Below are 72,089 nucleotides of genomic sequence, written 5' to 3' on the forward strand. Positions count from 1 at the left end.
GAATCATATGCCATTTGTTCATCTTATTTTGCAAGCTCACCTATATCAATTGGTCAAAGAGAGAATTTCTAGAAGGAAAAGAAGGCAGACCATAGCAAGTTAACATGTTAATTTGGGGGCAAAAAAGGGTTCTGCTGAGCCTCTTAGGTCATCTCATGGGAGCAGATAGTTACTAACCCCCGCCACAAGGTCAGACACTGCCTGAATCATATACACCCGCATATCTGTCCTCAAATGCCACCTTTGCTGCAACTAATTAAGAAAAATTTCTCTGCAGCATTTGCAGAGTAGTTTTGTTTCAATGTTAAGAATCCAATGATCATAACTAAAAGCAACAATTTTTTCTTTCAACGTACCTTTTGTGAGATATGTAAATGTATTCCAGAAGTTTACTGGATTGAATTTGAAGATAAAAAATCATTTGGAAGAGTATTAAATCATACTTCCATTTTATTGTTTCTTTTCTTTTTCCTTTTTTAACTTTTTTCTGTTTTTACTGTTTTTTCTGTTCACCTTTTTAAGGCATCACTTCCATTTTCTAGGATATTTCTTGTATAGTGATAACAATTGAAAATACATATAGAAAAGCATAGCTAAACTATATGGTGATATTTTAAATCATGGCTAGACATACACTACTACAAATACCCTAGAAGTGCAGAGTTCAAGAAAGATGGAAAATTATAGCTGCGTGAAGTATTCACCTCCAACTTTTTAAAGAGGTTGATTTAATCTGTTAAACATCACGGTCTTACATAGTCAATCCTAAAATGATATGGTGTTTGACAATTATTCATCCTACCCACACATATGCCAAGACCTTTTATAAATCTTGATGCAGTAATATAAGGCTGCACTGATCTATGTTTGCCAAGAAATAGCACTTGTTCTGAGAAGAAGCTCTAGAACATTCTTGAAATCCATCTATTGTATTTTTCTTCAGAGGCTAAATGGATTGGAGAGGCAGTGGGAGTCTCAAATGCATCACATGTTTATATCGTATTCCAGAAATAAGAAATTGCCAATATGTAATCTATTAAGAAGCCAAAGATATACTTTTATTTATTAACAAAGTCTTATCCTGAGAAATACCAGGGTCCTCAAAGCACTCACCTAGATTCCCCAAATAAAATAAAAGTGTTCTTCCTACTTGACCTGAAAAACAGACATAGAAGCTTTCTCTACACAATTTTAAAACCAGTCACAGAGGAAAAGGCTTCAAGAAAATATAACAGAATTCTAAAATTAAAAGGATTTCTATTTTTCCTCTTTCAACTTTCCTGTATTTTCCCGAATCATTTTCAATGGGCATTTATAATTTTTAGAATCAGAAAATAAAACTCTAAAAAACAAAGCAATAACATTTTTAAAAAATCTTGAAGTAGTCCACATTAAAACAAATACAGAGAGATATTTTATCCCTAAAGGTCACGGCCACCACTTTAATCTACCACATGATCTATTTTGATACCAGTTCTGCAGGCTGGCAGTGGCCAACTGTAAGTCTCCGTTAACAGCACATGAACATTTTATCAACTGTCTAGAGAGCATGGAGATGTTTCTTAGCACCTACCACAAAGTCTGTAACATATGCTATCTCACTAAGCCTCACAGCCACTTGTTAGAGTCACATTAGCATTCCCATTTTACAAATGAGGTAACCAAGGCCCAGAATAACTAGGCAGCCTGCTCAAGGTGATGTAGCTAGTGTGTGGGAGCCACATTGAAGTGATGTCTCTCGAAACCCAAAGTCAAGGTCTTTCTTTTGACTAAAGATACTTTTCCCTGGTCAAAAGTATCTTTAGTCAAAAGCAATAGAGCAAGCATTTGCTTTGGGAATTCTCAGTGCTGATGAGCTTGCCCAGTGTCAAGAATATGAAGGCACTTGTAAAACCCTCCTCTTCCTTACCTGCAAGGCTGGAGCCGGAAAATCCATTTGGGGAAATAAAAAAGTCTTGAATTCTACCACACACCCATCAGACAGAGAAGAATGGAATTACTGCTGCTGGACATACAACAGGGGCGTGTCTCCAACCGCACTATTTTGATAATACACAGTCATGACTCAGAGAAGTTTTATATACAGTCAGCTATACATTTGTCAATGTGAAGAGGTGGTTTTCAAAAAGGAAATTCTAATAAGTTATCTGATTAGATAAATCCACTTACTCTTTTAGGTTACCTATGATTCTAGGTAAAGGTATTAGTCTCCCATAATTAATCAAGTTGTGTTCAAGACTAAAGATCCCTCCAGAGATGGTTTTAAATGATCTATAGGTGGCTTTCATTAATTCAACTTTCAAAAGGCATTATTTGGCAATTACAGCATCCAGGCTCTGAAGACAGTGTCCAATTAATAAACATTACAGTATTGATATTTTCTTCCTCTCAAAGAGTCCTCAAGTTGCCTTAGAAATAGGGCTGACTCTGAGGACAAAACGAAGAGAAGGGACAAAGAGTTAGGGCAGTGCTTTAGGTCTTTAGTGTTTATTTCTTCACCAAGAGAAGTACAGGACAAATGTAACAAAAATGTTATCGTTGTAAAATCTAAACAGTGAACACTTCAATGTTTGCCATAGTACTTACAGCATTTTTAGTACGTTTATATTTTGTAATTTAAATGTTTTTAATTTCACAACTTACATTCTAGCTTCAAAAATATATTTTACATTATTACAAACCACTCACCAAGATTTTATGGCCAGATACCCAAATTCATCTCAGTCTCCAAGTGCAAATTGTAAAACTGATTTCTTCTATCATTCAATTCAAGCAGAATGGTAGAGTAGTATTTTAGAACAGACAGAACTATTAAACCCCAGCTCTGTGAACATACTTTCTCTGTTACCTTGACCAAGTTATTTGCTAAAGGCATTTGCTTCCCATCCTGTGTCTGTAAAATGGGTATTTCCTATTGCAAAAGGTAGATAAGTAGCATGGGCTTGATGGGTTAGCGTTTTTCCCTCCCCAGCTAGGAAAAAAAAAAAAAAAACCTAGTGTGGGCAAAGAAGGGGAACAGTTTGTGCAACAGAACCCTAAGAGGAAATCAGCTGCTCATCAAGATAAGGGCTGATGCATAAAACTGCCAGAGGGTCTCAAGGCAGGCAAAGAAGAATCATGATGCTCATCCTGCCCATGGGTTTGATTGCTACCACTCTTGCAATTGCTCCTGTCCGCTTTGACAGGTAAATCTTACTTCCTGTGTTCCAGTCTCTGTGTGGGAAGAGAACTAAAGGTTGTTTCCTTACAGTTCACTGTCTTTTGCTGTTTTTTTTTTTTTCATTTGCCTTTGTAAAGGGAGAAGGTGTTCCGCGTGAAGCCCCAGGATGAAAAACAAGCAGACATCATAAAGGACTTGGCCAAAACCAATGAGGTAAGCATTTAGAGGGATATTTTATCTTTTCTTACTGTTCTCTAAAATATGCTTCTTCTTATTTTACTGTTAATGCCCACGGGACTACAAAAGACTATTGAACATAAGGGGAAAGCAGGAGCTATCTGGATAATTCAGCCAGTGGCCAATACTTCATCCGTTCTGGTTTTGGTCTTGGTTTCCACGACTACCACTTCTGTTTTTCCTCCCAAAAACTTTCCAAACACCAAGTTTTTTCAAGTAAAACTGTGAAATCAGGAGCTCTTCTTAGCCTCCTTATCAGGGCATCTTTCTCTTGCCTACTGGTGCCATTCCCTCTCCATTCTCCCCACTCCCACCCTCATCTCCTCTGGTGCCATAATTTCTCTTTGAGTACTAACTAAAAACGTTGAGGCATTGGCAAATATCAAGATGTGACCCTTTCCAAGAGCAGGTACATTTTCAAAAAAGACTTTTAAAGTTAGATCAATCCTTTAAAATCTAACAGTCTAAAATAATTTTATCATGTATTCAGCTGCTCCTAAATACGTTGTGCAAGCCACCTTACATATGTCATTTCAAATTCTCCAACAGATTCTCGATGTCAGGGTTATAATGTAACTCATTTGAAACAGAAGAGCTAAAGTGCAAAGACAAAAAATTAAATGACCAAGATTACACATCAGATTTAAACCCAGAACTGGATCTGGGATTTATTCCAGTAGAACACACTCTTATCTCTACAACAAATCAATCAAAGGCTCTGCCTATTCTAACTCCCAAATATTTCTCAAATCCACACATTGCCCTCCATTCCACTGCCACTGCCAACTTCATATTCACTCTGCCTCTTGCAAGGACAATTTACATAGTCCCTTAGCTAGCAATCAGGGTTCTAGTCTTGCCACCCACAAAGCCAACTCTGCATTGCAACCTGATTGCTCACTCTAAAACTTGACAATTGCATTCCTCCATTTGAGGGTCATTGCTGAGAAGCAGCCTAGTATGGAAAAAGCATTTTCTTCAAAGTCAAATGCTTACATTCAAATCCAAGCTCTACACTACCTCTGTAGCCTTAGGCAAGTTACTCAACATCTCTGGGTCTCCATTTCTTCTTCTATAAAATGAGGAGGATAATAATCATACCTACTTCCTAGGGTTGCTTCAAAGACTAAATAAGGTTTTGGTAGCACTCAGAAGCAGGCCTGCTATATTAAGCATCACAGAAGTGTTTTTTGTTTGTTTTTGTTTTTGTTTTGAGACAGAGTTCCACTCTGTCACCCAGGCTGGAGTGCAGTGGTGCAATCTCTGCAGCCTCCGACTCCCAGGTTCAAGTGATTCACCTGCCTCAGCCTCCCTATTAGCTGGGATTACAAGTGCCCACCACCATTCCCAGCTAATTTTTGTGTTTTTAGTGAAGATGGGGTTTTGCCACATCGCCCAGCTGGTCTCAAACTCCTGACCTCAAGTGATCCACCCTCCTCGGCCTCCCAAAATGCTGGCATTACAGGCGTTAGCCACCATGCCCGGTCAGAAGCAGTTTCTGTTGGTATTCGTATAGCATTCAGAACCTTTTATGATCGGCCAAACTACCAACCTCTTCAATATCCTGCTCATCCACCTTCTTCCGCACCCTTCAAGCCCCATAAACACCAAAATCTCACCCACCTTGGCCCTGTACACCTTTTCTCATGAGGAATATGTTTCTCTCCATTTTGACCTGGGTAAGTCCTACTTATTTCTCAAGATCCAACTCAGGCAGTGTCTCCTGCAGGAAGTCTCTTCTGTTCATCAACTCTCATGACTCAGTTTTGGCTGCTCCTTGTGCTCCTGGAACACCAGATCCTTCCTCTGGCATTGGTTAACATGTGAGAAACATGCATGTCTGATTGTGTTCCACACCAAACCTTTCACACGTCAAAAGTCCCTTATTAGTCTCTACAACTGTGGCACCCAGCTCTGTGCCTTGTGCTTAATAAATGAAAGTTCACTAAGCTCTAAGCTCCTGCGGCACATTACCCTGCTAGAACAGAGAAATGTCTATTTTGATAAGTTGGCTCTGCCTAACTTGCTTTTGCGTCACACTACATCTCTCATATGTCCAACTCATGCTGTAACTTTTTGATCAAAATAAACAAACATTGGTTGGTTCATAGCAGCCTCATATTGTCACTTGATTGACCTAGAGGTAGAGGGGGTCTCAACTAAGAAACAGCCAGGCAGACCTGGACACATGCACAAGCAGGGGTGGAAATTGAGCTTTGCCTTCACATTTCCCAAGCTGGGGACTTGTACTTCATTTAGTTTCACAATTGAGTATGATTTTGAAGAACCACAAGAACTGGAATCTTTTTAATGTTTGTTTTTGTTTTTGTTTTTGCTTTTGTTTTGTTTTTTGTTGTTTTTTGAGATGGAGTTTTGCTCTTGTTGCCCAGGCTGGAGTGCAATGGCGAGATCTCAGCTCACTGCAACCTCTGCCTCCCAGATTCAAGCAATTCTCCTGTGTCAGCCTCCCAAGTAGCTGGAATTACAGGCATGTGCCACCACGCCTGGCTAATTTTGCATTTTTAGTAGAAACGGGGTTTCTCCATGTTGATCAGGCTGGTCTCGAACTCCTGACCTCAGGTGATCCGCACCTCAGCCTCCCAAAGTGCTGGGATTACAGTCGTGAGCCACGATGCCCAGCCTCGTAATTATTTTGATCTGAATGCTATACTTCTGAGGTCATATACAAATTTTTGAGATTGTCAGCTAGAGGAAGAGAAAGGAAAAAAAAAATCTGCACCTGTTAAATGTCTTCATGCCCCAGATCTCAGACCTATTTCACAATCTTCACAGCACTTCCCAGTGAACTCTCATTTACCCCATTATTTTAGGAGAGAGGACTAAAATTTAAAGAATCCTAGTAACTTGCCCAAGGACATATTGCTAGAAAAATGACATTCCTGGGGGACTATCCCAACTGTCGGATACAAGACTTTCAGGATTTCCAGAGTTTATAGGGACATCAGGTTCTGAGGACTAACTAACCAGATATTTAATTTAAATTTCCAATTAGAGCCAGATTCTGTGGCTAGATGAATTGTGATCCCATTCAACCCCAAATTTGTGGAAGAAAAAAATTAATCAAAAGAGCTGCCCATCCTTTTTAACCTGATAGACCTGAAGTCCTTAAAAAAAAAAAAAAAAGTGATCAGGCACTAGGAAGGTTTCTTTCCTCCTCCCTAATATTCAACAGTTCTTAAGTATATTTGCAAAAATCCCATAAGCTTATTAAAAGAAAGGTCTATATCTTAGCTATGCTGAGCCCCAAATTCCTTTCACAGAGTATGAGACATGATCATTTCTTAATCAATATGTGTTGGGTAAGCAAATAAACTCTGACTAACATTGAGCTTATCTCTGCAGCTTGACTTCTGGTATCCAGGTGCCACCCACCACGTAGCTGCTAATATGACGGTGGATTTCCGAGTTAGTGAGAAGGAATCCCAAGCCATCCAGTCTGCCTTGGATCAAAATAAAATGCACTATGAGTAAGTCCTTAGCAAATATTGAAATGTGTTGGATATTCAAAGCTTTGGGAGACTTGAAGTAGAAGAAAGTATTACAATGGAACTATGTTTAATTGGGCCCCCCAAAACAAAAGCTCTTTCTATAAGATACAGATCACAGCTACTTCCAAACACATTATCGAAGCCTATTTACAGAGGTGATAGAATCAAACTTGGCAGTTCAACATCTACCTTACATTTGCTGTTAGCTATAATAATAACAATTACCTGTATCTACCATCTCCAAAACCAGCCCCTCATAAGCACAGAGCCCACATGAGCAGGCATGAATGGGTTAGCCACACGCCATCACTACTGACAGGTAATCGGCCCAGATCATGAGCTACTGGTACTGGCCTCCTTTTATGTATTTGAATTTCCCTGATACACAAAAGGAGACCAAAAAAAAAAGCCATTGGTATGTCAGAAATACAGCAATAAATAATTCTTTACGAAAAAATTTCTTCCTCAGAGAAAGCACAAGCAGAGCAGTTGAATAAGGTTTAAATCAAAGAGAAAGGAATCTCAAATAGCCAGAGATGCAGAAATGAGTTATTCTGGCCCCAAGGAGAAATAAGAGAAAATTTGAATATATTGAGCAGCAACCATGGGCCATGCACAGTCTGGGCCCTGGCCAGTGAACAAGAAGGGAGCCCAGCAATGAATATCATAAATCAATGCATAATTTAGAAATTAAAATGTGTCAGCCAGGCATGCTGGCTCACGCCTGTAATCCCAGCACTTTGTGAGGCCAAGGCAGGCAAATCATGAGGTCAGGAGTTAGAGACCAGCCTGGCCAATATGGTGACACCCCATCTCTACTAAAAATACAAAAATTACCTGGGCATGTTGGCATGTGCCTGTAGTTTCAGCTACTCGGGAGGCTGAGGCAGAAGAATCGCTTGAACCCAGAAGGCAGAGGTTGCAGTGAGCCGAGATAGCGCCACTGCACTCCAGCCTGGGCGACACAGCTAGACTCCATCTCAAAAAAAAAGAAAAAGAAAAGAAAGAAAATGTGCTTTTATACTTTCAAACATTTCATAGTTTCATGTACAGAGAGGTCCAATTTTAACTTCCCCAGGCCACGTCATGCCAGGATTCCCGTTTATTGAGACCCTCGTTATCAAAACACTGCTAAACACTAGTTCATTTTTTTTTTTTTGAACTTGTCATTTTACACCTCTATTACCTGACTTGGTGCTTTAACTCAAAAGATCTGCTTCTGGCTGAGATAAAGAAAGATCCTATTAATGTCAGTGATGTTATACTGCAGAGCAGGATTTACTACTGCTCACCATAACTTGATTGTATTTATGATATTGCTACAATATTTCAAATAAATATAAACTCTAATGAAATTTAAAAATCACATACATAGGACAAGTAAGCAAAAAACATTCTTATTCATGGCTTTAAAGGTAACATTCTATTATTTGTGATGGTTATTGATGACTTTTTCGGTTTTGTTACTGTTTCAAGAAGGTTGTGGTACAAATGTAAAAGTTAACAAATTGAAAATACATAATTCAAAATTGATACCAGCTTTTAACTCTTTTAAATTAATATACTGATATAGGTTTTTCTGTGTTTTTATAAATTGCATCATTAAACTTAGACACTTTGAAAATATAACTACAAGACTGCAGAAATTTGTATTACATTATCTGTTTACATTAAGGTTCAGATAATGCATTGACTTTTTCATTTAAAAGAAATCAACCCTCTATCTTAAATAACCCCTGGTTATTGTGTGTTTTTTGGTTGTTTTTTTTTTTTTTGAGACGGAGTCTCACTCTGTCACCCAGACTAGAGTGCAGTGGCGCAATCTCGGTTCACTGCAAGCTCCGCCTCCCAGGTTTACACCATTCTGCTGCCTCAGCCTCCCGACTAACTGGGACTACAGGCACCTGCCACCATGCCAGGCTAATTTTTTGTATTTTTAGTAAAGATGGGGTTTTACCGTGTTAGCCAGGATGGTCTCGATCTCCTGTCTTGTCTCCAAGTACTAATTATATAGATAATTTTATTTGCATATTAATTATATGTATTGCTTGGTGTCAGTCAGTAACAGAAAAGAGTTCTAAGAACAGAAAAGAGTTCTAAGAACAGAAACATCTGGTCGGATCCAGGCACCAGGCTGAATTAAACCGGATATACTAACAAACCCAAACAGACTGGAGAACAAATATCAAAGGGAAAGCATGTCCATTGGACTGAGCCTCTGGGGAAGACACTATACTTGGATTCAGCAGTTAAAAATCCTAGTGTTTTTAACATTGTTTACATATTAGATAGTCAATTTTTAACACTGTCTTTTCTTTGATAAAAGGTTAAAATTAGAAAATAAAGAGTTGTTAATGAAAGGTAACTCAGAAAACAGCTATTAATATAATAAGAAAACTCAAATGGTACAATTAAGTAAAATCTTACTAGGATCCATATAAGATTATGGGAGAAATGCAAAAGAGATCTATGCCAAACTAACACAGCGATAATCAACACCTCATATTAATGTCTACCTGCCTAATAATAATGTTCAGTCAGATTTCATATTCCATGGATATACACAGTCCTATCAAGTGTTTCAATCAAATCATTCTAATGAGTCATTCATTTTTTTCTTCTGCTTCACATTTTTACATATTACTTACCTAAGAGTATAACAAGCATGTTATACTACAACATGCTACATGCTACAAACGTTGAAGTTACAATTGGTCATGTGACAAAAAGGAGTGTGGAAGGTAGGAAAGCAGGTTCTGAAGCAAGGCTATCTGGGTCCAGTCCCATTGAAGCCATGCATTAGGTATTTAACATTGGCAATTTATTAAACTTTGCTTTACCTCATACCTCATCTATAAAATGGGAATAATAATGGAACCTATTTCATAAGCGTTTCATGAAGATTGACTGGGATCATAAAGTTTCTGTCTGCCTAGTCCTTTACTTCTATGAATACACACACATATACTGAAACAGGGAATAACTAGAGGCTATCACCAGATGCTCCATTTTCCTCCCAGTGAATAAATGAGTAGTATTCCTCAAACCTTGGGAAATCCATGTCAGTAAGTGTAGAGTTTGATGTGTGGTAATCAAATTAGGTCCTTCTTTGCTGCTTTCTAAAAGCAGCAAAGGATGGGAGTCTTGAAACTGTCAAAGTAAAATTTATCTCATCTCTTCTCTGAACCTCTTACTTGCTCCCTGATCTTGGGACACAGACTTCCATGAGTGTTGGTTGATTGGGCCAACCGTGCACCAACCTCCGAAGACTAAGGAGACTAGAGTCTGACGGCAATACCCAAGGATTTCATCCAGTGATGAAGGCACTATTGCCAATGGCTCACAGCTAGGGTGCTGATGTCAGACCCTCCAGGTTCAAATTCCAACTTCTGTATTTCAACAGTTGTGTCCATTTTGGAAACTGGCCAAACCTTCATAAAAACAAGGGCTGATAATGGTACCCAGTTAATCATGCTGAGTGATAAAATCTAAATACAGTGCCAAGAAAAGTGCCTGGCGCATAAGGAAGGTTCAGTAAACATTAACCATTTGTATTACTCAATCCCCAGTGATAATTATTTATCCTTTCACCTATATTTAGGAATTTTGTTAAACAAATTAAGCAAATTTTGGAGCACAAAATAATATTTGAGAAAAAGTAATTTGTTTTCATTTGTTTATGCCTGGCTGCTGGTTAGTGAAAGGGCTCGTGAAAATAACATCTGGCTCCAATTCTTAATTTCCAGCCTTAATTTCTAGTCCCTATCAGCAACAACCTGGCACCTTTCTGATGTTCTCATGCAGCTGCATCATTTGTGGAAAGATTGAACTTCAACTCACCCTGTTTTTTGTGTGCATATATGTGTGTGTGTGTGTGTGTGTGTGCTGCTATTGTTATCACAAGAGCTAAACTGACACGTGTAAGTCTAAAAATATTCTTAGATACAAGCTTCCTGTGACTAATTAATACTGCCTTATGTTACAAATCAACCTCTGGGACCATAAAATTTCTCTTCTGCCTGGTTCCTCCACTTCTATTAATGCAGGTGGAGCAAAAGCCATGTGCCCTCTTTAGAGCTTAAAGCAATTAATTATGTCTGTAATGATCACCCAAAATATAATTTCAAACCTTCCCAGGCTTCATGTGAGTTTCAGTGCAACATGCTCCACCTGATTCCAAAATTGCTGCCACAAGTTTATTTTCTCAGAAATCCTAGATTCATCATAAGTCAAAAGCAAAGCATACAGTGAGTTAGATATAATATACATAATGTACATAATGATGTGCTTGTCAGTGCTGCTAATAGGAATCAATATTCATGACCAGTACTTGGTCCCATGTGCTAAATAAACTCTAATTAGGGGAATACGGCATTTGCGTTCCACATCAGAACTCAGATCAGTCAGTCAATCAGCAAGGAGAAACCAACAAGTAGAGGGGAGCTCAGCAGTGTCAGTATTATAGCTCATTATTGTAAGAAATTGAAGAAATCAAAGAGTCAAACATCAAAACCTGCTTTAAAAACGTGTTACGACTATAAAATGGTGGTCGATTTTGTGACCCAACTTCACTATTATTCGGAAGTTCAATGGGAGCCTGAGGCCACCAAGCACTTCGGTTTTACTTCATTTCATTCTCACCACAAGCCTGGTCACTGCAATTGTAAAAGTTGGAAAGCTGAGGTTCAGAGGGTAACCAAGCCACCCAAGATCACATTTAGTATTATGTAGGCGAACTGGGGTTGGAACCCAAGAAGGCTGAACACAGGTCACTCACTGCTTGCTTATTTGATAAGATTTATGGTGATGGAAAGAGTACATGATATTGTCTCAAAGACTAGAATGAATATTTTAAAATAGACATTTTCCTGCATCCAGGACTCACCACTAACAGCAGAAAAAAAAAATACATGTGCATTTCATTGCCAAGAGGTGAGTAATTCCTTTATTTATATAGTCAATGAGAAATGAGATAAACCAAATAAGAAAATTGTTCAGGCAAGTACAACTTCAAGAAATCCTTTCTTTAACATTTTTATTGAAACATTCCCATTATAAATGATAATTTTCTGCCCTGCAAAATAGAGTATATTGAATATGGTTTATCTTTGGGTAAATAATTATCATTATCAATATGAATTTTCATTCTGTGCTATGAGACCACTAACCCATGTTTTCTAAGTCCTTCTGTCTAGGGAGTTTTTTTACGTTTCTGTTTTGTTTTGTTTTTTTCTTTTTGCTGTCAGCTATCACCTACTGTTAACAGTGCACTCGCTGCTTGCTTTCAGCACGTCATTCTCCCTAGATCCAATGCATTCCTTCTAGGTTAAACAAGATTTTTAGAACACTATCTAAAATAAGACAAACAAGGCTTTTTGTGAGGGTATTTGTAAATCTCCTACAGCTGTTAAATAATATTTAACATATTAAGGAATCTAATAATAGGTTTTAATGCAGCCATACATCAATGGACAATAATTTGATCATATAAATTGATACTGCCATATTAATCTCAAAGTGGCATTCAACATCTTTCTTAACGGTGAAAGATAAGTTTTCCTGTAAAAAAAAAAAAAAAGAATGCCCTCTATGGCTACTATTATTTATCATAGTTCAGAGAGTTTTCCAATGCAAAACAGCAAGGAAAAAAAGAAAGTTACTAATTAGAAAGTATAGAAACTGGCAGAAGAAATAACACAGAAAATACCCTAAAGACATAATTAAAATTCTTAAAAGTAAAAAGATAGTTTTTTAATCTAATAAAATAGCTAAGTATAATCAAAGTAAATGGTTTTTTAATATATGAATACTGTAATAACCAATTCAAAAATGTAGTGAGAAAAAAAGTCACTCGCAAAACTGGTAAAAAAAAATATATATATAGAGAGAGAGAGAGAGAGGCAATCAAAATACATAACATTTTACTGAAGAATCAAAAAGATACAACTATATTATGTCTGTTATTAATTATAAAATTCTTATATTTATAATTTAATGTCTATCCAAAATCCTATTTTTTCTGATAATTCGAATTCCTAAAATGATTCTGATAAGATTTTTTTTTTTTTTTTTTTTTTGAGACAGAGTCTCCTCTGTCACCCAGGCTGGAGGGCAGTGGCACAATCTCAGCTCACTGCAACCTCCACTTCCTGGGTTCAAGCAATTCTTATGCCTCAGCCACCCTAGTAGCTGAGACTACAGGTGTCCGCTACCACGCCTGGCTAACTTTTGTATTTTTAGTAGAGACGGGATTTCACCATGTTGCCCAGGCTGGTCTCAAACTTCTAGCCTCATGTGATCCCACTGCCTCGGCTTCCCAAAGTGCTGGGATTACAGGTGTGAACTATCATGCCCAGCCAAGATATTTCTTTAAAATAGGTGAAATTACTCTAAATTTTTGGAGAAAAAGATACATTATCCAGTATTAAATTTTACTGTAATTAAATATGATTTGGTTTATATTAAGGCATAAGAAAACAGATTAATGAAGCAAATAGAAAATCCCCAGACAAAATAAATAAAATACTTTCATATATGATGAAGACGACATTTTTAAAAAATAAATCTTGAAATGAGGCAGTTTGTATTCAAATTCCCAACTCCACCTCATACAAACTGTGAATATTTAAAACCTTCTGAGTACTAACTTCCCCATCTGTAAAGTGATAATACTGACAAGGTTAATTAAATAATGTGTATAAAGCTGTACCTGGCCTGTATTACACATATGGATATCTGAATCCTAGTGAAAACGTCAGGTAGGCAGTTGGATGTGTAAGCCTAGGGTTCAGAGGAGAGTCTATACCTGGAGATTCAAGTATGAGTGACCATCAGGTGACCATTACAGCCATTGGACTCCATAAAATGATGACATGAGATGGCTCAGAAAGAGATGAAAATAGGAAGATGAGGCCGGGCGCAGTGGCTCATGCCTGTAATCCCAGCACTTCAGGAGGTTGAGGTGGACAGATCACCTGAGGTCAGGAGTTCAAGACCAGCCTGACCAACATGGATAAACCCCATCTCTACTAAAAACACAAAATTAACCGTCGTGGTGGTACGTGCCTGTAATCCCAGCTATTTGGGAGGCTAAAGCAGGAGAATCGCTTGAACTTGGGAGGTGGAGATTGTGGTGAGCCGAGATCACCCCATTGCACTCCAGCCTGGGCAACAAGAGCAAAACTCCATCTCAAAAAAAAAAAGAAAAGAAAAGTAAAAGAAAATAGGAAGATAAGGTGTAAGCCTCTTGACCCTCAACATCAGTCTCCCAGTGATTTTTCCCATCTCTTATTTCGACCCCTCCAAATCTTGTTAGCCATTTTCTAGATACATCTCTATAGGCACATTATTTCAACACTTTGTACCTCATTTTTCTCATCTGAAGATAAGCATAATAATCTCATATGAAGATTAAATGTATTAGTAATGTACATATGGAGGTCAGAGCAATGCCTGGCACAAGGTAAGTGCTAAGTACCTGCTTACTATTTTAATTATCATTATTATTCAAGTTTCTCCCAGCTCTCAAGGTGTGAAATTATAAGGTATGGTCTGTAGATGTGTGCATGAAAGTATCCCTTGTTGCCTGTGTTTATGTGGACGTAGATGTGTGTGTGTTTTGGAGAAGGATGGGGAGTACTATAGCAGTACAATATGAGCCACATGCATAATTTTAAAATTCTAGTAGCCACATTAAAAAATTAAAAAGCAACAGGTAAAATTAACTTTAGCAATACATTTTTTAAGCCCAATATATCTGAAATATTTATTCTATACAATATAAAACTTATTAGTGAGATAATTTATATAATTTTTATACTATCTTCAAAATCTGGTATATATTTTACACATACAGCAATCTACTCTTGGACAAGCCCCACATCACATGTCCTGTAGGCACATGGGGCTAAAGACTATCATACTGGACAGCACAGCTCCAGATAAATGGGGAGATCAGAAGCCAGACATATGACATGTCTAAAGGAGATAGCTAGAGGAGAATAATGAAGAAACAGAGCAAACTTGATTAAAGATACAGGAGAAGGAAGAGAAGCTTTCTGCAAATGAAAGATAACTGTGTTTTCCTTTCTCATGATAAAACATGTATTTTATCATTCCCCTGTCAAACAGAATCTTGATTCATGATTTACAAGAAGAGATTGAGAAACAGTTTGATGTTAAAGAAGATATCCCAGGCAGGCACAGCTATGCAAAATACAACAACTGGGAAAAGGTACAGTATAAAATGCCTGTACTTTTTAAGCTACCCTTAATATTTATTGTCATTTTATTTTCTTTTATTCTAATTTTGCAAGATTGATTTTGCTCTTAAGATAGTGGCTTGGACTGAAAAGATGATGGATAAGCATCCTGAAATGGTCTCCCGTATTAAAATTGGATCTACTGTTGAAGATAATCCACTCTATGTCCTGAAGGTAAAAATAATTCAAGAACCACTAGTTCTTATTATTGTTGAAAAACATTAATTTAAAAGTTACTTTGTAATATAACTGAGTCATTTTTGAGACAATACATATTATCTCTGAAAGACTATTTAAGCTCCAGACATCCATTAAAGAATAGAAGTGACAGGTGGTTTTGGTGGAACCAAGAAAGTGTCTGGATAAACATTTGTCAGAGATTGTACAGTGGACAAACCCAAACAAATATTTCATCACACTGCTTTATTACGAGAGTCTGTGATGTCTCTGGTATAAAAAACTCAGCCCTTAAAATGCAGCGAAACTGATGAATGAATGTCATGAAAGGAATTTAAATATCATAGCCTCATAGGACTGTAGAACAGTATATTAGGCATTTCAACCCTGTATTGCTGGAGGGTTCCCTAAAACAGAGCCAACAATTTCCATTCTGTTGCTGCTGGATTTTTGCACATCCAAAGATACTGCTCCCTGAAGCAGCCACTTAACAAGTGAGAAGCCCATCCACATCCTGAATCCCCATTCATTCATTATCTCCAATCACCCAAAACAAATCTGCACTCTCTTCAAAACGGCAGCCATTCAAGTAACCAGTAATAATTCCCTTCCCCACTCAACACAACACAAGATCTTCTCCACTCCAGGGTAAATATCCCCAGTTTACAAAACCAGAAAAGCAAAAGGAAATGGCAGAAACAAAAGTGACTTTATAATCAATTTCTCAGAACACAGGATGTTAGTAATAAAATAAAAACAATGGACTACAATTTTTTTTCAAAATCCTACCAGCTGCCCTGACACTAGAAAAATTTTTTGAAAAATATACATTGTAATAGATTATGAATTATGGATAGACATTTAAGGATATGTCCCGTAGTCCCTTCTGAGAACAATATGTGCATACATGGTTCTCATTCAGCAATAGACAGGGGAAAGAATTGCTTTGCGAATATGAATGAGTTATTGGTCAAGAAGGGATCAATGTGTGAATTTGTTCAAAACAATATCTCAAGTTTATTTTTAAATAGATTGGAAAAAAGAATGAAAGAAGAAAGGCTATTTTTATGGATTGTGGCATTCATGCACGAGAATGGGTCTCCCCAGCATTCTGCCAGTGGTTTGTCTATCAGGTAAGCGAATCAGAAGACTCTCCCAATTCTCCTTTGACTGTCTAGTTTCCAGCACTTCACTGAGTGGCGACATCCTTTCCAAACACGCAATTCCACTTAGCTAGAAGAGCCCACACTTGGTGCTGGTCAGGGAAGAAATGCTCTGAATTTTACTCATCATTACAGTTTTTATGAAATTGACACCTTCCCTTCAAATAATTCTTAAACTCAAGCTAAGAGTTTATGAAACTCAAACTTTTCTTGGGCTATCATATGAAAGTTTTTCCTATAGTCAAGTGTGGAAAATCTGAAACAAACTTCACATAACCTACAAATGTAGGATTTTTGCACATTTTGTAACCTTTCTTCAGTGAGTTCAAAACATAGATATTTAATTTTAATTCCTGTTTAGATAATACATTGGTCACACATGTACTTGGAATTTTCATATTTAAGTTTCCTTTCTGAGTGTAAAATAACTCACTCTTTTTTTTTTTTCTTTTTTGAGACAGAGTCTCACTCTGTCACCCAGGCTGGAATGCAGTGGTGCAGTCTCGGCTCACTGCAACCTCCAATTTCTGGGTTCAAGCGATTCTACTGCCTCAGCCTCCAAAGTGGCTGGAACTACAGGCATGCGCCACCACGCCCACCTAATTTTTGTATTTTTAGTAGAGACGGGGTTTTGCCATGTTGGCAAGGCTGTTCTCAAACTCCTGATCTCAAGTAATCCGCCCCCGTCGGCCTCCCAAAGTGCTGGGATAACAGGCATGAGCCGCCACACCGGGTCTATAATTCACTTTTTTAAAAGGTTCATCTAGTTTATATATTCAATTTCCTTTCACTCTATTGCCAATGTATTTTGACTCCTAATCATATTTTAATTTTCTCTTTCTGTCAGCTTTTGCATATTGCACTGGTCAAATATGTATAACAATGGTTTTCTGGGCATAGATAGTTTTTCTAGAAAAGAATCCACCAGGAAGTAACCTGTAGTTATTTTTGCTCTCCCAAATGAGGGCCAAGAGCTCCCCCTACTCAACACATAAAGGAATGCACATCACAGGTCTACAAAAAATCTCTTGTCTTCAGTTCAGATACACCTGGAAGGGACTTCCCAAGCGTGGTGAGAGAGATTTTAGGTAGCTACAGAAAGTGCATGTGATTCGAGAAATTTCAGTCAGATATGGAAAAAAAAAACAAAAAAGTTGTTCAATCTCTGAATTCTTGGATATTTTATTAATACAAATTTTTTTATTTAATCCTGCTTATAACTATCTCACAAATTCTCTCCAATCTTTTCATATTCCTGTGCTTACAGACTCAATCTATATAGTTACGTAAAGGATGTGAGAGAATCAATTAAAAATAAGTAGTACTACAAATTTTCCATTTGGCTTCCAATCTTTCTATGAAACATCTCTCTCATGCTACCTTTAGAACACTACAGGTCTCGATAATTAAATGCTCTTTTAAAGACTGTTCATTTCCATTAATGTCATTAGTCTAAATAAGTTAGGTTTTTTTCCCCTGTAATCTACATGGATTGTTCATTTTTGTTCATTTTAAGGAAAATATGTTTGAAAGCATGTGATCTTGGGAAGTGATTCAAGTTATTACTATTATAAACACAGCTTTCCACATAATAGCTAAACTTCATACCAATAGCTTAATTTTTTTCTCCTCCTACAGGCAACCAAAACTTATGGGAGAAACAAAATTATGACCAAACTTTTGGATCGAATGAATTTTTACATTCTTCCTGTGTTCAATGTTGATGGATATATTTGGTCATGGACAAAGGTACTGCTCTCTACTCTCTTGTATGCATTTAGATATTATTTACTGGCTTTAATACACATTGTTATGCATTCAGCTTAGGGTTTAGGTAACCAGTTAATGTTAATTCAGAAAATTATATTTTTTTAAATCTCAGTTTCAAATTAAGTATGATTTCTTGGTTGCATAGGTATCCTTGAAATAATACAAAATTTTTGCTGCTGAAGCTAGTTATGTGGAAAAATGAAATAAAGTAGTAATTATAGAGGAAATGTATGATTGCATTATACGATATGGCATAACTAGCTAAGAATAAAGTCAATTAATTGATTTTAAAACAAAAACCTTTGTATTTCATCAATTTTGAATAGAATTTGAGGTAGAATCATTGTATCAAAAAAGAAATAAAAGAGAGATACGGATACCCATTTGTCTTTTCACAGTACATTTTATTATCCTGCTTTTGCTAAATAAGAACTCTCAGACAGACACTGTCACATCAAGTTATTTTCTGCAAATAATGCTCCAACAGTAAAAATTTGACCTGCATTATATCTGAATCTATATATGGTGAAAAAGCTAATGAAGTTATAATTTAAATTATGGTTAATTTCAGAACACCATTAGTCATCTTCTAATACTGAGAACTAAACAACAGTGTTTAAAATTAACTGAATTATTTCATCAAAGCCCAAGGATATAATATTAAAAACCATGATTCTGAAAATATTACAAATTATAAGAAAACAATATTTTTTCTTTTTATAATAAAGGGCCTCAAGTTAACTAGATAGATTTCAAATAAAGTTGCAGACACCTGCAGAGAGAATTTGAAATGATCAAATTGAAAAATGCAAACTGATCTTGTGTAAACACTTACATCATTCAATCTGGCAGAACCGCATGTGGAGAAAAAATCGTTCCAAGAACCAAAACTCCAAATGCATCGGCACTGACCTCAACAGGAATTTTAATGCTTCATGGGACTGTGAGTAGCAGATTTGCTATCAAGGAAAATTGCTATAAGGAATATTTAGGCCCCAAGCTTAACTAAAACACCTACTTGTTCAGTAAAAATGGTTATGCTTAGAGTGAGTGTTCACTTTTGTATCTGTAACATGAAAGACAATCATCACTACCATTGAGGGATGTTTTGCTGTGTGGAAGGAAATGAGGAGGAACGGACTGTTTATCAAACCATCTCTTACTTACTACATCTAGTTTGCTAATAATTAAGCACAATCCAAATGTACAAAAATTCAGAAAATCTGAATAAAGACCTCCGATTCCTCTGCTTCCTGATGTGAGAAATGTCAGCAGTTAAAAGCAACATAGAGACGGTTTTTCAGATATTTAGTGAGAAGAGTCATCTGGAGCAAAGAAAGTGAAAAAGTGTAATGGAAATACGATGATAAGCAGAGGCCTGCTACATCAGACGATGCTTTAGTTGCTATACAACTATGACTTTATCACTGCCTAGTTTCAAGGAGAAATTACCATTGCCCCAATTTATATTTTTCTTCTGTGCCTAATTTTGTTGAAAACATCACCTGAGCTCTTAACTGTATTCTGCCATAATGAACATGATAATAGCAGCAGCTACCCCTAATTGAGAGCTTTCTGCTGAAAAACGCTGAAGAAACTTTTGCCCAGAGAAGGTAATTCACACCAGCCCCCAGCGCATTAGAGCTGGGGTTGAATTAGAACTGGAGTCTATCTGGCTCCAAGTCATGGGCTGCTGCTGATTTATTATTCCTGTGGCCTTGGGAAAGGACAAGGAAATAAACAAAGCTCAGAATATTCCAGTGGGCTAAGTCTGTTACAATCTGGCATGTGTGTGAAATGTTTATCTGTAGTGACTATGATACAAGGGACATTGAAGCAGCCCTGTAAACATGAAAGGCAAAAACATTTAAACCATTCTGTGAATCTATAATACATTAGAAGAGGTAGGAGCTGTATGGATGGGGAGCAGACTATGGTCTCATCCACTTATGTCTTCTGCAGCCATTCCTAATACCAACGACCCATGTGCAGATAACTATCGGGGCTCTGCACCGGAGTCCGAGAAAGAGACGAAAGCTTTCACTGATTTCATTAGAAGCCACCTGAATGAAATCAAGGCTTACATCACCTTCCATTCCTACTCCCAGATGCTATTGTTTCCCTATGGATATACATCAAAACTGCCACCTAACCACGAGGACTTGGTACGTAGACAAAAGCTTGCGCTTAATGCATCGACACCACCATTGACTTTCAGTCTATTCTTCATTAACTAGAGTATGTTGAAAGAATTTCACATTTTAATGTCAAAGAAAAGAACTAATGAAATTTGCCTTGAAGTTAAAATCATGATCTTGAATTTTTCATTGACAAAAGTAAACTCTTTTAATGTGATTTTCAGGAGGAAAAACAAATCGGGAAGAAATGTCTATGCAAGGCACAATAGAAGCCTATTACGACACAGTTCCCTGTGGGGTTTAAGAGTTACCATGGGTCGTACGGTAAAACCATGCATGGAAAAAGCCTAATAGAACAGCAAAGACATTCACTAGTCCTGCCCCCCAGATATCAGATTTAAGAAGATACGTTGTATTTTTATCCTCCTGATAAACTTGGAAAGTATACTTTTACTATCCAAAGAAGACTATAAATGTTTGTGAAGCTTCCTCACTAAGAATATGTTATCTTTCCAAAACTATGATCCATTAAGCACCTTTTATTAATAAAAACTGATTTGATAATGTGAGCTTTAAAAAAAAAGTCTGCATATGGGTTCCAATGAATCACAGGAAGTAACAGAGTGAATGTGTGGATAGAGGGATAAATATTTTGAATTGCTATAGTAGAAAATAAATAAAACAGAAAAAGTTTAGTGGCCCAGATCTCATGGTGATTGGCAAATATAGCACGTCCGGTAACAGCTGTGGTTCAAATACTGCCTCATAAAATATTTTAAAATTAAAAGGTTACAATTTTCATTTTGACCTCAGTTCATTGTGTTTAGCACAACAGCATTTAATGTTAATTGGAGCAGAGATCTGAATCAGTCATTAAAATCATCTCCATATATACAACAAAGAAAACACACCAGCAATATATGGCCCATAGTCATTTATTATCCAATCTATGTGATAATCTGAGTGCATGAGTTCAATTAATGCATATAAATGTACAGCACTGTGATTTCAATCCACTGTTAGGAAAATGACATTATGGGTTAAAAAAATGCTTATCCACAAAAAAAAACACTTTGAGTAAAATGAGAGTTCTTTGCATAGCAACTAAATTGATTGAGAAAAAGAAAAATTCTTGGTTATATACATTACACGTATCATCTTTTAAAAATCTTTACTTGTAAGTGCAAATATGTTAGTAACTATATTCCATTAAAATTCATTCTGACAATCACTCTCATAGCACAAAACACTAACGTGTATTAAAAGGTCATGACAAAATGCCATTCTGAAAGAGACACCCTAATTAACAACTATTTTAAAGAGTGATCAACCGCCCTTCTTCCCTTGGTATGCTGAAGTCAGATGAGTAGAGAAGATCCTGTAGCAATATGAGCCTGTTAGGGACCAAGGAATGTAAAACATGGAAGAAACTAGAGAAATCGTCAGAAAAGACAATAATCTGAAGCCAAAAAATATGGACAGGAAAAATAATGTATATTTTATATTTTAAAAGAAAAGAATGAGGAGATAGAGAGAGAGAAAGAAAAGGAAGGGTAGAAACACAAAATGAGATATGGCATTACTGTATATAATTGACAGCATATTTAAGTCTTCATTTTTTAATTTTTATTTTTTTAGACGGAGTCTCACTCTGTCGCCAGGCTGGAGTGCAGTGGCGCGATCTCGGCTCACTACAACCTCCGACTCCCTGGTTCAAGTGATTCTTCTGCCTCAGCCTCCCGAGTAGCTGGGACTACAGGCACATGGCACCATGCCCAGCAAATTTTTTGTATTTTTAGCAGAGACAGGGTTTCACCATGCTAACCAGGATGGTCTCAATCTCCTGACCTCGTGATCCACCCACCTCGGCCTCCCCAAGTGCTGGGATTACAGGCATGAGCCACCATGCCCAGCCAAGTCTTCATAATTACCACATATATTACTGAAAATAAGTTTCTCATTTAACCATTTATTTTCTTTTGATCTTCAAATGCCAAATAACGAGTAAATTTGACTTTTTTTCATCCCTAGTAATTTACATATTTACATATATATGTATGTATGGGCTTTGGTTTTGTTAAAACCAGGAACTGAATTCCGGCTTCACCAGTTGCAAGTAACCAGGAAATAGTACTGTCCACCTTATAGGGTTGTTACGAGTCTTGAAACTCAAAATCAAGGGCTAAGCACAGTGACTAACCTGTAAGACTCCATTAAAAAATTGCATACATCCATAATTACATATTATTTGGTATTTACACAGTATTCTATTATTTCACTCTAACTTTCCTTTCTCTCCAGGCCAAAGTTGCAAAGATTGGCACTGATGTTCTATCAACTCGATATGAAACCCGCTACATCTATGGCCCAATAGAATCAACAATTTGTAAGTCATTCCTCTTATTTACTGAGCCCTTTCCCTTAACTATTTTTTATAAATATTAAAGAAAATCATAGAATTTGCAATTTATGTTAGAGCATCTGAAATTGCTAATTTAAATTCTACTTTTTACAGGATATTCTGAATTATATGTGAATCTAGGTGATAGATTCTGCCCTTTTCTTGGGATAAGATTTTTCTAGAAACAAATTATACTGAACTTTTACAGGGTTACAAGGTCAACAGAAGCTATTAAGTCAAGACAGATTTACAGTTTAATTCATCTACTTTCCTGTTTCCCACCTCTACCACCAACAAGGTTGCATCCGTCCAGGAATTAATGAGAATTCACTGGAGCGAGAAAAAAAAAAAAAATTAGCCAGGCATGGTGACCTATGCCTGTAGTCCCAGCTTCTCTGGAGGCTGGGTTGGGAAGATCATTTGGGCCTGGGAGGTTGAAACTGCAGTGAGCTGTGATTGCGCCGCTGTACTCCAGGCTGGGCAACAGAGCAAGACCTCATCTAAAAAAACACACACACACACAAAAGTAGTTGGAGCAGAGTCTACATTTTTTTTTAACCATTTAACTTTAACTGGACTCTTTCTTACTTGCCTTGTCTGCATGTAAGTATGGTCTATTCCCTAGCTCCCGATAGGAAAACAGATAGAAAATCAGTTTCAGTCCCTCTGGTCATATAAAACAAGTTATTTGTCCTTCTCACTTGCTCCTTCTCGCTATGTTCAACTGAAAGCTGTATGCTGAACTAGAAAGGAGATCACAAGACTCTAGTTCTGTCACTTTTGTTTTATATTCTCAGCACCATTTCTTACTCTTCACTATTTTTAACTTTGTGTTGTCTGTGTGTTTTTAAGTTATTGACTTGGATTTCTTGGCCTTGATTTTCTTGTCTCTTGTTCTATATACAAGGAATCAGTAATTTTTTTTCTGTAAAGGGCCAGATAGTAAATAGCTTTGTGGAGGTACAGTCTCTGTTGCAGGTACTCAACCAGAGCATCATAGCTCAAAAACGGCCATAGACAATAAGTCAGCAAATGGGCATGATTGTGTGCCAATAAAACCTCATTCTCAGAAACAGGAGGCTGGCTAGGATTTGCCAACTCCCATACTTTATACTAAATAATATCTGCAAATATTTATAGAGTCTTTACAAGTTAGGCACTGTGCTTACCCTTTGATTTTCACAATCTCAAGCCTCATGACAACCCTATGAGGTGGGGAGTACTATTTCCCAGTTATTAGTAACTGGTGAAGCTGGAACTCAATCTCAGATTTTAACAAATCGGGAAGAAATGTCTATGCAAGGCACAATAGAAGCCTATTACGACACAGTTCCCTGTGGGGTTTAAGAGTTACCATAGGTCATATGGTATGAATCACTGATCTAAGCAAAACCTCTCATTTATAGACTGAAATTCAGATACAGAAAGGTTTCATCACTTTAGAGCAGAACAAAAACAAAAATCAGCATTCAAGACCAGAGTTAAAATTAGATACCTACCACTTTGCCCCAAAGCAGCAATATTAAGATGGCACAAAAATGTAAATAGTAATGTTTAATGTGAAATGATTATATTTGCATATAAACACCATATCCAATCCTTCATCATCTTAGAAATAACTAAACATAGTACTTCGTGAGCAAGAATAGTTATTTGAGTTGATAAGAACCAAGAAGATTGCATTAGTAATAAAATTTATCTGTGAGTCACATCATGAATTAAAAAGTTAATTTCAAAGTACATTTCTTGTAGCTTCCTTCATGCACCAAAATTGCTAGATCTGCCACTGGTTCTCAACCCAGTGCTCTTTTTTCCTATTCTACATATTCTACTCCTTCAGAATTTACATTCTGAAAAAGACAAAGTTAAGATTTGTAGTTCATAACACCAGATCTCTACTTACTAAGAGACATTCAAACTGATACTACAGAGAAAATATTTCCATTTATGCCCATGTATCTCTGGCTTCAGCTCTTGCTTCAAATATAATTTTCACTTAATATTAATAGTACAGGTTATTATATTGAACACATTTAAATAATACTTTTTAAAATGATACAATTTTTTAGAAAACACTGTATCAAGTAAGCAATAAATGCAGCACACATTAAATCACCAGTATCACTTTGTATGGATCCCTTTGGGCTGAAATCAGATTTCTAGTTTGGTACAGTTTCATTTAGATTTGTTCTGATTGAATTTGTTGCAACTAATATTGTGCCTTGAAATAAGTAGGAGATATTTTCTTAATGTTGAACATACTCAGAATATGCTGTCAACAAAAACGAAATTATTTTATAGAACTGAGTAAAGACTTGTTATTGGCTAGAATACAGAGTGGCACATAGGTGGCACAGTACAATGATTAACAGCATGAACTCTGAAGACACAGCCTGGGCTTGAATCCTGATTCAACTGTCTACTAGCTATGTGTTTTTCAGCAGGTTCCTTACCCTGAGCCTAAGTTTCTTCTTCCGTAAAATGGTAATTGTTACTTACATTTGGGATAGGAATTAATTAAATGAGTTAACATGCATAAAGCACACAGAAGGGTACTTGGTATTTAGCAAGTGATTGTTATTATATTTTATAAATGCATACACATGTTTTAGTGTGTACACATGGAGATAAAGAACAGGCTAAGTATCAGGTTAAGCCAATTAAGTTCTGGCCAAGCACAGTGACATACACCTGTAGTCCCAGCTACTCAGGAGGCTGAGGTGGAAGGGTCACTTGAGCCTGGGATGTCGAGGCTACAGTGAGCCATGATCATGCCACCACAGTCCAGCCAAGGTAACAGAGCAAGACTCTGTCACATACACACACACACACACACACACACACACACACACACACACACAAATTCTCTATTTTTTTTCTCAAAGTAAAAACTTGCAATGTTGTATTTATTTTGTGCCTTAATACAGTTTTTGTTTGCCAATTTAAGATCTAGAAAATACGAAATGTCTTCTACTTCATAGTATCACATAATTATGAAAAATCAAATTCCATACATTCTCAATGACCACTATTAATCTTAATGACAAACTTCACATAAAGTAAATCTCTCAAAAGAGAATAGTCATGCCCTTTAACCCTTGGAAATCACAGAAGTTTACTCGGCTGCAAATAGAGAGCTACTTCAACTAGAAACCGGTCAATTTTATTAAAATTGTCTAGCATATCCTAAATTACAAGACAAAATTCCTATTTACTTTACCTCCTTTGCTACCAAGCTCGCATCTTAGCATGGTTTCTTTCTCATGAACTTAAATCCAACTAGCTAAAAGTGGCATCTTTTTGATCACAGAAGCCAGTATCTGTATTTCAGCTCACATGCTCCATAAATTATATGCAATATTTGACCCTGTTAATAACTCTTCTTCTTGCCATTCCTTTAGCTTCCTTGACTTTGAACTCTACTAGTTCTCTTCTTCCTCCTCCTCCTCTTTTTTCTACTCTCTTGCTGACTGCCTCTAAAACTAGATATTTTCCAAAAAATAGGGTACAATATATGGATACTTCCTCAGGTTCTCTCCTTGGGTCGCTCCTCTTACTTTTGACTCTCCTCATCATGAAATGACCTCTATCCCCACAGGCTGGAATCCCTCATTTGTTACCTAGGGCCTCAGGCAATCACCTTTTAGCCACTCAGTGAACCAACCAGACCAAAATAGCAGTGCAAAGCCTTTGGAAACTATATTGTCAGCTGAGCACGGTGGCTCATGCCTGTAATCTCAGCACTTTGGGAGGCCAAGGAGGGAGGATCACCTGAGAACAGGAGTCCAAGACCAGCCTGGCCAACATGCTGAAACCCCGTCTCTACTAAAAATACAAAACTTAGCTAGGTGTGGTGGTGCACGTCTGTTGTCCCAGCTACTCAGGATGCTAAGGCAGGAGAATTGCTTGAACCTGGAAGGCAGAGGTTGAGCTTCAGCCTGGGCAACAAAGTGAGACTCCATCTCAAAAAAAAAAAAAAAAAAAAAAAAAGCAAAACTGTCTAGGTGTGGTGGCACATGCCTGTAAACCCAGCACTTTGGGAGGCCAAGGTGGGCAGATTCCCTGAGGTCAGGAGTTCAAGACCAGCCTGACCAATATGGTGAAACCCTGTCTCTACTAAAAATACAAAAGTTAGCTGGGTGTGGTGGTGGGCGCCTGTAGTCCTGGCTACTTGGGAGGCTGAGACAGGAGAAGCACTTGGACCCGGGAGGCAGAGGTTGCAGTGAGTCCAGATTGTGCCATTGCATTCCAGCCAGGGTGACAGAGTGAGACTCCATCTCCAAAGAAAAAAATATATATACTATATTGTCATCAGTATCACAAGACACAAAAGTAGGCCAAGGGCCTGTTTACTAAACCTAAACAGGGTGACTACCTGCTAAATTGAAGATTTAAGTTACAATTTATTATTTAATGTAATAGCTAAAATGTCCAGAATATAATCAAAAATCACTTATAATACTAAAAACAAGAAAAATTACAGCTTGAATATAAAAAGACAATCCATAGATGCCAACGCTGAGATGATTGGAATTTCAAACATTGGAAAAGAATTTCAAAGTTGCCATCATAAAAAAAAAATGCCTCAACAAACAATTATAGATGGCCTTGAAACAAATGAAGAAATGGAAAATATCATCAAAGAAATATAAGATATAAAAAGGAACTGAATGGAAACCACAGAACTAGAAAATACAATAACCTGAACAACGAAAAAACTGGAAGGGCTTAATAGAACAAATATGACAGAGGGAAGAATCAGTGAACTTAAAGACAGAACAATCGAATTCACTCACTCTGAAGACAGAAAATAAACAAAAAAATAAACAAACAAAGCCTCAGGAACAAATAGCATAATAAAACATCCAACATTCATGTCATCAGTCCAAGGAAAATATAGATAAAGGGAACAGGGGCTGGAAAAAAATGTTTGAAGAAATAAAAGCTGAAATATCCTACATTTGACAAAGACATAAACTAACATAGTCAAGTAGCTGAGTGAAACCCAAACAGGAATAACCCAGAGAAACTCACATCAAAGTATATCATAATTAAACTTCTGAAAACTAGACAAAGAAAAAAACCATAAAAGAAATCAGGCCGGGCGTGGTGGCTTATGCCTGTAATCCCAGCACTTTGGGAGGCTGAGGCAGGTGGATCACAACCTCAGGAGATCAAGACCATCCTGGCTAACACGGTGAAACCCCGTCTCTACTAAAAATACAAAAAATTAGCCGGGCGTGGTGGTGGGTGCCTGTAGTCCCAGCTACTCAGGAGGCTGAGGCAGGAGAATGGCATGAACCCGGGAGGCCAAGTTTGCAGTGAGCCGAATCGTGCCACTGCACTGCAGCCTGGGCGACAGAGGGAGACTCCATCTCACAAAAAAAAAAAAAAAAAGGAATCAGAGAGAAATGATTTAGAGTTAAAAACAATTCCAGTGACAGCAGATTTTTCATATGAAACCATGAAAGTCAAAAGGAAGTGACATTTTATCAAGTGCTGAATGAAAAAATCTATCAACCCTAAATGCAATAAATTCAATATCCAGCAAAATATTCAGAAATGAAGGAGGGAATAAAGACATTCTCATACAAAGGAAAATCAGGAGATATGTCTCCCGCACACCCACTCTTAATGGCTAAAAGAACCCTCTGAACAAGAAGGAAATAATCACAGCAAAAGGCTTGGAACTGCAGAGAGGAAGGAAGAAAAATGGATTCAGTATAAATAAATTAAATAATAGACTATCTTTCTTCATATGATGATTGAATCAAAAATTGTAAGTTTATTTGATGTGATGTTCAATGTATGTAGAGAAGTACTCAAGACAATTGTACTTTAAAAGTGGGAAGAGAAAAAGGATCTAAAAGGAAGTAAAGTTTCTATACCTCGCTTGACATAGTAAAATGTCAATACCATTAGACTGTGATAAGTTATATATGTGTATTATAATATCTGGAGCAACCACTAAGAAAACTAAGCAAGTGACATACTTTAAGACATTATAAATCAATCAAATGGAATCCTAAAAATGTCATGTAACCAAGAGGAAGGTGGAAAGCAAGAAAAGAAAGATAAAGGGATAAAAACAGAAAGAACAAAAAAAGAAATAAAATAATAGCACAGTTAAGTCATATCAATAATTTACCTACATGCACTAATTAAAGACACATGGGCAGAATGAACTTTTTAAATTGTAATTCAACAATATGCTGTCTATAAGAAACTCATTTCCAGTATAACAACATAGATAAGTTGAAATGAGAATGATAGAAAAGATATACTATGCCATTAGGAAGAATAGCTATATTAAGTATCAAATAAAGGGAATTTCAGAGCAAAGAAATTTGCTAGTGACAGAGACATTAACAATGATAAAAAGGATCCATCCCACCAAGAAAATAATGATCCTAAATGTGTGCACACCAATTTCACCCATGATGTCTATGCCAATAATTTAAATATTCATTTTTCCAAGCTCTTTCTTGAATGTCTTTTTGATGTTAAACGTATCACTTCGTCTTCCTTTGCCTTTTCTTTTTCCCATCCTAGCGCTGAGTTCCCATTTCTTTTAACAGTATGTTTTTCCCAGCTACCCAGATTGAAACATCAATCATTTTTATCAAATCCCAATGTTTCTTACATGGAATCCCTCAGTTCTATTTCCAATGTGGTGACTCTACCCTAGTTCAGGCTTTCATTTCACAATACCTCATAACTGGTTTCTATTCTTTTCAATCCAGATTAACAATCCTAAAGTACTAAAAGGCCTCCAAAAGAAAATTTAAACACCTAGTCCCGATTCACAAGGTTTTCCAAGTTTTACTCACAAACTCCCACTGCTGCCGTTGCTCTGGTCCAGCTGGATCTCATTAGTTTCTAACAATGCCTCCATGCTTTTCTATCCTTGTAGTTCACCAGCCAGAATTCCTTTCTTCCATCTCCAGCTGAAAACACACTAGCCTTTCTTCAAGGTTCTCCTACAATATCACCTCCTCCATCATGAAGGCAGTATTTGAGCTGGCACTGGGCATGAAAGGCCATACTCCTCATCAAGAATAATCTTTTTTCTTTTAAATCTTGATAAAATATTGTACCTTTTCTTTGGTACTTAGCATATTCTGCTCTGCCTCTATTGACTTATACCTTGACTTCTGCCTCCTAAATTGTAAGTTACTGAAGACACCAGTGGCATCTTCTGCATTTTTGTACCCTGCAACAATTACTCTCCCCAGTGCCAAGAAATGTGTCCTGTAAATATTAAAGGTTTAATAAATATTTGGTGACCAATTTAAGAGCCAACACTATCTCTTTTCATCAAAATATCCCTTCTCTCTTTCTTCATCAGTTTTGAATTCTTTCAAATTTTCAAACCTTTCAGACTGTTATTATTAAACTCATTACTTGTCCTAGAACATAAACACCTTCCCATACAAAAAAAAACCCTTTTATATCACATAAAGCAAATGTGAGCACATAAATGCAATTATTATATGTATATGCACTTGTATATGTATACAGCCTCTAGATGTGTGTTATATGCATATAACCTTTAGAAGTGTGTTGATATTTCCAAACTTTTTATCAAAAAATAGAACCTTGAGTTAAATTTCATAAAAGTTTACATGGAAATTTTGAATTAGGAAATTAAATATGTCTTTAAAATAACTAAATTACATTTTCTTGGTCTTTTGACTATGAAATAGTTTACCCCAGCAACATGAAAAACAAGAGACCTAAGCTATTAGAAGAAATGCAATTCTATGTATCTTGTGTGTATAGTTTTTCCCTGGTGGTTTTTAATGACCAGTGACTGCTTAGCTGGTTTCCTCAGCTGCTAGCACTTGCTCTGAACACGTCTGCAACAATGTGTGCCTAGGAAATAAACTCCAGTTAGTAGTGACCCAACCAAAATGTAATATTTTAAATGCAGCACACACTTGGTGGATTCCAAAGTCATGATTATGCTTTACTATGCACTCTGTACTATTCAGACCACTACTCTCATTCATGACTGCAATTAACTGTATACATAATTATTTTTTATTGCTAATTATACACCACTGATTTCCACTTTTAAAAAAACATTAGCATTTGTCTCTAATTAAATATTTACTGCTTGTGTTTTACAGACCCGACATCAGGTTCTTCTTTAGACTGGGCTTATGACCTGGGCATCAAACACACATTTGCCTTTGAGCTCCGAGACAAAGGCAAATTTGGTTTTCTCCTTCCCGAATCCCGGATAAAGCCAACCTGCAGAGAGACCATGCTAGCTGTCAAATTTATTTCCAAGTATATCCTTAAGCATACTTCCTAAAGAATTGCCCTCTGTTTGGAATAAGCCAATTAATCCTTTTTTGTGCCTTTCATCAGAAAGTCAATCTTCAATTATCCCCAAATTCAGCTTCTATATCACCTGAATCCTTCTCTCGCTCATTTAAGTCCCACGTTATCACTGTTTGCTTTTACTTACTTTCAGTAGCACCATAATGAAGTAGCTTTAAGTGAAACCTTTTAACTACCTTTCTTTGCTCCAAGTGAAGTTTGGACCCAGCAGAAAGCATTACTTTGAGTATTTTGAAAGGTGATATACAGTGGGGCACAGAAAATAAATGAAAACCTTCAGTTTCTCACAGATTTTCACCATGTGGCTTCATCAATTTATGTGCTAATACAATAAAAAATAAAATGCATTTAATGCTTTAAAATTCATCTTTTTATGATAAACTATATTCTCCGTATTTCTCTATAGCATTAATAATCAACATTAATGCCAATCAGTCTGTTAATAAGAAATAATATCTTCAATTTTCAAAAACATAATTTGCCTATTTTTTTCTGATACAAGTAGACATTGTTTATATCTTCAAAAAAGCAAAAGGATGTCCTAGCAGGAAATAAAATGGTTCATATAGAGAGGAATCTCAGTCCTTTAAACAACCGATCCAGTTCTCATCAGCATAATGTACATTAAATTCGAAATAGTTTAATTTAACCTGCCATAATCAGAAGAAACCACCTGCTAAAACATCTCTTTGCCAGTACGGACACAGACAAGACAGTCTGGTCAGCTGTGACCCCTGCCCTCCTGATGGATAGAAAGGAAACCTGGAAATGTACTATAAGTTGAGGAGAGAAAGTCATGTAGACCAAAGGCAATCAGAGTAACTTGCTGCATTTGTACTATTTATACTCCTATTATTTAAGATGGTATTATTGGATAGCTTCTCCCCAACACCAATACCTCAATGTGTGATCAAGTGGCAACAGTGGTAGTGTTTACATTCCCAAAATCCAGACACAGATGCCTACCACTGGACTGACTATAATTTGAGGGACAAGTAGAGAGTTCCTTGACTTCCAGTAAACTTACTTCTTAGAACACCCTAGACAGTTTTCAATGATTGGGAAAGGTCCTGAGAAGTTAAGTCAATAAACAATCTGGGACATGCCTCATGAATCCTTTAGGGACCCATAAAAGACAGGATGCCATCAAAGCTACAAGATGATGGTGTGCTGTGATAATCAGGAGGTAGATAAAAGTTTCCCATGCAAAATTGTCCAGGAAAAACAAATGTAAACTAACAAAATTGCTTTACAAGGGGAGGAGGGGAAGGTGACAGAGTCACGAAAGTAAAAGACAAAAATGTGGCTATGAGATTATATTGTCTCTTTAAAAATATGGTATCTATATCTAAATATTTAGCATTCCAAACTAGCTTCAGAACGTGGGAATGTAAATTTGTTTCATTATACATGCCATATGGGAATTATATACTCACTCACACTTACTCAAATGAGAAACGATTGAAGTATATTCTAACCCTAAAATTCATATAAATACCTCTAATTCCATTGAGCCTTTAGGTGGAGGGGATAAAAGAGATAATCCCAATTGCAGAATATTGTCACATGTCCAACCATCATTCAGTTTATAAAGACACAAACGTTGTACACACTATTTGAATTATTATGCAGCTTAATATTTTTTTCTCAATCAGAAAAAGAAAAATTAGCCTGAGTGGCTAAAAATAAAAAATCCTAACAAGATCTCATCCTAACTAAATAGTTTCTGAATGGCATCTGAGGGCATTTACTTCTTTGACTGCATATGAATTGTGAAAATAAATATGTGAATACAAATATCTACATTAAAGTTAAAACACTAAATTTTTACCTCATTTATGAGAAAGTTTGAGTGGTAAGTGCTGTGATTCTTCCCTTTTAATTTTTCATCCATCAGTAAAAGTACTTTGTACCCAAGTTACAAGTTGTGCTATACATCACAATATTCTTGACAGAGGCCAGGCACAGTGGCTCATACCTGTAATCCCAACACATTGGGAGGCCAAGATGGGAGGATCACTTGAGCCCAGGAGTTCAAGACAAGTCTGGGTGATAAAGTGAGACCCTATCTCTACAAAAAAAAATAAAAATAAAAAATTAGCCAGCTGTGATGGAACATACCTGTGGTCCCAGCTACTTGGGAAGCTGAGGCAAAAGGATTGCTTGAGCCCAGGAGGTCGAGGCTGCAGCGAGCCAAAATCATGCCACTGCACTCCACCCTGGATGACAGAGCAAAACTCTGACTCAAATATACATATGCACAGATACACACACATACATATTGTGTATATACATATATACACAAAATATATACGTGTATATACATACATACAAAATATATATGTAAAAATATATATATCATTCATTTTCCAATGTTCTTACTATAAAACTCAAGAGGCATTGTTTCATATTTTGAAAATGTGTTCTGTTATAGCAATATCTAATCGTTGAGGTGCACATCTGAGATGTACATCTGTTATGAAAAAATGAAACATCTTATTTTTACTCATGCAAATAAATGTTTCCAGTAAGCCTTATGACTCCAAACTGATCTTTAAATGTCATATCAGAGGTCTCTTCCCCACATTTGACACATTGGATATGCTTTTTGACCACAGAAGTGCTCACTGGCTAAGTGAACATTAGGCTTACTAACAAGAATATCTGTTTCTCATTTAACACAAACGTTTATGCCTGATTTTCTTTAGATGAAAAAATAAAGAACCCCCAAAGAAACTTAGAACATATCATTGCAAAGACACAAATTTTCTCTGTTCTCATGTTCTCCCTAGACTCTTTACCTCAAAAAAAAAAAAAAAAAAAAAAAAAAAAGTTTAAATTATTTTGACCTTTCCGAAGGGACGGATGTTGGGCTTTTCTGGACATGGGAAAAGGTCAAGGACAGAGAACTCTTCTTGGTCCCACCATGTGGTTCCCAGTGCTATAAACTAACCTTTTACCTTTAATATAGAAAATGGAAATGGGAGGTTTTCTAAAAGAGAATATGCATTGGTCCCCCAAATCTACAATGAAGTATTGCAGTATTAAGTCAATGTTAAATTTCCCAGGATATAAATCATACAAAGCAGCAGTAGCAAGAAATGTACTTAAATACTCACTTATTTGAGCATCTAAAAGAAGCAATGGAGTCTAGAAACTGTTCCTGACCACTGACCCTCAGAGACTGCATATTGTTCTCTAAAATCTCTCCTCTTTTCCTTGCCCTCTTTCTTCACTCTATTCTCCCTTATAATAGGTCTCCCAGTTTTGAACCAGGCACATGGCCATACATATAAAAGTTCTATTTCCAAACTCCCTGCAAATAGAATCGTAGGGCTACTCAAATTTTCTCATAAATAAAATAAAGTTTTAGTGTTTTAACTTTAATATAGATATTAGTCTTCACATGTTTATTTTCACAATTCATACAAAGTCAAAGAAGGAAAATACTCTGGGATGCCATTCACAAACTATTCAGTTAGAATGAGGAATGATCTTGTTAGGATTTTTTATTTTTAGTCACTCAGGTAATATTTTTTTCTGATTATGAAAAGAAATATGAGGCTGGGCGTGGTGGCTCATGCCTGTAATCCCAGCACTTTGGGAGGCCGAGGCGGGTAGATCATGAGGTCAGGAGATCTAGACCATCCTGGCTAACACGGTGAAACCCCGTCTCTACTAAAAAATAAAAAAAAATAACCAGGCGTGGTGGCGGGTGCCTGTAGTCCCACCTACTCGGTAAACTGAGGCAGGAGAATAGTGTGAACCCAGGAGGTGGAGCTTGCAGTAAGCTGAGATTGCACCACTGCACTCCAGCCTGGGTGACAGAGCGAGACTCCGTCTCAAAAAAATAAAAATAAAAATAAAAATAAAGAAGAAAACAGAAATATTAAAATGCATACTAACTCAAGTAAAATGGTATGTAAAGCTTTTGTACCTTTTATAAACTAAATAATGGACGCACACAGGACAATATCAAAAATTGGACTATTCTAGTCTATGAGTTGTAAGAAGAAACATCATATGGCAAAGTCCAGAAAGCTCACTTCAAAGACCTCTGGAACACTGTGGCTCTTTTTTCTTTCTCTTCTTTTTGGCTGCAATATAATTGTGATGGCTGACGCTGAGCAGTCATCTTGAACCACAGATGATCTTGAAAACTAAGGCAAAGAAAATGACAAAAGGAGCCTGGGCCTTTTAGGACTTCACCAAGCAGGGATGCTAATCAAGGCTTGGACCACCTACCTTAGTATTTAAATATGAAAAAGAAATGAAGGTCCTCTTTAGTGAAACCACTGTTAATTTGGATCATTATTCTTTACAATCAAGCCTAATCCTAACTGATGCAACAAGCCAGAAACAACTGGTATAACAGTTCCAGATGGGTCACAGATGGAAATCCTTGGAGGATATGTAGTGTTACGCAAAATCACAGAGCTAGAAATCAGGAGGTTTGGGCTTGAATCCTGACTCTACTACTGAATGATATCTAGCAAGACACTATCACCTTTTGCCTGCCCTGTTTATCTCGTAGCTTTTTGTTAAAATTTGAGATCATAGATGCTCACCAAGTTAATCCACTAATTTCCACTTTGTGTTTGGGACAAAGTAAACTTGTCTTAAAAGGAGTTGGCTCAGGTGGTTCCTACTTGAGGTAAGTGTTGGATGGTATCAAAACAATGGGTGCAATTGCTGCTCTCAAGTGTGGTTCTTCACCAAGTTCCACTACAATGGGGTATAAAGTAATGTGTGCGTGTGCATGTGTACATTTTCCTGTGTGCAGAATTTTCATCAGATTCTTACAATATGGGAGTTATGGACCCTCAAAAGTTTAAGCACAATTGAATGTAAAACCAAACATAATTTGAAATCATGTTTTCACACATTAAAGTAAAAATTAATTTCAACTCTGGAGCTTTTGATAGTTATTTGCTCCCTTTTTATTGTTGTTTCTTACTATTGATTTCTTCTTTGTTTTATGATGATCTTTTGAAAAAAATATATAAAATTTCCCTTAGATGACTGGAAAATATAAAACAGTTTCACTGAACAAAACCAGGAAAATTAAATATCTCAAAATTGTATGAAATAATTAAATTCTGCCAACTTATTTGTAATAATACTGCGGTCCTTACAAATGATGTAATATTTTTAACTGTGCATGCTATGATATTTTGAGAGATCCTTACTTATTTCCCTCAAAAAAGTTAACCCACCGAAATGGGAAAAGCAGCAGCATTCTTTTATTAGGGAAGAACAAACTTATGGAGAATTATGTAAAGTTAAGATTACCTCTGGTTGCAGAAGATGCCTCCTTTTCATTCAATTGGTGACATACAGAAAATTATGGGTGGAACTCAAATTAGGGGAAAGAAATACATGGCCCCTTCCAAACTAGAAGATTTTATTGCATAAAACCACTTTGAAAGCTACATTTTCTAAATAGTTAGACTAATAGGAATACATGGCAATATTTCAAAGATTATGGCTTTACACTTCTTTCTCCTCCTTTTTAACACAATTGTATTTCATGATTAAAATGCCAAGCCACTTTTCTATAATGAGTCATAATAGCATCTTGAAAATTTCGGCAGCATATATATAGGCTACTGTCAGAATTTTCTTAGGCAAAGCTTTTGGGAGACTCTCTTGCATTTCATTGTCACAAGATCCATTATACCAGGACAGATCTCAACCTCCCTGAGTAATATCTATCTGAGGGTTATAATTTTGTCATAAAAATTTACTCTCACATGAACTTAGCATAAAAGGTCTCCGTCCAGAAAACAGGAATTGAAATGGATATATTATCACTTAAACTGCTTTTTCGCTCACTTATCCTTCAATTACAAGCCTCAAGTTCACTGGTGTCAAGAGAGGTTAAACCAGAAAAATGTAAAACAATTTTTGAAATATGTGAGGGAAATTTGACACTTAACATTCCAAATGCATTATTATTGCCATGGTATCACTGAAATGTGCTATTGCCTCATTTTACATGGTGGATTAAAAGCTTAAAAGACTACTCATGAAAAAAAAAAAAAAGATCCATAGGTACCATTTCATATATAAAACAATTTGCAAGAACTCTGATTTCTTTTCTTATTCAAAAAGCCTCCAATTTCTTTTTTTTTTTTTAATCGCTGCTTTGCAAAACTTAAATTTAAAGAGATAATTAAATTTTCACAGGGCAAAGAATGGGGAGGTGAGAAAGGCAAGTTTTGAGAACTGCAATCATATTGGCAGTAATGTGCTTATGAAAAGTAACATTTGCATAGTAGTGGTAATTTTTAAATTGCCTTCGCATGCACATCTGCATTTGATCACAAGTCTATGAGACTAATTTGGGGGGAGGTTATTATTATCCCCTTTTATATATTAGAAACTTATGACTCAAAGTACTTCAATGACTCACATATATAAAGTTGCAACTTGAAAACTAGATCTTCCCACTTTAAAATTTCAATTATTTCCATTACACTACACTGTCCAATGGTCATCACTTCTCTATAAGGCAGAAACAGCAAGATTGTCCAGTTTATGAGTCATCAATTTAAATTCTAATTGTCAAGCCATGCTAAAGGTACATCGTCATAATGACCCATCAGACACTCTTCTGAACCAGGGATTCTCACACTTGAGTGTGCATTGGAATCACCTGGGAGGCTCACTAACAGACTGCTGAGCCCTACTCATGGAGTTTCATAAAACAATAGGTCCTGGATGGGGCACAAAAACCTGCATTTTTAACGAGTTCCCAGGTAATGTTGATACTGCTAGTCCAAGAACCACACTTTCAGAACCACTGATGCAGAATAATTTTAAAATTTTCTCCTATTTTTTCAATTATTATTTCTTCAATTTTGGTGATCTTTATTTATTTATTGCAGTTTATTGGCAAAAAAATAATTTACTCATAGGTTTTATCTTTAATTAAAATTATAGACAAATCAAATAAGAGAAGAAATTAGGATAACAGTTCCATTTCAATTCCTATCTTCTATTAAAATGTTTGCAAAAAACAAAACCAGGTGCGGGAACACAGGTTTACATATTTTAAATCCATTACACATTAAAATAGTTTAGAAATATACAGAAATAATTAAAAATAATAAATAGTCCTTGCTTTGATGTGTTGATTCCACAGATTTTAAGGTAACTGACTGTAATTTTTATTATTCATATTCATATTTTATATTTTATGTATTAATCTATTGAATTTTAAATGTTTTAAGTTTTATGTTAAATGTCATATCCAAATCCACTTTGGGAACATAAAAAAAATGTAACTTCTGCCCAGGGGTGGGTTCATTATGGCTACATCCAACTGAGAAAACTCTGGCTTGAAAATCATTATAAAAATTCCTTTGGTGATGAGCAGTCACTTTCTTAATAGTAAAACTGGGAAAATTCTGTGAGAAATATTTGCAGAAGTATTTTTGGAGGTAATAGCGTTTGTTTCATGAAGAGTAAGAAAAGATTCCAACTGGTATGATTCTTTGGCTGTCATACAGACAGGGTTATGGGATAATCTGAGGACTTTCTTATGTGCAGGCATCCCCTGATATTGCCACTTGACAAAGCTCAATTGTGTCTGCTCCAACTGATCTTCTACAAAGACAGAGAAATGAAGAAAAGGTAAGAAACAAATCTAGGCTTTTTGGCAGAAGACTGGAAAGAGAAGAATCAGGAAGAAAAACTTAATACAGGGGCCAGGTGCAGTGGTTCGAGCCTATAATCCCAGCACTTTGGGAGACTGAGGTGGGAGGATCACCTGAGGTTGGGAGTTGGAGATCAGCCTGGCTAACATGGTGAAACCCCGTCTCTACTAAATACACAAAATTAGCTGGGTGTGGTGGTGCACGCCTGCCATCCCAACTACTTGGGAGGCTGAGGCAGGAGAATCTCGCTTGAACCCGGGAGGCAAAGGTTGTAGTGAGCCAGGATTGCACCACGGCACTCCAGCCTGGGTGATGGAGTGAGACTGTGTCTCAAAAAAAAAAAAGATTAACGTAATACAATCCTATTCTCCCTAGCCCCCTGCCCAAACTTCCACTTTCTCCCAAAATTATCTAAATAGTCTGCTTCCCAGCCTCATTGCAACCCAACTGTTCATTGCATTTGGTCCATAGAGAGCACGTCTTTGAGATGAGTTGCCTTTCCTCAGGCCTTGGATTAGGGTAGCCTCATGATTTGGCATGTCCAGTATATTTCCTATTTAAGGATTAATTTTTTAATAAAATAACTTTATAAGAGTTAAAGATCTTTTATTCCTTTATCTTATTCTAAACCTAATATGTTTCTGGTATACATTTTGGTTTTCGTTGTTGTTGTTGTTGCTGTTGTTATTTTGAGATGGAGTTTCACTCTTGTTGCCCAGGCTGGAGTGCAATGGCGTGATCTCAGCTCATTGCAACCTCCGCCTCCCGGGTTCAAGCGATTCTCCTGCCTCAGCCTCCCGAGTAGCTGGGATTACAGGCACCCACCACCACACCCAGCTAATTTTATATTGTTTAGTAGAGACAGGGTTTCACCATGTTGGTCAGGCTGGTCACAAACTCCTGACCTCAAGTGATTCGCCCGCCTCAGCCTCCCAAAGTGCTGGGATTATAAGCATCAGTCACCACGCCCAGCCTCTGATAAAAATTTTGAAAGACTAAATAAGAATACAGGAATGACCGTTGAATGTACAACAGATGTTGCATACAAAGACTTTGTAGACACCCAAAGGCAGGTTTGAACACAGGCTTCACCACTTACTAACCATGGTCCATCAAACCATCTATGAAATTCAGATAATGGAACCTATGTCTAGAGAATATTATGAAGATTACAAAAGAAGTATATAAAACATATGGATAACCAATTGTCCCAGTTTGCTCAGAAATGAAGGATTTCCCAGGATGCAAGACTTTCAGTGCTAAACCAAAGCAGTTCCAGGCAAACTGGAATGGTTAGTCACCAAGTAGCAGTGAAATGTTTCTCAAGTAAAAATAAATAAATATTAGGACTCCTTTTTCTTCCCTTCTAATTTTCTAGAAGCTATTTTCATCAGAAAAATATATAAACTATATTGATTAGCAGCCATTGCTTTGCTATCATGTATTACATACTTTACACAAATTATATCAATTATTCTTTAAATAAGCCCTAGGAGCTAAATGCCATTTTAATCACTCTTATTGTGACAAATGCCAATATGGAGGCACAGAGCAGCTAAATATCCTCCTCAAAGTCACATAGGTAATAAACAGTAAAACAGAAATTCAAGTCCAAGTAGTCAAGTTTAAAATTGTGTGCGCTAAACTCTTTATTCAGACCAACAAACTTAGCATCACCTGGAGCCTGCTGGAAATGCAGGATCTCATCACCACTCCCACCCAAGACTAACTGAAGCAGAATCCATGCTGAAATATAACGCTACATCACCTGGGACTTTTACAGTTGGAAATCATTTAGCATCTTGAGCTATAGAGAACATTAGCAAAGTTCCGTTTCATGCCCCTGATTTGAGGTCACAAATCTAATGCCCAGAACCTCTAAAAAAACACGAAAAAATTAATGAAGGAGACTAAAGTTGAACTAAAGTAAAACTCACCTCTCTGAAAATCTAGCCAGACCTTGGACCACGAAGTAGACTTAAACACACTAAGAAAACCTGGAACTGAAACAAACCCAAAGAGTGGAAAGCACAGAGTCAGAGTGGTGGCAGTTGTTTTCCTTCAAAATATACCTGCTTAACACATGACCAAAACTGTACTTTTGTCCTAAGCCAATGCATCAGGAAGCAGGGAGAGAAAGAGACTAAAACATTAAAGCATGTTGAAAACTAACTCTGAGATGATCCACTGTTTGTGCTGTTCAAGTTCACAGCTTTGACATAAAACTGAAAATATGAGGAAAATTCATAATTAGGAAACTTGCTTATGGTTAGCATGAATTTAGAGTTTTAAATATAAATATAAATTAACAAGTATTTAATGTTCTTTTCAAAAGCAAGGTCTTAGTAGCAATAATCTATCAAGCACTCTTACCAAAAGCTGAAAGCACAGCAATAAAATCTCATTCAGCACTGAAACCAGACACACAAAGTCAGAAGTGATGAAGTCATTATCGTTTGCTAGATTAAAAACACTCAGTCTCAGTAACAACTCAGATCCAGTTCAGAGTAACAGCTTCAGTCTATCAGAGTAAATATTTTATGTGCCAAAATATGTTGGGTACACAGTCTGTACCAAATTATGTGCTTAATTAGCTGCATTTCATCAGATGCCTTTATACAGAGGCTACCTCTTCTATATGACATATTTTTCTATACAAAGTGAATAAAATAGTCCCTGAAAACAACTGCATTTAGGAAATAAGACTGTGATTCTATTTTCAAAATTCCTCAGCTAAATCTAAAAATTTTTTCTCATGGTTTTTCTTTTTTAAATAGTGCATAAATATCTTATATTTTCATTAAATTTAAATTGAATTTTTAGGCCGGGCGCGGTGGCTCAAGCCTGTAATCCCAGCACTTTGGGAGGCCGAGACGGGCGGATCACGAGGCCAGGAGATCGAGAGACGATCCCGGCTAACACGGTGAAACCCCGTCTCTACTAAAAAATACAAAAAAACTAGCCGGGCGAGGTGGCGGGCGCCTGTAGTCCCAGCTACTCGGGAGGCTGAGGCAGGAGAACGGCGTAAACCCGGGAGGCGGAGCTTGCAGTGAGCTGAGATCCGGCCACTGCACTCCAGCCTGGGTGACAGAGCAAGACTCCGTCTCAAAAAAAAAAAAAAAAAAAAAAATTTTAAATTGAATTTTTAAAGTTTTAGTATCAGGAATCACAACTGACATACTAAGCTATATTAGAAGCGAACTGATGTTTCTAAAGTTTCATGCCAGAGGCTTTACATCAGGATTTTATTTAATCTCCCAACAACACTATGAGACAGATATACTTAGCCACCATTGATAAAGAAAGAAACCAAGAGTCTGTAAGAATCGAAGAGAAGCACTGGTGGTTTCACCTGGTGGCAACATTAGGATTTGAATCCAGGTCTGAGACCCAAGCACAATGCCTTCCAAAAGTGCCTATAAGTTATTCAAGGCCCCTGGGGTTGAAAATAGTAAACTGTTTTCCCTCTAACAAGCAGGAAATTACAGACAACATAGACTTACAAGGGATGAGTAAACAAAGAGAAGTTTTAATACCCTCCCAAACTCCCTTAGACCCTTAACTCCATCCACCATAGCCCAAGGGGGAAAAAAAAAAACGGTTACAGCTCCCAGTGATGAAGAAGAGGGGTCATGGCTCCACCTAGTGCAGATCCAGCCAAGAAAGCTGGTCAGCCTTATCCAACACGGAAAGGACAGCAATTTCCTAAACAAGTTCCCAAACATGCGACACAATGGCTTGGACCAGAATGCACAGACCATAGTACATCCAGCTGCCCAAGGGAGTGAGCTACCAGGTTTTTCTCCTTTATAGATTCCTCTGTATCTGGAGCCTTTATCCGAAGCATTCAGCCAAGCATTCAGAAATGGAGTTCCCCGTGTCCAAATAACCCACCAAGCCTGTCCAAGGACATTGCTAAATGTCAGTCACCCTCTTACTAAGCAAACATAGCATTGGTACCTACAGGTTTCAACAAACTTACTAGACAGTTTGATTATCACAAAGGAATAAGACCATGTTTTAAAATGACATTTTCTTGAAAGTCTCAGCCTCCAAAAAACGTCTTATCAACTTGACTTGCTTAATTCAAATTCTATCCATTCTTCAGGGCATGCTCAGGCCTGGCCTCCTTGTGGGACTTTTCCAAAAGGTTCCGATCCACCTACACTCTCCTCTCTCTCAACTGCTCCCAGAGTTTGAGTTACTGTCTTTAGTAAACTGCCTCTTGTGCGGATTTATCCCCAAGCATGCTTCTAAACTCCTGGAAACCGGTCATAATCACACAGACCTTTTTTAATTCCCCATAGCACTTAACACATCTTGGACGTAGTAAGAATAAGGCTGATTCTGGCAGACTGCTTCAGCAGGGCCTCCTGGGATGGCAACGCCTAGGTGGAGTGACCACAGTCCAGAACTGGTGTGCAGAAATGTGATCTGGAATAACAGCCTCTCCCAAATAAATGCATGTTAACCAGACTCACTAGGGGTTGACTTCCACATGAGATTGCCAAATTATTAATAACTTACTATAGGCTGGCCAGGCGCAGTGGCTCACGCCTGTAATCCCAGCACTTTGGGAGGCCAAGAAGGGTGGATCACTTGAGGTCAAGAGTTCGAGACCAGCCTGACCAATATGGTGAAACCCTGTCTCTACTAAAAATACAAAAACTAGCCAAGCACGCTGGTGCTGGCCTGTAATCCCAGCTACTTGGGGGTCTGAGGCAGGAGAAGCGCTGGAACCTGGAAGGCAGAGGTTACAGTGAGCCAAGATCACGCCCCTGCACTCCAGCCTGGGTGACAGAGCAAGACTCTGTGTCAAAAAAAATAAAAAATAACTTACTATGGGCTGATAGGGGTTTAGAGTGAATCAGAGAATGTGGAGTAGATACATTTAAGATAGACAGAAAGCATTCATCCCAAGCAGTTGTTAAAGAGGCAGGAATGCATATGGGATGGGAAAGCATACGCTGTAAAATCATGCTGTCTCAACTTTATACATTTTGATCTGGCAAGTAACATGGAAAAAGAACAATACCAGCATAGTGCTTTCCAGTGCTATCTTTTTATCTTCATCACTGTTCTTTGTATTCAAAAAATAAGGGCATCTTTGCTTTTCTACCTCAGAGAGCCTAGAAGTGGTGGGTGGGGGACAGTAAATGCCCCCAGGGATGAAGTTAATCCCCCTAGAGGGTCACTGCTTCCAGTGACCATGTCCTAAATACGTATTCACATCTTTGTCTCAGACTACGCTTTCAGTTGATCTAAGGAGGGAAATGCAGGCAGGGAAAATTATCAAATTAACCAGAAGAGATGAAAAACAGGTTTGTGCTATTAATTCATGCCGTCATCCAGGCCCTAAGTATCAATTTGTGAGAAACTTTTTACTCCCTATAAACAGAAGTTAGTTAATTTGCAGCAACATATGATTCAACTGAGAAAAATAATACAGCAGTTTGTTTGGTCAAATATAGGATGCTGAAGAAACTCCAGTGCTTATACTACCAATGCTGAAGAGATCAAGATCATGACACAGATTACAAAAAAACAGCCTATACTGCCGGGCACAGTGGCTCACTCCTGTAATCCCAGCCCTTTGGGAGGCCAAGGCAGGCGGATCACGAGGTCAGGAGATGGAGATCATCCTGACTAACACGGTGAAACCCTGTCTCTACTAAATATACAAAAAAATTAGCCAGGCATGGTGGCGAGTGCCTGTAGTCCCAGCTACTCTGGAGGCTGAGGCAGGAGAATGGCGTGAACCTGGGAGGCGGAGCTCACAGTGAGCTGAGATGGCGCCACTGCACTCCAGCCTGGGTGGCAGAGCGAGAGCGAGAGCGAGAGCGAGACTCCGTCTAAAAAAAAAAAAAAAAAAAAAAAAAAAAACAGCCTGTACATACAACACTATGCATAATTGACAATGACAGTGTTGTTATATTTAATTTTTTAATAGACTTTATCTTCTAGAGCAGTTTTAGGTTCACAGCAAAACTGAACAGAAAGCAGTGCTCCCTTCCCCCACAACACACGAACTTATCCATCAACAATATCCTGTACCAGTAACGTTGTTATGTCAATCAATAAACCAACATTGACACATCACTGTCACCCACAATTTAGATTAGCCTCACTCTTGGTGTTGTACATTCTATGCATTTTATATTTAATTTCAGTTATTTACAAAATGGTACCCAAAAATGATATATTTCCCCAAAGATATGCTCAAAACTAACAGATGGATTGCCACTGAGCTAACAGAAAATCTTCCAGAATAGATTTTCAGGATTTCACAATAGATATCCAGGAGCCCTATACAACCACTAATTAGGTTTGTTCTTGGTGCTTTACAGGAACATGTATTAAGATGGGGAGAGAATAAGTTCATTGAGAAGTACAGAATCAATCCCATTGGTTTATCTAAAGCATTGCAAATTCTCACATTTTCAATCAACAAACCATTTAAGAACTGTCTGAAGATGGATAAAATCAATATAACACCAGCAAAACTTTCAGAATAGTTACCAGCTTGGAAGAAAAGGCAAGAGACAATGGTGGAGCACTCTTTTAAGAAATAATCCTTCACCAATGCTCCTGATGCCTCCTGAAGAGTGGGAAAATATAGATACTGATGCCTCTAACTGGGAAAAAAAAAAAAGTTCACAGGAGCAAAATTCTAAATTTGAAGGTACTTCAGAAACAACATATGTATTGTGCTCATATTCGCATTTGTATGCATGTAAAATTGTGATATATACTTTTGAAAACTAGTCTAAGTAGGTCTAAAAGAGGCTTTTAAGTATAGAATTAAAATCTTAAAGATAAAAAGTTTTAATCTTATTGGTAGCATTTTTTTTCTTTCTTGACAGAATTGATGGCATCTTAAACTCAGTAAAATAATACAAATACTTACAAAATTACAGGAGGATCTGTGGGAGCAAAGGTCTACTTTCAGAGGTCAGAAGGCCGAAGGAATCACAGCAAACCTCCGCTGATGATGTCAGCTCCCTGCAGCACCAAAGCAAAGGATCACAAAGGAATGCTCAGGAGTCAAGGTAAACCTCATGACTACCATTTGCCACTTACCTACCCACCTGCTGTCAGAGTAAAACCTTCTCCTAATTTTCCACTTTCCACATCCCAAGTGTTTCTCATTAACAGAATCTGAACCAGAATTCCACTGGCAAGAGATTCTGGGAAATGTTGTTCCTAGACTTCTCTCCTAAAATGTAATACTGTCAGCCCCTTTTATATAAAATAGGGATGGGGTTGATAGCGCGTTAACAGTAGACAATCTGCACCGTTGCTTTGAGGATTCTGATATATTGGATTATTGTTCTCAATTCTTCACTCACTCCTCAATAGTTGGATACTCACAATCTTTCCCATGTGATTTTGTAGTGCCTCCCACTGGGAGTGGAGCACATATCCCAGCCCACTGCTGTTGGGCTTGGTCAGGTGATTGCTTGGGCCAACAGAAGTTAGCAAATATGAGGCAAGCAAAGGTTTTACACGTGCCTGTGTGGTTTGGCTTCCCTGCTTGAACATCCATAATCTTCTATTAGAAGAGCATGCCCCCTTGGCCGGGCGCGGTGGCTCAAGCCTGTAATCCCAGCACTTTGGGAGGCCGAGACGGGCGGATCACAAGGTCAGGAGATCGAGACCACAGTGAAACCCCGTCTCTACTAAAAATACAAAAAATTAGCCGGGCGCGGTGGCGGGCGCCTGTAGTCCCAGCTACTCAGGAGGCTGAGGCAGGAGAATGGCGGGAACCCGGGAGGCGGAGCTTGCAGTGAGCCGAGATCGCGCCACTGCACTCCAGCCTGGGCAACAGCGTGAGACTCCGTCTCAAAAAAAAAAAAAAAAAAGAAGAGCATGCCCCTGGCCAGGCACGGTGGCTCAAGCCTGTAATCCTAGCACTTTGGGAGGACGAGACGGGCGGATCACGAGGTCAGGAGATCAAGACCATCCTGGCTAACACGGTGAAACCCCGTCTCTACTAAAAAACACAAAAAACTAGCCGGGCGAGGTGGCGGGCGCCTGTAGTCCCAGCTACTCGGGAGGCTGAGGCAGGAGAATGGCGTAAACCCGGGAGGCGGAGCTTGCAGTGAGCTGAGATCTGGCCACTGCACTCCAGCCTGGGCGACAGAGTGAGACTCCGTCTCAAAAAAATAAATAAATAAATAAATAATAAAAGAAGCGCATGCCCCCAGGTGGCTTATGGCACTGGTAAAGCAGATGAAAACCCAGCCCACAGCCCGGAGCCAAGGCCAGCCCATCCTGAAACCCAGCTGAGCCCTCAGACAACCAGAGACCCAAAAAAAATTAATACAAGGATTAAATGTACAATATTGAAAAGAGTGCTTCACAAATATTAATCATAATTTTTTCAAGACTCTTATAAATTATATCGTACTATAAAAATGTAACACATTCAGTCTTTGTTTAAAGACAATAGCAGATATGAAGTGCTGCAGGACCCTTAATATGTTAAAAAGTTGCCTTTTTAAATTTTTCCAAATTAAATCTAGTTTGAGCGCCAAGCGTTAGGTTTGCAAGAAGTCTAATAACTGTCCTTTTTTCATCCCTGTTGCTCTCTTGCATGATAGAAACCCAGGGACTTGAATGGCTCCAGAGGGGAAGGACCAGACTTTCAGACAACTTATGGAAATAACTTCCATAAGTTCCATACTTTCAGACAACTTATAGAAATAACTTCCATAAGTTCCATACTTTCAGACAACTTATGGAAATAACACAAATTTCAAAAAAATATTTTGTACCTTTCTGGGACACCTAATATTTCAAAATATACGATTACTACATGTTCTCTACATTGTCAGAATCTGAAGGAGTAAATGTCATCCATTGTCTTAATTTATATTTATATTCCTAATTACTTAAATTAGAATTAGAATTAAGAAGATTTTACAGGGCTATTTGGAAGTAATAGTGCTTTTAAAAAAAAGGAGATGGTCTATCACCATTTTAATTTAACGTATCCTTAAAAAATGTAATCAGAGTAGTGTAAAAAGACAGAAGAAGATTTGTCTTAAGTGATATACATGCATATGCAATTAAGTATACATCAGAATAAGTGTATAGAAAACCATTCAAAGAGTAACATCATTCTTTGAAGGGTAATTTGGCAATACCTATCAAGAGCCATAAAGTGTTTGCATCCATAGACCTTGAAATCTCATTCTTAGGAATAAATCTAAACCAATAAATCAAAAGAAAAAGAATATATGTATAAAGATGCTATACTCATCTCTAGCTATAAAAAGTAAAAATAATTTTTCTACAGTAAGAGAGTTTTGGTAGGTTTGGGTATATAATTTTTTTAGAATATTAGGCATTCTAAAAAATATACATGTCTAAAAATATATCTAAAAACACACACTGAGAAGTACAAAAATGAACAAAAAGGACAAACCAAAAGAAGTACAGTCAAAATAATATAAAGTAAAAAAACAGTAAAAAATATGATTGCAGTTTTTTACTGAAAACAGTAAAAAATGTGACTGCATGTGGTTAAAGACTGGAAATAGAACACAAAGAGCTTGGATGTAATATTTTACATTTACAAGTATATTTATATTCTAAACATGTTTTATAAAAATAAAGCCACACAAAACTATGTTACTTTGTATTGAAAAAAATATATATTGGCTCCTAAAAATAGTAGCAAAGGTGTGGGTAGATCCATTTCTAGATCCTACTAGGATCATGAACAAGCACTATTATTGGCGCTCACTCCCAACATCAACCAAACAGAGAATGAAAGGTATGAGAAATCCCTGAGATAAAGGCAGAGGGTTTTTTTGAACTGATGTGGGAGTGAAGGAATGGATTTGTCTAGCACAAGAGACAGACCAGTAGAATATAGAGAGGATAAAATAGAAAAGATGCTGTTGGGGCAAACGGTTCACACCCCACACCTGTAGCAACTCAGGTCTCTCATCCAAGTGATCTCAAAAATACTAGAAAATCACTGACAGAAGCCACTCTGTGAAAAAGGAAGTAGTGACTTTGGGAAGTTGCTATGCTTAAGGAAGATCCCCACTTAAATACTTTTTCCTAAGGAGTCAAAGATCAAAGTGCTTTCTTTAGTTGTTTTTTAGAGGAATAATTGACTCTGGTTCTTCACTGCCTGGGCCTCTCCACATTAGGGCTCATGCTTGCACCCCACCTGCTTTCCCTGAGCTAATTGTGGTGACAGATGCAGAGATCCAGCCTTTCTTTGTATCACTGCTTGACAGAGTTGAAAATATCCCCAGGAAAGACAAGCCCCCACAAACCCAAGGATAAGATAATTGAGGAGTGCAACTATCTGAATTTAAGATTGTATCCAAAGCAAATATATTTAAATCAATAATTTTAAATCACTTCAACAAAATTTTTAAAAGGAAAGAATGTATTAATAGGATTTTTAAAGATGCACAGAGAAAAGAAGGTACTTTAAAGAGAAGTTTATAATAGTTAAAATAAAGAGCACAAAGATAAGATACATTAATAAAAGCACACCATTGATGAAGGAAGAAGCTTTTTAAAAAAACATAAATAGGTATAAGAATAGGATCCCGAGTGTTATAATTCAAATAATAAAAATCACAAAAGAGAGGAAAATTTAAAAGAGTAAATATTTGGGCCGGGTGCAGTGGTTCCTGCCTATAATCCCAGCACATTGGGAGGCCGAGGCAAATGGATCACTTGAGGTCAGAGGTTCGAGACCAGCCTGGGAAACATGGCGAAACCTTGTCTCTACTAAATATACAAAACTTAGACAGATGTGGTGGCTGTCGCCTGTAATCCCAGTTACTCGGGAGGCTGAGGCACAAGAATCACTTGAACCCAGGAGACAGAGGTTTCAGTGAACCGAGATCGTACCATTGCACTCCAATCTGGGCAACAGAGCCAGACTCCATCTAAAAAAAAAAAAAAAAATTGAAGAAATAATGTAGATAGATGTCCCAGATTTTAAAAAAGATAACAGGCCCAAAACTGAAAGAGTCTATAGAGTGCCAAAGAAGAAACAGAAAGAAAAATCCACATCACATAATACTAAATTTTAAACATAAATATTGTCTTAAGAGACAAAGATAAAAATGAAATTCTAAAAGCCAACAAAAAGAAAAGCATACTATATGAAATAATTTAATAATTTAATTTAAAGAATTAAATAATTTAATTCTTTTTCCTGTGGTATAAGAATTAAATTGTTTAATTTTTAATTAAATTTTACCATGGGAATAAGAATTAAATTATTTAAAAGCAAAACTGACTTCAAGAAGACCGTGGAAGCAGAATTTCCAAACTACTGGGGAAAAAAGAACTTAGAATTTAGAATTTTATATCCACCCCAAATATCAGTCAAGTCTAAGGGCTTGATAAAAATATTCTGAGGCATATAAGACCTCAGAATATTTGCTGTGCAACGACCTATGTTGAAAACATTGTGGGGATAAAATTCTCAAATAGAGGAACAAACAAACACAAGAGAGGTGGCAAGTGATATATAAATAAAAGAGATCAAACACCTTTGTGTATTTGTTTGCTATCTTAGAAAGAGAAAGAAAGCTATTACAAAAGTAACAGAGGAATCATATTTATAATAACTCCTAATTAAGAGAGTCAAAGGACGAGGAAAAAATAAATAAATAAAAATAAAAAATATATTTATATTAAAAAAAAGTTTAGGTAATGTTAGTATGTTGAAGGTTGAGTTCTCACAAAAGTGGTGTGAGAACATGCTAACACAGTATTTCTCAGACTGTAGTCCACCAAACTGGTCTGTGAACTTTTCATAAGTTCTTGACAAAGAAGGATCTTGCACCAGAATGCACATTAACTTGTTACTAAGCACACTGCTTAGTTCAGTTGACAGGATTTTCATGTAGAGACTTTCTCAATGAAGGGAGCAATGCTTTGATATACATTCTGGTATAAAGTGCTTATCTCATTGTGAATCAGTAACAGATAATTCCTGAATCAGCATTTTGGGCAGATACAATAGCAATTTAAAGCAGGGGGGAGGTGAAGTGGGTAAAAAGAAGTAGAAACAGAAGAGAAAAGACTGGATGCAGTGACTCATGCCTGTAATCCCAGCACTTTGGGAGTCCAAGGCAGGAGGATCACGAGGTCAGAAGTCTGATACCAGCCTGGCCAACATAGTGAAACCCCATCTCCACTAAAAAATACAAAAAAAAAGTTAGCCAGGTATGGTGGTACGCGCCTGCAGTCCCAGCTACTCAGGAGGCTGATGCAGGAGAATTGCTTGAACCCAGGAGGCCGAGGTTGCAGTGAGCCGAGACTGTGCCATTGCACTCCAGCCTGGGCAACAGAGCAAGTCTCCGTCTAAAAAAAAAAAAAAAAAAAAGGAGAAAAAGCAGAAGTAATAATATATTTAAAACTGTTCCAAATATGGGAATTGGCATAAATGAATATAAACTAAAGATAAAATTCACATTTTGGGTTTTATAAAAATCTAAACTAAGCTGTTTATAAAAGACTTACCAAAAGCATACAAAAACACAAAGATTAAAAGTAAAAGGATAGAAAATGAAACATGAAACAAATACAAGCAAAAGAAAGTTGTTGGCCAGGCATGGTGGCTCATGCCTATAGTCCCAATACTTTTGGAGGCCAAGGCAGGTGGATTGCTTGAACTCAGGGTTTTCAGGCCAGCCTCGGTGACATGGTGAAACCCCATCTCTACAAAAAATAGAAAAATTCTCCAAGCATGGTGGCACATACTTGTAGTCCCAGCTACTTAGAAAGCTGAGGTGGGAGGATCCCTTGAGCCTGGGAGGTGGAGGTTGCAGTGAGCAACAAGGCAAGATTCTGTTTCAAAAAAAAACAAAAAAGCTGTTGCTGCTATACTAATAACATAAAATAAATGTTAAAGTAAAATATTATTAGAGGACAGATAATTCAATTTACTATCTAATTCAATTCTCCAAGAAGAAAAACAGTAATTTTAAATGCGTAGTTACCTAATAAAATTGCCTTAAACTATATGAAGTAAATTTTATTGAAACTTCAGGAACACAGTAATAAATTCATCATTGGAATGAGGGATTTCAGCACACCTCTCTCAACTATTGACAATTTAAATAGGAAAAAAGGCAAAGATATACAAGATCTGAACAACACAATTTAAAAATTCATTAAAAAATTAACCTAATGAACATATATTGAATTATATATCCAACAACTAAAATAGTACATATTTTTCAAGCGTATATGAATATTTATAAAAATTCATGATGATTTAGGCCATAAAGAAATCCACAATAATTTTATTAAAAAAAAGCATGCAATGAAGTTGGACAATTATACAAATATAATTTTTTTGATTCCTACTTATTTAAAAAATTTTTAAAAATCTTGATAAATAACTAACAAGTTAAAAATGAAGTCATAATGGAAATGTTAAAACATCTAAAACTGGCTTAAAATTTTTTTAACTGCATATCAAAATTTATGTGATGAAGCAAAAGCAGTGACATAAGGGAAATTTATAGCTTTAAACATAAATATTAGCGGGGAAAAAAAACAAAGCCTCAAAATTAATGAATTGATTTCCCATCACTTGAGGTTAGAGGCCAGGCCTGGTGTCACACACCTGTAATTCCAGCACCTTGGGAGGCTGAAGCAGGAGGATCACTTGAGTCCAAGAATTTGAGACCAGCCTAGGAAACATGGTGAGACTCCCGTCTCTACAAACAGTTTAAAAATGAGCCAGGCATGGTGGCATGTGCCTATAGTCCCAGCCCCTCCGGGAGCTGAGGTAGGAGAATTGCTTGATCAAGGCTGCAGTGAGCAGTGATCATACCACTGCACCCCAGCCTGGGCAACAGAACAAGATCCTGTCTCAAAAAAAAAAAAAAAAGAATTTAGAAAAAGAACGATGGGATAAAACTAAAGAAAATACAAGGAATGAGGTAAAATAAAATAATGATAAAATAGAGAAGACTAACAAAGCCAAAAAATCGCTATTTAAAAACGTAACAAAATGAATAAACTTTGACAAAATTATCACAATAAAAACAGAGACGGCTCAAATGATTTCAGAAATTTTAAAAAACAGAAAAAAAATTACTACAGAAATGTTAGAAGTTACAAAAGGAGTTCTGCTTTCAAACAGACTGAAGAATCAAGGCCCAGATTGACCCTCTTACCAGAAACAACCAAAAAAAAAAAAAAAAAAGTCACAATATATAAAACAGTGGTTTTCAGATGTTGATCATCAGGCATAATTGACAGTGATTCCTCCTGAGAAAGGAGGAACAAATGAGGGAAGTCTCACGGTTACCTCATCCTACTGTCTGTAGAGTTTTCAGGCTGCAGCTTAGGCGGGATCTGTAGTATCTAGATCACATTACTAGTGGGAATGTAAATGAGTGCAACACTGGAAAATAATTTAGCATTTTATTGTATAGTTGAAGACATATGAAGCTTGTAGTCTAGCAGTTCCACTCCCAGGTAGATATCAAGAGAAACTCTTTAACATATACAACATGATACATGTACAAGATTGTTCACAATAGCAAAAACATGGAAACATCACAAATCTCCTCCCACAGAAGAGTAGATGAATAAACCATGTTATATATCTACAGCAGTCAAAACTAATAAATTATACAGAGACATGCTGCCATATGGATGAATTCTAGCACTATGATACTAATGCAATAAAAGAAATTTCCCAAAGAATACTTTCAGCATGATACTATTTTTGTAATGATAAAAAATAAGTAAAATAAAAGTGATATAGGAACAAATAAAAATGTAATTAATCTATATTAAAAAAAAGCAGCTTCCACTTCCAGGAAGATAAAGTATATGTACTTTTTTCCTCATCCCTCTCACCAAGCACAATTAAAAACCCTGGATATAACATATAAAACAAATATCAAAAGACTCTGAAAGGGAGAGAAACTAAAGGAGACTTGCTTGGAATGTTGGGCTCAAGGAAAACAAGTGGTGGGTACCATGAATGTTTCTTCTACTAGACATAAAACTGAAGAAGCCAGCAACACAGAAACACCAATTGGGGACAGAGGGGGAAAAAAAAAAAAAAAAAAAAAAAAAAAAAAACGCCCTAACAAAAGAATACCCTCGCTAGCCAACAACAAAAAACTTGCTAGGAGACAGCCTAGCAAGACAGAAAACCTGTAGGCAATAATTGCTGTACTTTAGCAAAATACCACAGAAAAACTATGGTTTGCCCCATGCCAGTAAAGGCTGAGTGAGGAAGTCTAGATTTCCACCCCTAATAGGAATACTGTTACCAAACCAGAGAGTACAAAATGAAACCGACTAACTAAAATCCCTCATGAATTTAGATGTAAAAATCCTTGACAAAATATTAGCAAATAGAATTCAACAATATATAAAAAAATGATATATCATGAACAAGTTGGACTTGAACAAACTAAGAAAGAAAACTTCCATTATTGTATCAATGATGTAGAAAAATCATTTGACAAAATTCAACACTCATTCGTGACAAAAACTCTTAGCAAAATAGTACTAGAGGGAAACCTTCAACTTAGTAAAGAGTATTTATCACCAAAAAAATCCTTACATCTAACATTATACTTAATGGTGAAGGGCTGAATTTTTTTCCCTGAAGACTGGGAATAAGGCAAGGATATCTGCTCTCACCGCTCTTATTCTACATAGTGCTGGAAGGTCTAGCCAGTGCAATAATGCAAGAAATAGAAATAAAAGCATGCAAATCAGAAAAGAAGGTACAAAAATGTCCGTATTACAGATGACGTGATTGTCTACGAAGAAAATCCCAAGGAATTTCAAAGAAAAAAAAATTTACAAATAAAGAGTGAATTCAGTAAGGTTGCAGAATATAAGAAAAATATACAAATATGAGTTATATTTCTACATACTACCAATGAACACTTGTGGACACTGAAATTTAAAAGTATAATATTTACTATTACACAAAAAAATTAAAATTCTTAGGTGCTAAATCTAACAAAACATGTACACTACTTGTATGCTGAAAACTACAAAATGCAATGAAGTAAATAAGTAAATAAACCTAAATAAATGGAGAGACATACTATGTTTATGGATTGAAAGAATCAACTTAGTAAAGCGATCAGTTCTCCCCAAATTGACATACAAGTTTAATACAATTTCTATCAAAATCCAAGCAATAATTTTTATGGATGTAGACAGGATTATTCTAAAGTTTGTATGTAAGTGCTCAGGAACAGAATAGCTAAAACATAACAATTTAGAGGTGATTGTCAGCAAGATGGCAGAATAGAAAGCACTGGATCCTCCTTTCCTCCATAACACACCAATTCAACAACAATTCACAGAACAATCCCCTTGTGAGAAATAAAGAAACTAGTTGAGAGACTCCTGCATCCTGGGCAAGGATGAAACCAGCCACACACAAGCCAATAGGAATAGTCAAGATACTGTCTAGCCATAGCCCTACAGCTGGCGTAGCACCATATGACTGGGAGAAAACCCTCAGCTCCTAACTTCTTCCTGTGGAAAGATAAATATTCTGATCCTTCTGGGAGCTACCCAAAGCACTATCTTCTATTTTACCTGTCTCAGAATACTGACAGGAACCACCATTCTCTAGTCACTGGAGGCCATTGGGAAAAAAAGACTGCAGCTTGAATTAGCAAACTAGCACATGCCACAGCCCCACTCTCTAGCTCAGTGCAAAGCAAGCAGGTAAAAAAAAAAAACTCAGCTTCCAGCTTCTCCCTGGAGAGGGGAGGAAATAACTAACCATACATTCAATATTCTTTTTTTTCTGTAGGCTACCCAAGGCACTACCTTCTGTCTCAGGCTACTGAATGAATGCAGCAAACTCTAGATGCCTGGGGGCCACTGGGAGAAAAGATAATGATTTAAACTATTTAGAATGAAGTTTTGAGAGACCTGCAGTATTTCTGGCTGGGCTGATTGGTCAGGGTCTTCTGTATCAGACTAGTCCCTGAAGACTGATAAGGCTATGTATGAAAAGTCTATAGCTAATATCATACTTGGCAGTGAAAAAGTGAAAACTTGTCCTCTAGGGTAAGGATTAATTCAAGGATGCCCACTCTTACCACTTCCATTCAACATAGTAGTGGAAGTCCTAGCCAGAGCAATTAGGCAAGAAAAAAAGAATAAAACTTATCCAAATGGAAATGGAAGAAGGAAAATTATCTGTTTGCATGATCTTTTTTTCTTTCTTTCTTTCTTTCTTTTTTTGTCTTGAAACAGAGTCCTGTTCTGTCACCAGGCCGGAGTGCAATGACACAATCTCAGCTCACTGTAACGTTCACTTCCCCAGTTCAAGTGATTCTCCTGCCTCAGCCTCCTGAGTAGCTGGGATTGCAGATGCCTGCCATCACATCCAGCTAATTTTTGCATTTTTAGTAGAGACGGGGTTTCACCATGTTGGCGAGGCTGGTCTCGAACTCCTGACCTCAGGTGATCTGCCTGCCTCAGTCTCCCAAAGTGCTGGGATTACAGACATGAGCCTCCACACCAGGCCTGTTTGCATGATGTTATATATAAACACCTTAAAGATTTCACACACAAAAAAAGCCTTAGAACTTACAAATAAATTTGGTGAAGTTGCAGAATACAAAATTAACATACAAAAATTAGTTGTGTTTCTATACACTAACAACAAACTATCTGAAAAGGTTATTGGCAGAGCAATCTTATTTACAATAGCACCAAAAAAGAAAATATTTAGGAATGGACTTAACTAATAAGGTGAATTACTTCTCCGTTGAAATCCATAAAACATTCATGAAAGAAATTTTAAAAGACACAAACAAATGGAGAGATATCCACGTTTGTGAATTGGAAGACTAATGTTAAAATATCTATGCTATCCAAAGAGATTTACAGATTCATTGCAATCTCTATCAAAATTTCAATGACATTTGTATAAAAATAGAAAAAAAATACTAAAATTCATATGGAGCCACAAAAGACCCCAAACAGCCAAAACAATCTTGAGAAAGAAGAACAAAACTGGAGGCATAACATTTCCTGATTTCAAAACATATTACAGAACTACAGTAATTAAAAGAGTTTGTTACTGTCATAAAGACAGACATATAAACCAAGGAACAGAATAAAGAGCCCAGAAATCAATCCACACATATATAAACAACCGATCTTAAAAATGGATGCCAAGAATAAACAATAAAGAAAGAATAGTCTCTTTAACAAATGGTGTCGGAAAAACAGGAAAACGACATGAAAAAAGAATGAAATTGGACCGTTATACTACACACAAAAATCAACTCAAAATTGATTAAAGACTCAAACCTAAAACCTGAAGCTATAACACTCCTAAGAATATATATAGAAGGAAAACTTCATAACACTGGTCTTAACAATGATTTCTTGGATATGACACCAAAAGCACAGTCAACAAAAACAAAAATAATCAAGTGGGATTATATCAAAGAGAAAAACTGTACTACAACAACAACAAAAAAAAAACAATTAACAGAGTCAAAGGCAACCTACAGAATGGGAGAAAATATTTGCAAACCATATATCTGATAAAGGGTTAATATCTAAAATATATAAGGAACTCCTTCAACACAATAGTAAAAAACAAAAAGAACAAATAACCCAGTTTAAAAATGGACAAAGGACTTGCAAAGACATTTCCCCAAAGAAGACATCCAAATGGCCAATAGATATAATATGGAAAGATGTTTAACATCACCAATCATCAGGTGTGACACTATGATATAATAAAAAATAGATTTTGGTCCTTATTCCTAGCTCCTGAACAGAACTTCTAAAACCCTTGTAATTTCCTTAATGACAAGAACAAAAGTAGCACATTTTGTCATAAATTTGATTTTTGTCCCCAGTTTTTAAAATAGCTCCAGAGTGGTAAAAGTGGAAGGAGCATCTTTTGTTGTTCATTACAAGCCCCTTTCAACCACATCTGAGTTTATATTAATGAGATGACTTTTGGAAAGTCCCTGAGAATGGGGGCTGATTGCCAGGGAAACCAAACATATGATTAGAGAGTTGTGACTTTCAGCCCCACTTCCCCAACCTTTGGGGAGGGAAGAGAGACTGGAGATTGACCTAAACACCAGTGGTCAATGATTTAATCAATTATGCCTACATAATGAAGCTTCCATAGAAGAAAAAAAATCAAAAACAAAAGGATGGAGTTCAGAGAGCTTCTGGGTTGGTGAACACATAGTGATACTGGGAAATGGCATGACCAGAGAGGGCATGGAAGCTCTGTGCCTCTCCCCAATACCTTGCCCTGTGCATCTCTTCCATCTGGCTGTTTCTGAATTCTATCCTTTTATAGTAAGTCAGTTGATGCAGGGCAGGTGATCCCCAAAACTGGGGAAAGCCCAGGGGGGTATTTGGCTTTAACCAGGAAAGAATTCAAGGGCAAGCCAGTTGTGTTAGATAGCAACCTGAATTGAAGTGGCAGTGTACTGTACAGCAGCAGCACTTGCAGAGCAGGGCTGTGTACCCAGAGGCAGTGTACCCAGAGTAGCAACTCAGAGGCACTTCCACAGTCATATTTATACCTGCTTTTAATTACATGTGTGTTAGATAGCAACTTGAAGTGGCAGTGTACAGCAGCAGCACTTGCAGAGCAGGGCTGTGTACCCACAGGCAGTGTACCCAGAGTAGCAACTCAGAAGCACTTCCACAGTCATATTTATTCCTGCTTTTAATTATATGCAAATTAAGAAGTGTATTATGTAGAAATTTCTAGGAAAGGGGTGTTAACTTCCAGATCATCGGGTCGCTGTCATGGAAAGCAGCGATAACTTCCTGACACAGTGCAATGTTGCTATGGCAATGGTAAACTGACACAGTGCACTGGTGGGCATGTCTTATGGAAAGCTGCTTCCGCCCTGTTCCTGTTTTAGCTAGTCCTCAATTTAATTCGGTGCCGGAGCCCTGCCTCTCTAGTCAAGTCCCACCTCCTATCTCACAGTAATCTAGTAAGTAACTGTTTTCCTGAGTTCTGTGATCTATCCTAGCAAATTATTGAACATGAGGAGAAGATTATGAGAACCTTTGATTTATAGCACAAGTAATAATGTGGACTTGTGATTGGCATCCAAAGTTAGGCTTTTGTGGGACTGAGCCTTTACTTTTTAGATCTGATGCTAATTCCAGGTACATAATGTCAGAATTGAATTCAATTGTAGGACACCAAATTGTTATCCACTGTGAATTGGAGAGTTGGTTGTTATGGGGAAAAACCACCCCACACATTTGGAATCAGATGTGTTCTGTGTAAGCGTAGAAATAAAAGTAGTTTGTTTTTGTTTTTATAGAGAAATGCAAATCAAAACCACAATGAGACATTGCCTCACACCTGTTGGAATGGCTACTATGAAAAACATAAAAGGTACATATTGGAAAGGATGTGGAGAAATTGGAATCCTTGTGCATTGTTGGTGGGAATATAAAATGGTACAACCACTATAGAAAATAGTGTAGAGGTTCCTCAAATATTTAAAAATAGAAATACCATATGATTCAGCAATCCCACTTCTGGGTGTTTATCCAAAATAACTGATATCAGGGTCTCCTAGGGATAATTGCACTTCCGTGTTCATTGCAGCATTATTTACAATAGGCACAATGTAGAAATAATCTAAATGTCCCTCAATAGATGAATGAATAAAGAAAATGTGATATATACATACAATGGAATATTACTCAGCCTTTAAAAATAAGGAAATCCTGCCATATAAGAGGAAATTATGCTAGCTGAAATAAGACAGTTACGGAAAGACAAATACTACGTGATACCACTTATAAGAGGTATATTAAACAGTCAAACACATAGAAGCAGAGTAAAATGGTGGTTGCCGGGGCCAGGGAAAGGGGGAAATGGGGAGTTGCTAATCAACAGGTGTGAAGTTTCCATTATGCAAGATGATTAAGGCACAACATTGTGCCTATAATTAGCAATACTGTATTGTACACTTAAAATGTGTTAAGAAGATAGATGTCATGTTGAGTATTCTTACCACAATAAAAAATATATAATATGATTCACCAGTTGCAGTTCTGGACATTTATCCTAGAGAAATGAGGACATATTCACAAAAAAACTGTACATGAATATTTATAGAAGCTTTATTTGTAATAGCCCAAAACTGAAAACAACCCAGATGTCATTAAACGGGAAAATAGTTAAACTGTAGCACGTCCATACCATGGAAACTCAGCAGTAAAAAGGGTTGGACTATTAGTAAACATGACAATCTGGATGAGTCGTCAGAGAATTATGCTGAGTGAAAAAAAATACTAAAAGGTTGTTTACTGTTTGATTCCATTTATATAACATTCTTGAAATGACAAAATTACAGAAATGGAAAATGATCTAGTGGTTATTAAGAGCTAAGGTGGAGGGCAGTATAAAGTTTTGTGACTATAAAAGCGCAGCATAACTTATCCTTGTGGTGATGGAAATGTTCTGCATCTTGACTGTATCAGTTTTAATATGGTGGTTGTGATGTTATACTGCAGCTTTTCAAGATGTTGCCATTGGAAGAATCTGAGTAAAGGGTACAAGGGATCTCCCTGTGTTTTTTTTGCAACTGTATGTGAATCTAGAATTAATAGAAAATAAAAACTTTGAAAAAAAAAAAGGAAAGCATGGAATGATCAGTGCTGGTCTCAGGAAGATGGTCTTCTTGTGTAGAGGAATTCAGGGGAATGAAGGAAGGGAAGACCATGTAGTTAGACGTAGGATATTGTCCTCTTATTTTGGGTGCTAAGTTTACAGGTGCTTCTTATATTATTGATAACTAAGTAAATAATTCAAAGCAAACGTTAAAATAGAAGACATTGGTTTTAAATTTTGTCTCAGTGTCTTATATTCTAAATAAAAAGTTGTGGCTAGACAATGCTATGTATGTATTCAGCAAACTTTTATTTTTGTCTCAGGCACAGGGAAAATCTATATTTCCTATATTCCCATGCATCCAGGTGGGACTGTGTAACTCAGTTCTGGCTGATGGTATTGGCCAAAAGTGAAGTACATGACTTCGAGTACTGCCCATAAAACATCCTTTACAATCTGCCACCATCTTCTTCCTTCATTCCCATGGCTGAAAAGGTGGTAGAGCTGTACAATATAGGAAGCCTAGATAAATGAATTTACTGCCTGGAGGAGAGCCACGCAGGAAAGCCTTCCGACCAGGAATATCTGCATTGAATTTTGCAGGAGCTAAGAAGAAATTTAATTGAATTAAACCACTGTGATTTGAGCTTTTATTTATTATTATAGAATAATCTAGCCTTCCCTGACTAATATAGATGCCAAAAAAGATTTCCCCTGAAAAAAAAAAAAATGATGGAAACTCAAAATTGTAAAGACTAAAATGGCTGATGAATTGCCCAAATCTGGGAAAAAATAGCCACTATTGCAAAGTCCTTAGAATTAGATTGAGAAATATAACTGGTGATCCATGAATGTGTTGGCACTGGGTTGCAGCAAACCTGATGGCTGAAAAGAAGGTAGAAAGATGCTTTGCCCCTCCCAACTGTCTGCTCTGGCTCAGAAATGCAAAGACACTGCCAACCAAAAAATGGAGCAGCCATTCCTCTACTCTACAGTGCTGCTTTCAAAGCTGCTTTTAATCAGTTCTGTTCCCTCCCCCTCCACCTCTATCCCATTCTTGCCAGATTTTTTCAAGTTAAAAAAATATATATACACTTAGGAGACTGAGGCAGGCAGATCGCTTGGGCTCAGGAGTTCGAGACCAGTCTGGGTAACATGGTGAAACCCCATCTCTACAAAAAAATACAAAAATTAGCCAGGCATGGTTGCACATGCCTGTAGTCCCAGCAACTCAGGAGACTGATGTGGGAGGTTCACTTTAGCCTGGGAGTTTGCAGTGAGCCAAGATCACACCTCTGCACTGGAGCCTGGGTGACAAAGTGAGATCCTATCTCAAAAAATATATGGATATAGACATAGATATATTTGGAACCCCCTTTGTAATCTTCCCAAATTCTTCATCTGTCCTCATTACCCTTTTCTGAATATGGTGCCCATTTTTTCATGTTTTCATATTTTTACTACATGTGTATTTGTCCTAAAGTAATACATAATAGTGTGGAGTGTATTTTAAAAATTTACCTGAACGTGAGCTGCATTAGTCAGGGTTCTCCAGAGAAACAGAACCAACAGGACACAGACAGAAAGACAGACAGGCAGATCTGGAGATTTATTATAGCAATTGGTTCATGCAATTATAAAGACCAAGAGTTATAAATATCAATGTGAATAAATGTAAAAAGTATAGTGTCAAATGAAAAAATAAGTTGCAAAAGGATCCATATGATAGGATTCTATGGTTGCTAATTTTATGTATCCGCTTGACTGGGATAAGGGATATCCAGATAGCTGGGAAAAGCATTAATCTCTGAGTGCGTTTGTGAGGATATTTCCAGAAGAGACCACTGTTTGAATTGCTGAACTCAGTAGAGCAGATGACTCTCCTCAGTGTGGGTGGGCATCATTCAACCCATGGAGGAACTGAATAAAACAAAAAGACAGAGGAAGAGTGAATTTGCTTTCTCTGCTTAAGCTGAGAGATCCATGTTCTGCAGTCCTCAGACGTCGGAATTCCTGGTTCTCAGTCTGTTAGACTCAGACTGTGTCTAACACTAACCCATCCCTCAATTCTCAGGCCTTCAGACTCACACTGAATTACAGCAATGGTTCTGGTTCTCCAGCTTGCAGACAGCAATATCATGGGACTTCTCAGCCTCCATAATCACGTGAATCAGTTTCCAAAATAGCTCTCCTCTTATATATCTGTCTGTCTGTCTATCCATACATCCATCCATCCATCCAAGTCCTATTGGTTCTGTTTCTCTGGAGAACCCTAATACAGAATGCATATTTTATAAGTTTGTTTTCCTATCTGAAAATTACTGTTTGTCTCGTCACTGATTTAGGTGTTTTCTTATAACATTTCATCTGGCTTTTTAATTTTCTTCTTTAAAAAGTCTTGCATTTTTTACTTTGTTCTTAGGCACTTATTTTTCCTGTGTTGAATGATATTATGGTAGCTAGTCTTTTAAGATAGCCCTCCAAAGAAATGTGCCTTCTGCTCTTGGTGCCCTTACGCAGTCTTATTTCACATTGATTTTGGACTAGTTTTATAACAAAGGTATATATATAACAGCCTCATAATATGTTTTGATAGCTCTTCCTCTTTTTCTGTTCTGTGGAAGAAGTTGCATATAATAGAAATTATCTGATCATTCTTTTTTTAAAGACAGCACTTTCCACTCTTGAGGAGCTTCCATTATTAAACTCCTTTCTTAAAAAAAAGTAAATTTCGATACTACATAACAAATTGTTTAATCCTGTTCTCTAGAGCTAGAGATAGTTCCAAATGAAAACTTCAAATATTTTGGTGTGGCTATTGTACCTCTACCCACACCCAAAGATTTTTTTTTTTTTTTTTTCATTTTTGAGCATAAGTAACTGTAGTTGCGTTAACCAATTTTTCTGAAGGCTGTGAATACATGACCTCATCCCCCTCCACCAGACATGCTCCTGTTTATTGCACCAAAATTCGTGAATAAAATTACAAAAGACAATCATCTAAAAGATGGAATTGGCATGAGAGATGTGATCAAATAACAGATTATTATAATTGTCCCTCTTCTGTTTTTTAGTATGTTCAACATTTTCCACAAAAACAGTATAAACACTAAGAAAAAATTATAAGGAAAAATTAATTAACAAAAGGGAATGATATTGCTATCTTAAATCCTATATATCAAAGAGCTGTTTTGCAAATATTCAGTCATGAGAAGGGGCATCATTATTGGTAATAAAAGTAGCCTTCATTAGCATTGTGTTTTCCATGGCAGTCACACAAAATAAAAATGAAAAAAAAAGTCTTGAATATACAGAAGTTCTACATCCATAACACATTAATAATTTTTAACTATTGTTTCTAGACATTTGGTTTATACTTCATCCTAAGACCTCCAAATTCTAAAATTAAATACATTTATGAATTTTACAATATGCCATTTGTGTGATTCTATCTTCTGATGGCCCAATAGTGATAAGAATGTTGAAAATCATGGGTTTATTTCTGAAATTAACTAACACTATGTGGCCAAATTTGCTTTTGGTAAATATTAAGCAATAAGAAACCTAAGATTAGATACAGTCTCATGTTCATTCAGACAACGAGAACAAAGATCATTTGGTCGTCAATTAATCCAATAAGTATTAGTTTGAACTCCATTTCCCCTAGGATGAAGGACTCTAACAGAGGATCTTAAATGCATTTCAAAAGGCTTTTTAATATTTACAGGAAAAAAAATAAAATTTTCTTCTACACAATTATCTTTTTAAAATCAGCAATATAAAGAATGCTGGAAATAATGCTTTACAAGAAAATCTTGAAATAACAGTTTGTGTTATTAAACAAATGTCTTAAGTTATCTGGAAAACATCAGGTATTCCTTCAACTTGAAGTGCTTGGCAGGGCACACGGGGCTGCTAGGTTGGGAATAGTAAATGTGACTTCGATTTTTTGAATCCCAAAGATTAGTAACCTATGAAGAAGGCATAATCTTTCAAATTGTCAGTCTAGTGTTTTTTATTAAAGGCTTCTTTAATGGAAAAAAAGAGATAAGCTACTTATGTCCCTCCGAGGTGCTATAGATAGCACTTTGATATTGCACTATTGATCAGAATTTATCTTTATCTGAGCCAAGTACAAGATAAAACAAAATTAATTTCCTTCAATTCTCTGTCTTTGAAAATATTTGAATATTGAATTAGTCAGGGTTGTCTAGAGAAACAGAGTCAATAGTAGGTGTGTATATAGAGAGAGATTTGAGGAATTGGCTCACACAACTATGGAGGCTGACAAGTCCAGACCTAAAGGGTAGGCCAACAGTCCACACCCCCAGGAAAGAATTAATGTTACAACACAACTCCACAGACAATCTGCTGGTTAAATTCCCTCTTCTGGATAGATCAATCTTTTTTCTTAAGACCTTCAACTGATTGGATGAGGCCCACCCACATTATGGAGAGTAATTTGTTTACTTGAAGTCTACTGACTTAAATATTAACCTCATCGAAGAAATACCTTCACAGCAACATCCAGACATGTTTGACAAAATATCTAAGTACAGTAGCCTAGACAAATTGACACATAAAATTGACTATCACATATATTCTGATATATTTCTGAATGGATTTCTTAAAATATATGAAACTAAGCTGAATGCGGTGGATCACACCTGCAATCCCAGCACTTTGGGAGGCTGAGGTGGGTGGATCGCCTGCAGTCAGCAGTTCGAGACCAGCCCGGCCAATGTAGTGAAACCCCATCTCTACTAAAAATACAAAAAATTAGCTGGGCATGGTGGTAGGCGCCTGTAATCCCAGCTACTAGGAAGGCTGAGGCAGAAGAAATGCTTGAACCCAGGAGGCGGATGCAGTGAGCCAAGGTTGCACCTTTGCACTCCCACCTGGGCAACAAGAGCAAAACTCCGTCTAAAAGAAAAAAAAATCATATATATATATATATATATACACACACACACACACACACACACACACACACACATATGAAACTAGTAAAATACTTCACGAAACATTTCTAGCAAGAAAACAAAATTAAAAACTAGCATCAAATATAACAGGATAAATTCTCTAGTATAATCAAGTTAAAAATTATTGCAAATGAACAATTTCTGATATTTCTAGATTAAATACAAAACAGAAGAAAATGACAAAATTTTACATCTCACGTTGTCTGGCACCCAACATGGAGTTTGCAGTGTCATGATAATTGACTTTCACCGTCTGTAACCTTGCTAGGAGGTTAGAAAGGTCATTCATACTAGTACTTTTCCTAATCTACTTTTTTCAGTTTGAACTATATTCTTTTTATATCTGAATCTCAAGGGGAAAATATTGACTACCTAACAATACCATACCAATTTTTTATTTCTATTGAATATAGAATCTTTTTCTTGTTCTAGTATTTCAAGAACTGAATGGCTGTTGAACACAAGCTAAAACCTGCCATCCTATGATCACAAAACTCAAACGGAATCCTAAATAGTTTTATTGATGTTTGGCAGTTATAGCTGGGTTACTTTACTGCTGGTGTATGCCCCACATATTTCTTCTTTAAAAGAAAATAATTTGAAAAAAATGTATCCAGTGACACCCTGCTTTTCCTGCCAATGATCTAAGTGACTATAACTATGCTCTATTAGCTCTGTGTATAATGTACCAAATTTGCAGACCAGTCAATAAAGAATTGTACAAGCCCTTGTTGTGTCTGCCAGCAAGAGGCAGAGGACTGACACCTGCTTTCAAGTTTCCCAAGGATGAGAAGGTTGGTTTTCTTTCTCCCCGGTGTTCCACTGTGTGTCAGTATTAAGCAGACATACCCTGCATATTTATAGGTAACTGCTCAAGCTAAGGGCCTTCTGCATTCTTGGCTCTTAGCCCCACCAAATGACATCCCATCAGTGGAATTTTTTTAACCATCCCCTTGAACTTTGTGTGGATTCTCACTGACTCGCTTTGTACTGGTTTTCTTTTCCCTCTTTTTCTAATTTTTAACATTTTGTTTTTATTTTCTTTTTAAGATATTTCTCCAAATCCATTTTTATTCTTCTAAACTTTTTAATATTGTTTTACCTTTATTGTTTTCAATTCCTTTTCTTAGTCCTTAATTCTTTCTACGTTTGTGTTTTAAACTTTTATAACATGGATTTTAGTCTTTTATGTTAATCTTTTGTCTCTCATACTATTATATTTTTAACTTATGATTCTTTGTATCTTTATTTTAAATTATTTATTTTATCTATAATTTTAGTGCCCAATCATTTGTCTTTATTGAGACTTAATCATCATGTTTAGATATTTTTCCTTTTCATTTATTCCTGCATCTCAGATTTTTGTAGTAATCTCCTCATAATATTTTACAGTAACAAGTAGGAACACTTCCATGAAGAGAGCCCTCACTCAAAACGGCTGAACAAAATAAAGGGTTTGGGGGGTGGAATATATTAACTCACATTACTGAAAATGACAACTTGTAGGCTTGGTTTTAGACGTGGCTAAATTAAAAGTTTTGAAAACTCATCACAATCCCGTTCTCTCCATGCTTCCTCGGTAATGCTGCATTCTAGAGAGGCTCACCAGCACTACCTACAGGGCGGCGGAGTTCCAACCTACTACATCCTTTCTCATTCAAGTTCCTCAAAAGAGAGAGGCACTTCTCCTTCTGGGCCAGTCCTACCTAAGAAACAAGGATTCACCTGAAGCCAGAAGCAACCAATGTGACCAGGTAGAGTTTATTAACTGACTCAGACCTATGTCAAGTGTCTTCTCCCAGAACAGAGGGTGAGGCAGCCTCAGCCAAAGCAACTTGATTGATAGCAGAGGAGGGAGGCTCCTCAAAATGAGAGAGAGTATGGCGGGTAAGCAAAAGAAAACTGATAGCTACGAAATCTAACATCCTTTTCTATTGTCTTTAAAATGCTTCTCAGGATTCTTGATCTTGGAATTGTCAAATAAGCCTACAACACGAGAGGGCAAGCTGGAGACCTTGTTTCTTTCCTCGTTTACAGGAGCCTCTTCTCCAGCTCCCCATAGCGGGTGCTCTAGCATTTTCGGGGATGATTCTCCAAAAACAAAAACTTTCCAGAACTGTAAGTCTTACCAAACAGCTGAAACATTGTTAAGTGTAACAAAGTAGCTTCTTGACATGTCACACCATCCAGGCTTTAAACAACAACCAAAAAAGCTTCAGGTATTCCTTTAACATTAAAATGTTAAAATCCAATGGAAATGGAGTCTGTATGAGCCAAAAGGGGTGGATATATGAGTCCTTCCTTGCAGAGATGCCCTTTATGCAACATCACTAGCCTGATCTCAGAACCAGAGGATCAAATGAGTGAAAAACATCAAGATAAAGCCAACAGTTACACTTCTTAGCTCTGGTAGATTTCTTGGAGTATACTCCTCAACAGCAAAGACTCCTTTTAAAATTAGGCAAAGGCTGCATTTTTGACTAATTTTATTAGCATTTTATAACTTTCTCCTTTCATCTTTTCAAACATTAGAGAAAACAACTGTGGCAGGTATTAGTGTGCATTAGCCACCTTCGTTGCGTCTAGGCTGCTGTCCTATTTTGCACCTTCATTTCATCAGAACTCCTTTCCTCCTAGTCTAATTCAGTTCCAGGAAGATGATAGAGTTATAACCCCTCTCAAGTCACGGTCTGCACACAGAGAATACCTTTGTGATGATTTTATTATTTTAATTTACTCAACACCCTCAAGAATAGAATTAATCATGTACAGGGAAACGAACAACACATACATAAACTTAACACATACGTAGAATACAATGACCTCTTACTTTTCTTCCTATTTTTCTTGAATCCTTTCCTGGTATTTTAGGGGTGATTTCTATTGCTTAAACATATGAATGAGGAATTACATCAAATGTCACTAGCCAAACTATTGTGCATTGCCTCTTGACTTAATGCTTTCTACAATTATATAAATCCCAAACCCCATGGTTCAGCACTGAGCCAAAAACATGCCACATCTACATGACACAGAAGAGCTTAACCTTGAAATGCACCATACCAAATGGAACCCCATTCCTTGCCAATAGCTTTGCAGACATCTGTCACAACATTTATCTCCCTTCAAGCAACAGCATCAGTGGCTCACAATGGTTTCCTACATTCCAAGTCTCTGGTTTCTCCCACTCCTACAGGTCTTCCTCCATATTTATAGAACAGGTTTCCACCTCAAACCCAGGAAACTCCAGCTTCTTCCTATTACATGTTTCCCTGGTTCACCCTACAACAATTATTTTTCCCACTGGTAAGAAACTCCTTTAACTTAGAATTGACATGTTTTTCAGGGTTGCTTCTTAACAGCATTCCCCATTAGGATCATACTGTTTTAATTACTTTAGTTTTAAATTGTTTGAGTATTTTTAAAGTAATATATCTACATGGTATTTTTTTAAGTTCAAAGGGGTTCAAATGAAAGTACATTTTCTTCTCACACCAATTCTCATCCATAACTTCCCCTTCCCTAAAGATAATTCCTAAAAACAGACTGTGGTGTTTTCCAAGATATGGTTCCATATTCATAGAGAGAAACAGATATTCAATTTATTGAGAAATACCAATTTGGTGAAGTTTAAATTGACATAGCTTTATTTTTTCAATCCCCATATTCATCTGAACTCTGAAAAAAAAAGAAAATTTTTCTATGTAACTTCTTAGACAGATCCTATAACTTCTTTGGCACTTTCAGTTAAATCCACCTTGTTTTGATTTAGAACTCCCACCTCATATCCAATTTAAATTTCATCTCCTCTCTTCTCCCCAGTGGAGCTCTCCTGGGGTTGTCTCACAGGACTTGGAGTTAGGAAGAGGCTGATCTCATTCATTGGGTAGAGGAAGAAGGAGAGAGTCTGGGTTTTTTGTTTGTTTGTTTTCTGTATCAGGCATTTCAGATTGAGAACTGAGGGGGCAGAAGAAATAGGAGAAGCAGAGACACTCTTGAGTCGTTGGTAACCAATGGGTGCTTGGAAGGCTCCTCTGGCATTCCTCTGGCTCAATCTTGTTCCACCTGCTATTGGTAGCCTCTGCTAATGGAGAGGTCTCTTCATATGTGGGATGATTTCTTTGGAATGGTGCTCAACTCCACCATGCCTTCCTCTGTTGTTAAAAGGCAGCTCAGAAAGTGGCAGACTCACCAGAAGACTAGGCGCCTGTTATGGGCTGAACTGTGTCCTCCCAAAATTCCTGTGTTGAACCCCTGAAATCTAGTATCTCAGAATGTGACTGTATTTGGAGACAGGACTTTTATGTAGGTGATTCAGTAAGTTAGGGTGGGTCTGAATCCAATCTGACTGACCTACCGGATCCTTTCAAAAGAGAAAATCTGGACACAAAGACATGAAGGCTGTAGGAACCCAGAGGAAATATCGTGGGAGGACACAGCAAGAAGGGAGGCATCAGCAAGCCAAGGAAACAGGCCTCAGAAGAAACCAACATGCTGACACCTTCATCTTGGACTTGTAGCCTCCATAGCTGTGAGAAAATAAATGTATTTTGTTTAAGTTACCCAGTCTGTGGTAGTTTGTTATGGCAGCTCTAGCTAACTAATACATTCCCCAGCCCCTATATACCCACTAGGACCAGAGGCTGCCTGGACAATCTCATTCCCTGTACTCAGAACTCACCCTCATGCTCTTTTACATGTAGATCCAATACCCTGTAAATAAGTCTTCCATTTTTCCAAAGGGCATGAGGAGCCTCAGATGGCGTTGTTCTATTCCTTTTCCCATACAAATTATCCCCGCATCCCTTCTTACCTCTCTGCAATAAATGACTCCTTCAGGCCTCCTGCTTGCAAGAATCTCTACATAAGAAGTAATCCCTGGGTTCAGATGGCCTCCAATCCCTGGAACGCCTGTTAAGCTTTCCCAAGAAGTAAACTTCAATCCGATTTGGCAATACCATAGTGAGCCTTCAGATAGAAATGCCATCCAGCCAGGAGAGAAAATGCCAGACTCACCCCGCTTCTTACAGGAGGCCCCATCACTACAAGTGAGTCTTCTGAAGCCCCTTCTACATTTCTTGGAAGACAGAATCTTGACAACTGGACCTATTCTCTAATCTTTTTATATAAGCAAGCAGGAGCAGAGGTGATGGTTACTCTTGGTAAGTCCAAAGGGAAGTGTCTGACCTTAATTGTCAGACACCTGAAAGGCAATCAAAAGGCTCTTTCAGGATGCGGGGACAGAACACCTCTTTGTTCTCAACCTTGAGTCTTGGTCTCCATTTGGAGGGCAATAGGAAAAGTCCAACTTCACACACAAGTATATATTTCACATTTTTAAATCAGAGGTGAAAAGAAAATGTAGTTTATTTGGACTATAACTGATTTGGTCTTCAACTTCAGCCCCTACCTTCTAAACAGTGAGACACAAATCAACTTTTACTCCTATCTGATTTGAAACTTTATCCAATGTCTTCATTTAAGTTGTACCCTCAGGTAATGCTCAATATCTTGAGATAACTGCTCGGTGTTTTGCTACGATAAACAATATTCATGTCACTTTGTACACATGTATAAGTGTATCATCAAGTAAATTTCTAGAAGTGGAATTTTTGGGTCAATTCCATTCAGTAAATTCAATAAAAAGTCAATAAATATTGAGAAACTATTTATAAATATATATTTGACACCTTAACAGGCACTGTTCAGAGGTACATCAATGAACCAAACCAAAAAGTAAATATCTACACTTGTGGAGCTTATATTCTCATGGTGAGAAACAGGTAACACAATAAATAAGTCAATCATATAGAACGTGAGAAGACAGTAATCGCTACAGAAATGAATGAGAAGAGTAAGAGGGAATGGAAGCAGGAAGTTTGGATTTTAAATTGAGTGATCAGGAAAGGCCGCATTGAGAAGGCAACATTTCAGCAAAGACCTGGAGGAGGTGAGGGATGTGGTACTGCAGATAACTAGGAAAGCCTGTTCTAGGCAGAGGGAACACTGACTCCAAAGGCTCTAAGATGGAAGGATCGCTGACAAATTCAAGGAAAAGCAAGGGGACCACTGTGGCTGGAGCAGAGGGAACCAGAACAGAGTAAGAGATAAGATTAAATTGGCACTAGGGTCGAGTTATGTAGGGCCTTGCGGCCCAATGTGGGAATTTTGGCTCTTGCTATCAGTGAGATGGGAAGCCAATGGAAGAATTTGAGGAAAACATGAAACATGATCTAGCTTTTAACATACTTTCTGTGACTGTGTGTTGAGAGTAGACGTTGGGGACAGGGTGATAGAAGGGAGATAGGAGAGGAGACCAGGTTAGCAATCCAGGTGAGAGAGGTCTTGGCTCATACCTGGAAGGCAGTGGAAGAGGTGCAAAATATGGTCAGAGTCTAGCTATACCATATTTTGAACGTATGTGATAGAGGTTGCCAAAATGCCCCCAAAGGGGTTACACCAATTTATCTTCCCACCAGCAGTGGAGGCTTCCTGCTTACCCACACTCTGGCCAATGCAGCACATTATGAAACTCCTGAGGCTTTGTTGCTCTGGTAGGTAAAAAAGCAGTGCCTCATTTTTAAACTTAATTTGTATTTTTCCATTTGTGAGTGAAGATAAATATTCTCCACATGTTGCCAAAGTGAAGCTGA

General features: G+C 37.2%; 1 protein-coding gene across 2 annotated transcripts; it reads left to right on the top strand.

Annotated features, from left to right (window-relative positions):
- Positions 1-3,071: 3,071 nt before the first annotated feature.
- Positions 3,072-31,527, top strand: CPA3 (carboxypeptidase A3). 2 transcript variants are annotated; one of them, XM_050778195.1, is made up of 11 exons: positions 3,072-3,185; positions 3,298-3,373; positions 6,761-6,885; positions 15,037-15,139; positions 15,240-15,341; positions 16,376-16,477; positions 18,146-18,256; positions 19,130-19,220; positions 20,240-20,442; positions 22,717-22,801; positions 30,949-31,527. In XM_050778195.1, exons 1-11 carry the CDS (start codon positions 3,073-3,075, stop codon positions 31,134-31,136), a joined length of 1,299 nt encoding a protein of 432 aa, XP_050634152.1. In that variant the 5' UTR covers position 3,072; the 3' UTR covers positions 31,137-31,527. The 2 variants fall into 2 exon arrangements, with proteins under 2 accessions (XP_050634152.1, XP_050634153.1); XM_050778196.1 differs by having other exon boundaries at positions 3,096-3,185; positions 15,222-15,341.
- Positions 31,528-72,089: the final 40,562 nt, after the last annotated feature.

The sequence above is a fragment of the Macaca thibetana genome, chromosome 2 (assembly GCF_024542745.1).
Source record: "Macaca thibetana thibetana isolate TM-01 chromosome 2, ASM2454274v1, whole genome shotgun sequence".
Taxonomy (NCBI): domain Eukaryota; kingdom Metazoa; phylum Chordata; class Mammalia; order Primates; family Cercopithecidae; genus Macaca; species Macaca thibetana.

Coding starts and splice junctions, on each gene's coding strand:
- CPA3 (XM_050778195.1), top strand. CDS start 3,073: ATGCATAAAACTGCCAGAGGGTCTCAAGGCAGGCAAAGAAGAATCATG. Junction 3,374..6,760: donor ACTTGGCCAAAACCAATGAG/GTAAGCATTTAG, acceptor TTATCTCTGCAG/CTTGACTTCTGGTATCCAGG. Junction 19,221..20,239: donor TTTTAATGCTTCATGGGACT/GTGAGTAGCAGA, acceptor TGTCTTCTGCAG/CCATTCCTAATACCAACGAC.